At 39.0% G+C, this 72,089-nt stretch overlaps 2 protein-coding genes across 5 annotated transcripts; both read left to right on the forward strand.

Moving 5' to 3' along the window:
- The first annotated feature begins 5,475 nt into the window (after nucleotides 1–5,475).
- SIP2;1 (small and basic intrinsic protein 2;1) lies at nucleotides 5,476–57,298 on the forward strand. Of its 4 annotated transcripts, none has more exons than XR_015975181.2 (4): nucleotides 5,476–6,018; nucleotides 15,256–15,516; nucleotides 50,746–50,984; nucleotides 56,897–57,298. XR_015975181.2 is itself a non-coding variant. In XM_088715564.2 (4 exons), exons 1-3 carry the CDS (start codon nucleotides 5,734–5,736, stop codon nucleotides 53,452–53,454), a joined length of 609 nt encoding a protein of 202 aa, XP_088571690.1. In that variant the 5' UTR covers nucleotides 5,477–5,733; the 3' UTR covers nucleotides 53,455–53,459; nucleotides 56,897–57,035. The 4 variants fall into 4 exon arrangements, 3 of the variants coding, with proteins under 3 accessions (XP_088571690.1, XP_088571688.1, XP_088571689.1); XM_088715564.2 differs by lacking the exon at nucleotides 50,746–50,984 and adding an exon at nucleotides 53,392–53,459 and having other exon boundaries at nucleotides 5,477–6,018; nucleotides 56,897–57,035; XM_088715562.2 differs by lacking the exon at nucleotides 50,746–50,984 and having other exon boundaries at nucleotides 5,478–6,018; nucleotides 56,861–57,298.
- On the forward strand, nucleotides 22,367–41,388 carry LOC148714589 (uncharacterized). Its single transcript, XM_089929308.1, has 3 exons — nucleotides 22,367–38,710; nucleotides 39,011–39,216; nucleotides 39,640–41,388. Exons 1-3 carry the CDS (start codon nucleotides 38,149–38,151, stop codon nucleotides 40,762–40,764), a joined length of 1,893 nt encoding a protein of 630 aa, XP_089785434.1. The 5' UTR covers nucleotides 22,367–38,148; the 3' UTR covers nucleotides 40,765–41,388.
- Nucleotides 57,299–72,089: the final 14,791 nt, after the last annotated feature.

Below are 72,089 nucleotides of genomic sequence, written 5' to 3' on the forward strand. Positions count from 1 at the left end.
TTGGCAGCGTTCGGCCGATTTTGCCACAAATCGTCCGAGCGCGGCGACCCTTCCAGCGAGCTCCTGAACCTCCTTCACTTTGGTCGGAGGGGACATATCTTGGATGGCCTTGATTTTGTCCGGGTTGGCCTCGATCCCCCGCTGGTTGACAATGAAACCGAGGAACCTCCCGGCCGAAGCACCAAAGGCGCACTTCGCTGGGTTCAACTTCACGCGAAACTTCCGCAAGGTGGCGAAAGTCTCCTCCAGATCCGCAATGTGCTGGTCTGCATGGCGACTCTTCACCAGCATATCGTCCACGTACACCTCCATGTTCCGGCCAATCTGCTCCTTGAAGATTTTATTGACGAGGCGCTGGTAAGTGGCGCCAGCATTCTTCAGACCAAAGGGCATTACCTTGTAACAGTACAGCCCCCGGTCTGTTATAAAGGCAGTTTTCTCCTCGTCCTGTGGAGCCATCATTATTTGGTTGTAGCCGGAGAAGGCGTCCATGAAAGACAGCAGCTGATATCCGGAAGTCGCGTCGACCAGTTGGTCTATCCGTGGAAGCGGAAAGCTATCCTTGGGGCACGCCTTGTTCAGGTCGGTGTAGTCGACGCACATCCTCCACTTCCCGCTCGCCTTCCGGACAAGTACGACGTTTGCCAGCCACTCGGGGTAGCTCACCTCCCTTATGAAGCCTGCGTCCAAGAGTTTGTCTACCTCCTGGTCGACCACCCGCATCCGATCCGGGGCACAGTGTCTCTTCTTCTGCTTTACTGGTCGGTGGGTCGGGTCGACGTTGAGGGCGTGAGAAATGACCTCCGGGTCGATCCCAGGTACATCGGCCGCCGACCAGGCAAATACATCAGCATTGGCTCGGAGGAATTCCACTAACCTGAGCCGAGCTTCTGAGTCGAGGTTGGCACCGACCCGGACCGTACGGTCCGGGCGACCCTCTTCAAGGGGAACTTCGATCACACCCTCGGCCGGCTCCCCGTGCCGCAAAGCCACCTCGTCTCTGGCGTCAAGGGACTCGACGCTTAGGGCCTCCACGGGCTTCTTCCCTTTGAGAGTTGCTAGGAAACATTGCCGTGCGGTCGGTTGGTCACCTCGGACCTCTCCAATCCCGGCCGCCGTGGGGAACCGCATTAGCAAATGGTATGTAGAGACTACCGCGCGAAGGGCGTTCAGTCCGGGTCGTCCGAGGATAGCGTTGTAGGCCGAGGGAACACGGACGACCAAGAACCCGAGCCGCACCGTGGCTTCTGCGGGTGCAACGCCCGCAGTCACAGGCAGCTCAATGACACCTTCGGCCGAGATAGCGTCTCCAGTGAATCCTATGAGGGGGGTGGATGTTTTGTGCAACACTTGTCGGGACAAGCTCATCTTTTGGAAGGCCTCGTAAAACAAAATATCAGCTGAGCTTCCACTATCCACAAGAACACGCCTTACATCATAGTTCGCCATAGTGAGGGAGATCACCATGGCATCATCATGGGGGGTCTGAACCCCCTTTACATCCTCATCACAAAAAGTGATTACATTTCCGACCCGCTGCCTCTTCGCGACGGCCACCCCTGATGCTTCCACCGAGCCCCCTGCGTTCCTCACGTGCCGAGAGCAGCCCCCAGTGATGGTGTGGATTACGCCCGCGACGGGTCGATTCTGCTCCCGAGGCTCCTGAGGGGCCGGGTCGGCCGGACGCGGGTCTGCGGGGGGACGTCGGTCGTTTACATATCGACCGAGACGCCCTCGGCGGATGAGAGCCTCGATCTCGTCCCGAAGCTGGAAGCAGTCTTCGGTGTCGTGGCCGTGGTCTCGGTGGTACTCACAGTACGCCCGAGAGGGCCTCCTCCCAGGGATTTTCTTCATCTGCCTCGGGACCGGGAGGTTCTCCCGCCCCTTGACCTCCATAAGGATCTGGGCTCGGGGGGCCAGGAGTGGGGTGTACCGGTTGAAGCGTCGGTGCGGAGAACGAGGGCGTGGGGCGCCGTGGTTCCTCGCCGGTGACGGGCTTCTGCGCCGATGTTGAGGCGTCGGGCTCCTCCTCTGGGGTGCCTCTTTTCGCCTTTTCTTCCCGAGCTTTAGAGGGGCCTCGGCGGCCTCCTTGTTCCGGTGGGCGGCTGCCTCCTCGGCGTCTGCATACTGGTTCGCCCGAGACAACAGCTCCGGGAAGCTCCGCGGCAGGCGTTTGTCCAGGGAGAAGGTGAGTCTGCCCTTCCGGAAGCCACGCTTCAGGGCTGAGAGAGCCACCTCCTGGCTCAGGTTCCGGACCTCCAATGTAGCCTTGTTGAAGCGGGTAAGGTAATCCCGCAGGCTTTCTCCCTCGTTTTGCCAGACATCAAAGAGGGAGTCGGAAACCAATCGCCGCCGGCTACTGACGGCGAAATGGCTGATGAAGAGGCGAGTGAACTGGTCAAAGGACTGGATAGAGTCAGCCTCCAGGCCGGCGAACCACGCCCTGGCTGGGCCACGGAGGGTCGCCGGGAAGGCCTTGCAGAGAAGAGGATCTGATGCTCCATGGAGGAGCATAAGAGTCCTGAAACTCTCCATGTGATCCCGCGGGTCCGCCGCCCCGTCATAGGGCTCGATCGCCGGCATTTTGAATCCCGGCGGATTTGGGGTCCGCAGGATCCTCGAGGCAAGTGCCGGTTGGGAGGAGATCTCCAAGTCGGCGAAGAGATCTTTGGAGTGGCCCTTCAGGACCTGGAGTTGTCTGTGGAGATCGTCCACCCGCCGGTCCAGGGAGCGCGACCGGTGGGTGGGAGACAAGGAGCGGCGCGAGGGGGACCGACTGGAGTGCGGGCCCCTCGAGGACTGGGGGGTCGAAGAACGCGCCCGGGTCCGCCTCTCGTACCCCGCGCAGCTTCGATGAGAAGGTCCTGGCAGAATGGACCGTGCTCGAGAACCTTCCTCGCGCCGGCGCTCCTCCCCATGGGAGAGGAAGGAGCGCGGGTTGAGGAAGACAGGTGAGCGCTCGGGGGGCAGCGGCTCCTGGGCCCGCTGTGGCGCTCGAGACATCACACCCTGCAGGTTCTGCACTGCCTCCGCGAGGGTGCGAACCTGCTGGGCTAACTGGTCGAACTGAGCGGCTTCGACCATCTGAATGGGGGGTGGAATGGTGGAGTGTTGCTGAGAATGTGTTGGAGACGCAGCGGCCTCCCGTCCGGAGGCGCGAGAGGCCCCGCGACCGGAGGCATTGGAAGCTCCACGACCACCTCGCCGTGCCATTACGATCGCTCTGAGATCAGGCCCTCCTTCTAGCGCCAACTGTTGCTGGTGGTCCAAACCGAGAACGATTGACACAGCGGTGTGAACGGGGTTCCGTCTGAGTTGTCTTGGTTGGTGTTGGTTACGCTCCACCTTCCACCGAGAAACCTGCGAGCAAGCCTCGCACCACCACTGGGGTAGCGGGGGCCCTCCGACGATCAAGTCAGAGGAGATTGGAGGAGGAGGAGAGATGATAATAGCAAGCAAGAGAGTGCTCTGGAAGATATTGCTTACCCCCCCTTCTCCCCCCAGCCGCATATATACCTGGCTGGGGGGTCTCTCAGGGGGGTTTGTCATCGTGGGGCGCGATGGAGTGGCCACTGACATGGCCGTTACAGGGCGTCGTGGAGCAGCGCTGGGTACGGCCATGACAGGGCGTAGTGGAGTTCCGCTTTGTACGGCTGATACAGGAGATCGTGGAACAGCATCGGATACAGCCGTTGCAGGGAGTAGTGGAGCAGGAGGCCTCGGCGTGCCTCTGGGAAGCAGCCTGTCGTTATCAAGAGATCTCCGACTCGGGGTCGGAGTGCTGGATCAGGGGGCAGCCGACTCGGGGTCGGGCTGCGGTGCTGAGGATATCCGACTTGGGGTCGGATTGCTAGATTAAGGGGCAGCCGACTCGGGGTCGGGCTGCGAGCCGAAGATGTCCGACTCGGGGCCGGACTGCTGGATCGAAGGGCAGCCGACTCGAGGTCGGGCTGTGGAGCCGAAGATGTCCGACTCGGGGTCGGATTGCTGGATCAAAGGACAACCGTAGTCTTCATGGGCGCGCGTGCCGGTCACGTGGAGCATGGCGGCTTAGTTCCCCCGTAACAATAGTATTATAACATTGTATACTATAGGATATTTTAATATGATATTAAATTATTTAACATAACATATCAACGTATTATGATATAATGTAATATAATATTATATTTATAATATAATATAATAATAAATGCATAAAATATTATAATTATTAGTGTAAATTAATTTTTCGTCCTTCTGATGACTATTTATCTCTCTAACAAATTTTCTAGCTAGATAATAAAATTAGTTAAATAATTACTAATATTTATTTTTATTTATTTATTTATTTAGATCAGATTATTTGCCACTCACTCATTATTTTTTCTTTTTCTTTATTTATTTATTTTATTTAGTTATTTATTTATTATTTTATTTCATTGCAATATATTTATTTATTATCTTATTTATCTATTCGTTCATTTATATACATATTTAATTATGCATTTATTTATTTATTTATTTTTTCTTTTCTTTTCTTTTCTTTTCTTTTTCTTTTCTTTTTTTTTTCTTCTCTTCTTTTTCTTTCCTTTTCTTCATTTTTTTTCTTTTCTTTTTCTTTTCTTTTTTCTTCTCTTCTTCTCCTTCCTTCCTCTCTTCTCTTCTTCTCCTTTCTTTTCCTCCCATGAGGCCGGCGGAGCCGATAGGGGGCCGGACCGTGGCAGCCGTGAGAGGGGGCTCAGGAGGGGGCCGGGGCGTGGCCGGTGGCGGCCACGGCTGGCCAGTGGCAGTCTTGGCGGAAGGGAGTCGAGGTGGCTCACTCGCTACCACCGCGAGCGGACATCACCGCCCCACAGCTCCACCGCGGGCGTACGTCGCTGCAGGCGGACGCCGCAGCCCAAAAGAGCACCCCATGACCGACCGCCATAGGGGCTTCGTTGCGGCTTGCCTTCCTGGTCCCGCAGCTAGCGAAGGCTCGACCACCCCATGGTCGAGCCCGGCCACTCTATGGGCTGGCCGCGCGCCACGAGTGGCATTGCGACGACCTGCAGAGAGGTCACCGGCCACGGGTGGTGGCCGGCATGGGGGCTGCCACCGGGGGCAGCCACGGGCTACCTCCCAAAACAAAAAAAAAAAGAAACAGGGTCGGCAATGTTGAGTGGAAGAAGAAGATAGAGAAGGAGAGGGAGGGGGATGGGTGAGAGAGGAAGAGGCGGGATGGAGGGTTTTGGGAGGAAAAAGCGACTTTTAAATGGATGTATTTTGGCAAAAAAAATAGCTTTCCGACAAAGTTCGAAATAACTTTTTCGAAAAGCTTCAAAATGGAGCTTCTCCTAAAAAACTATTTTTAGATTTCCAAAAAAAACTAAAACAACTTTTTAATTTTTTTAATATTTTTTTTTTTAAAAATATTTTTGGAGGCTAGAAAAGTATTTTCTAGCCCCCGAAAAACTTTCCACACGGCCTTTTACTTTTCTAGCTCTCGAAAAACTTTCCACCCGGCCTTTAATCCTTCCTCGTTCTTAAAAACTAAAAAATCTCTTAGGTCGGAGTCTCCCGAGCGTTGGGCCCCAGATTCCTTTGGGAAAAGCTACACAACGAGCGACCAAGAACCCTTTTCCAGGAAAACGGGGAGATCGATTCCCTGGGCAGTGGGCAAAACAACATCCCACTTTCTTGGACCCGGACGAATCCCAGAAGAAAATCGGACTCCGGAAACCGGCGAGACGGCGGCAGAGGCCGGTCCTCCCGATGGCCAGGTTCGGGCTTGTCCTCTGGGATTCGGTCCTCTCGTTCATGTGGGTGTGGGCCAGCGCCCTCGTCAAGCTCTTCGTCTACGGCTATTTGGAACTTGGTCAACGTCCCGAGGCCGAAATCCTCAAGATTTCTCTCGGCGTCCTTTACATGTTCCTCTTCGCCTGGCTCGGCGAGGTAACCAGAGGCGGGTCGTACAATCCTCTAACCGTGCTTTCTTATGCCTTCTCCGGGAATCTCGATGGATTTCTTTTCACCGCTCTTGGAAGAATCCCTGCTCAGGTGAGTAGAATTTCCACACTTTCCGATGATTTTATAAAGGATTTGTTCCGTTCAACTTTGTTGAGTGAAATTTTCGTGTTCCTAGATTTCTTTATCTTAATAAATTTTGTAGACAATGACACGAGGCTTAATGATTTTTATTTGGCAAATGATTTTATTATTCTTTCAAGATGGTGCCTGAGACAACTTCTTTCTCACGGTGTACTATTTCTTGATTTATCGATTAATCTTAGATTAGATTGTCCTGGCAATGCATTCATTTAATTCGTTAATATTGTGATAGGTTAGTTGGCCCTCTTCTGCCTAGTTATTAATGTTAAAAAGCTCCTTTCCTGCAATGGACATTTAAACAGTTTTCAATTTTCAGATTGGGAATCATTTGCTAGGATTATGCATATTTATGTGCTTTTGCATGCTCACTTTGGTGGATGTATATCATGAGAATGGGTGTGTGGGTAAGGTTATGACACACTTTTGTTTGTGTTGGGGTTGCAGAGCTGTTGTATATATGGGATGTGTTAAAGGGCATCACATGTAAAAATGTAATTGCACAAACAGCTTGCAATATTTCATTTGCAGACATTTATAAAACAAGAAGAGTTTGTAGGCAGATGCAACAGTGATTTAACGATTTATATCATTGTGCACTGATATCTATTGCATCAATAGAAATTACATATACAGACTTGTTTCATCTAAGTAACCACAATCCAAACAATTGGGCCTTTCTTGGACTACCTGTGTTTGACTTGATGAATCCTTAATTGCCAATTGCTCCTATGAAGGGCAGCCACCAGTTTTACTAAAATTTTTCTAAATACTTTCTCACAGTTTTGATGCATGTTAGCTTAGGCCTACTTTTCTTCTTTTCAGACTCTTCAGTACATATTTTAGCACTTCCTTGAACCAGGACTTCTTCAAATCATGGTGCATATTCATGCCATCTCAACTCGTATACCATCAGTTTATTCTCAACTGCTATTGCTTCTACATTTTCTCCAATATCCATATTTCTTGTCTATTTTTCATTGTTTTGCTCTCCTGTCCATCTCAACATTCTCTTTTATTCCATACTAATCCTACTTGCTGGGCATCTTTCTATTGCTCAACGATACAATCTGAACAATATAATATAGCAGGATTAGTTCTCTTTTGTGAATTCGCTCCAGTTGCCAAGCATGTATTGTAGTGGCGGACACAATGGGGAGCCAGCTGGGGCGTGGCCCCCCATCAGAAAAAGAATTTACGAACTCCTCTACTTTATTAGTTACTCATGGTGTTATCCCCATCATCCAACCCCAGTATTAATTGAGGCATATGTTAGGCTTTGAATAATAGTGTACTAAAATGGAAAAGTCCATTGGGATTAGAGCTGAAAATGGGTCAGATAATATCTGACCATATCTGTTTTCATATCCGGTCTAAATCAGATTTGGATAGAGATTCTTGAAATTGATCAGATCCAGATACAGATTCAATTACATTCTTATGACTTTTTCTAGATACAAGTATGGATCTGGATTGTGTAGATTTTTTTGGATTCGGATCTGGATATTCGGTAAAAAATATAGTTAAATATAAATAGCCCACAACCACTCAACCACTAGGGCAACATTAAGAGTTTTTGTTTTATAATGATATGTTGTTATACATATTTAAAACTTATTCACATCATTAAATAAATATGTTGTGATATTTCATATTTTTAATAATTATTTTTTTAGTAAAAAGCAAACCTTTTCCCTATGATCGAAAATGAAAAGTAAATATTCTTCATTTTATTCTTTATGATATTTTTGAAATTCCATTTAAAAATATTAAAAAATATCAATAATTACAAATATTCCTATATTTATTTATAATTTTCCCGACAAATTCTCTAGAAATAAATAAGTCATAATTATTGTTCATCTATGCTGTAGCTAAAGAGTGATGGTAGTAATGAATGTAGAAGATTTATTTTATTAAAAATAATTTTATTTTTACTATATTTTTAAATAAATTTGGCCAAACAAATGATCCAAATTCTTGGTCAGATCAGTCTTCATACAGGTTCAATAACTATGCCTTAGACATCATGTACCTAGTTGCCCATCTGTCATGTGCGATCTCAATAATGGATTTCGATACTATCCTTTATGACTATATCATTTAAGTTACTTTTCATTATTGAGTTCCAGTCAAAATCCTGTATGTATCTGAATGATATCCAACTTATATCCATATTAGGATAAAAAATATGGATTTAAATAATATATGACTTTGTATCCTTATCCATTTAGAACAAATATGCATATGCTTAATGTCCAATTCTTATCTATAATCATTTAGAACAAATATGGATATTAATTTTTGTTTTTGTTTAATATCCGTATTCATATTCATATCTGCTGAAAAAATATGGTATGGATATGGATATACCAATAACTGATCCATATCCGATCCATATTGAGCCCTATTTGGGATGCATACTACCATGCAAGAAAAATTCTCTAGGCCCAATGCAATGAAAGTAATTTCCCTTGCTCTGTTATAGACCACACACCTCTTTGTATTTTTTTATATGTGTATGAAAGAAAACATATTTATTATTAAAAATTGTCACCACAATATTTTTTCTTGGGTTATCAAAACATTAAGAAAAATAATAAGCATCCATGGAAATTTTTGAATTAATAATGCAGATTTTGATTAGAAATGCTATTATAAATATGTATGGTATCTGTAGTTTCTTTACACTCTTAAAACTCTAGGGTCAAACTATGTATCACATTTTGTTGCCCCCACTCCACCCCAAGGAAAATCCTAGTTTCATCCTTGATGCATTGGTTACATGGCACTTTGAAGAATTTTCCAATTTATTTGTGCAATTCTATATTTGTTTTCTATGTCTTTTTCTACCTGTCAAGTATTCTGTATAATAGTTTTTAAGATTTGAAAACCCATCATGTTTGGTATTTTCTCGTTATCAGTTTCAATTGGAAGCTAAATCCCATTTGTATTTCCATTGAAATTGCACTCACATGCTTTCTTTTTGCCCTACTGAATTTTGAACTCTTATCATGGAAGCTTTACTCCACGATTCCATGTTAGTATTTAACCTAACTGACATGCTATCTCTTGTATATCTATTAAGTGCATTGGGAATAAAACGTACTCCTGCATCTGTAAGCACGCTCACACACTATACCCTATAAGCAAGCATGTCGAATGCTCACTAGTGCAGAAGAAAGGGAATTTGAAAATTACAATAAAGAAGATGGGGGGCAATATGGAAGGAGAAGAAGAGGAGTTACATCATAGTCTGGTGATAGCATTAAGAATAAAAACCATGTCTACGATTTTATTTTTTTGTATTACATAAAATTTTCAATATGGGTTCCAAATCCACCTTTCATGTTGCTTAGCAAAGATATTCATTAGCCCATGATGATGTCATGCTTCAGTGTCAGTTTTTAAGGACATGACAGAATGGTTTCAATTAGGGGTGGTAAAATATGACCCGACCCGCCAACCCGACCCGTGTTCGACCCGCCATAAACAGGTTTGGGTTTGGCCTAAACAGGTTCGGATCGTAAACAGATCGACCTGTTTAACCTGTTTATTAATTGGGTCGGATACGGGTTTAGATGTCTAACCCGTTTAAACCGTTTAATTGTTGGCAGGTTAAACAGGTCTAAACAGGTTAAACGGGTTAAACAGGTTAAACAGGTCTAAACAGGTTAAACGGGTCTAAACAGGTCTAAACAGGTCGGGTTGGGCAGGTTAAACAGGTTGGGCTGGGCAGGTTAAACAGGTCTAAACAGGTTAAACGGATCAGGTTGGGCAAACAGGTTAAACAGGTCGGGTCGGATTGGGTAAACAGGTTACCTGTTTATTAAACAGGTTAAACGGGTCGAGTCGGGTTACCTGTTTAATAAACAGGTCAGGTTCAGGTTGTAATTTCTGACCTGTTTAATAAACAGGTCGGGTTCAGGTTGTAATTTCTGACCTGTTTAATAAACAGGTCGGGTTCAGGTTTATGATTTTCTGATCCGACCTGCATGTGATCCGACCCGTTTATGATCCGACCCGACCCGATTGCCACCCCTAGTTTTAATGGGATAACTAGGTTGGTAGAATTTCATACTTATATACATACATATATGTTTATATATGTGTATGTATATATAAAGAAAGACAATTTGATGGAAAAAGAAATAATTGTCTGTAACATTTCTTTGGTGGAATCACACCATCCATCCTTTTTCACTTGAACTAGTCATTTATGTTGCATGTTGTTGGATCTCCCTGTTTATGACATTTGAATTGTTTAATGGGATCTCATTATCTTAATGTTCTATCAGAAAACTTAATCTTCTATTTGAGGGGAAAATTGTAGGTTAGACCTATACCTTCTCTCACTCATGATTACAATAAATGAACCAAATAAAATCAAGAACTATTATAATGTTTGCCTCATCAAGGAAGGTTGATGATTTAGGAAGATCATTGGACTCATTGTGGACTAGTTTGGTCACCTTGGATAGGTCTGGACAGGGTTTGGAGGCAAGATCCAGCACACTCAAGACCCTATTGCAAACTGTAATTTTCGGAGGCCATATTTTTCTTATACAATGTCAATTTTTGATGTTTTAGGAATCAAAGCAAAGCTCTTGTCGGGCATTATAAGATGTGACCACCTCAAAGGGGTTCATCACATCTTTTTTTCATGGTGGTTTAGTGACATTTGGGCCTCGAAACAGGCTAGTCAGAGTAAAACTTTCCATTTTAGGAAAGACTTTGACTAAGTATGTCTTCCACTCTGGGAGGAATTAGATGACGTGATAAAAAGTGAAGTTGATATAGAAGTCGAGATCTACCTCTAAGGCTATATTCATCATTTCATCTTAATGTATTTTTCTTACTATTTTTTTTTAAAAAATATCTTTTTTAATTAGAAAAGAAATTCGACATAGCTTTTGAAAGAATATGCCTCACTGGTACAAATATAGGCTCTTTGTATCACTTTATGATCAATTAATGAAATCCAAAAGGGCCTAAGATCCTACTTTCTAAATTTCCATGATTTTTTATTATTCTCTATGAAAGGTCCACGTTGAACAAATTGAAGTAATTGCTTCCTTCTCACTCTGATCAGATCAACTGATGAGTATTGAGGGACGAAGCATGGGATGGCGAAGAACTGAAATCAATATTACAAGAAGAAAAAATGGATCATGATATATTGTAAAACGATGGATTATTGTTTATTTTTCAATGAATTGGCTACCAAAAACAAGCTGTTTGAGAGAGTACCTTCTGCTGAGTAGATTGTACGGCTTGGGACTATCACAGAGTCTACCTTGTTGGAAAGAAAGGGGAATTGGACTAGCAATCGCTTCTTTGTTAACTCTGCCCCACCCATACTGAGGCATTTGGGGTTGACAATCTTAGCTTGATTCATCTTGACAGGGAGAAAGGGTGGAATCATGCAAGATGGTAGAGAAAGAGGAAAACAAAGACATAAAGGGGACCTTAGATTGTATGCTACAGATTTCTTTTTTCTTTTCTTTTTTTCATTTTCGGAGAGATGGAGGAAGGGGAGGAAATGGGCTGAAGCCCAAATTCGTTAAGAAAATAAAAATACAACCTCTCAAAAATGTGAGTGGATTAACTCCAATCAAAAACAAAAGTTACAACCTCCAAACATTAAAAATAAATGGCTTAACCTCTCACAAACTAGGATGTGGATTGGATTGAATCGGGAATGAGCACAACCCAAATCCCTTCCACATTTTTATCAGGTTAAAAAATTGAACCTGAACTTAGTCCAGTTCAAGGTATACTATACTGTACCAAACCGAGCGGCACAGAGCGTACTAGACCATACTGGTTCAGTACTGGTACGTGGTACGTGGGGCATACTAGGTGTCGGTATGTCGAACTGGCCTCCATAGCGGGCATACCGATACAGTAATAAGGTGGCACCAGTAAGGGGTTTGGTACTGAGACAGCCGTACCTTGGTCTAGTTCTTGTCAGGTTGGATTGGATCGGACGCTAATATTAATTTTATTAATTCGTTGGATTTTTCAGGTCAAATCGGTCCAAACATAGTCTAGAGACAAATCATAATAACCATATATAAATTGATTATCTAATCATATTTTAATCATTTATGGAATAAAATTTTAGTAAGAAACATGTAAAAATTGTCAAAAACATATTCTACATAAGATTTGATTGATAACCATGCTTGATTATAATTAAAAATATAACTTATTGTGAAATTCTATCATGAGAAGCAGACTGATTTCTTATATTCAGGGCTTTGAATATATAGTAGACTAGTTTGGAATTGGTTTGGTTTGTTCATGTTCAGGTTGGAATTTTTAGGATCCAAATCCAATCCATATCCGGAAGAGGTCATGTTCTCATATCTGAGCCTAATCCAAATAATAACTTGGGATTGGGTTGGATAAGATATTATGGATTGTTCCGAATCGGAAGTGGATCAATCCAATCCACTTGCAACCCTAGTCGAAACCCTACCATTCCAGTCTTTTACAAGAAGATCACAATCTTTTGGATCATTTCCACCCTCTGCACATGTCCTGTGAAAATCTCTGGGTACACTCCAACCATAGACACCAAGTGGATGTCATGGAGATTATATCCCAACTTCTTCTCAAATTCTTCCTAAGAAGAGATCAGCAATTAAAAATGTAGCCGGATAGTCTTCAAGGGATGAAATTCAAATTCACTGGTAAAGAACTGTGAAGGTTGTGTAGCAAAGTTGCATGCAACTAAAATATGGTCAGTGGTCTCATCATCAAGCATACTGGGCTCACAGTGGACTCTTCTTCACATATTAGACCCAGAAAGAATTTTGTGATTATTCCATAGCATAGTGGACTCTTCGTGGTGAATGAACCCATCCTGGTCCTCCAAAGAATCCTAATCATGCTATCATTTAAGGTAATACCTTGCAGCCCATTTTTGCGTTCTCGAACACAGATGATTGTTCGAGGGTGATTGGTCCCAACAGTCTGACATGCCAAGTGGATTCAGAATTTCTATTATTAATCAAGAATCTTCGTGTCTTTTTAAACTTAAGGTCAGAAATAGGTGCAAACTGGAATTCAAGTGTAGGATTCTCCATGCCAATGATCCCTCTGAAACAGGGTAGTCTGTCCATTTTGAATATCAAAATGGATCTGGCCAATATATATCAAGTGATCTTAGTGCACTCTTCCAGAAAGGTGAGGCAATCTGAAATAGACCTTTATATACTTCAATCCTTCGTCTGTTATAGAATGTCAGTTTAAATAATTTACACCAATGAAGATCTGGTTTCTTCAAGAACCTCCACTCCATTTTCGAAGGAGAGCTAAATTCATGTCTTCCAGATTGAGGATCCCTAATCTGCCATAATATTCCATAGCCATTTTACAAACTTACATCCAGAAAATAACCCATTGATTGTCCCACTCCTTTTCCACAAGAGCCTTTCCTGTGGCTGATCTATCTTCTTTCTAACTCACTCAAGTAGAAGAAGACCGACATCCAATATAGCGGGCCAGAGAACAAGACTGCTTACAAAACTAGCCGACCCCTTGCCGAGAGCAAATTCATCTTCCACCTATCCAACCTCCTTTCTATTTTCTTGATCAAAGTAAGTTGATCTACTTTTTTTTTTTTATAACCTGTAAGGACTCAGCAGAAGTCGTAACTAAGTGATTCAGAATTCACAAAAGTTGCAATCAAGAATTGAAGCATAGAGCTTCGCTCTGTAAGAGTTGTTGCTGAGATACCCCACTAGTGACTTGTCAAATTTGATATGAAATCCAGTCACTTCCTCAAAGCAGTACAAGCTTCCTGGAGATTTTACCTTGTTAGGCAGGAAAAGAGAAATGGTATGTGAAGAAAACATAAGCTTGTAGGATGGTGGGAGGGATAGGTGATTAAGGAAAATGGGTATAAAATTCAGTATGCTTGCATCCATACATATAGTATAGGAAAATGTAATGAGGCTTAATTATGAACATTGATTGTTTTCCCATAAAGGGCAAAAGAGACAGGCTAAAGGGCAAAAGTGACAGGATTGAGTATCTTTTCATATTCAGCACACCATTGAATTTAGCGAATACAATTTGGATAATGGAAGGTCCAATTTTCCAAACTTGCGTCTAGCAAAAATATAACACTGAAGAGAAGATTATATGTAATTTCAATCATTATTCCTTAGGAACCCAAAAATAATCCGTCATGCATTCTTTTTGGTGTGTTTCATTATTCTAGATTTCTTTTTACAAAATTCTACTTACAGGAATCGTGATGAATTAGAATTCTTAGTTCTCTATGACATGTCAGAAGTAGGATATATACATAGGAAGCTAAGAATTATTTTGTCTTACATGTATCTATCAATGAATTCTTGCTCTGATGGATCTGTAAAAGTAAACAACTGGTTCGGGTGCTGAGACAATTCAGTGCATTATTTTCTATTCTAAATTATAAATTTGTCCACTTTTTGTGTGAATCAGATTTCTTGCTCTCGAACCCCCCCTCCCCCCCCCCCCCCAAAAAAAAACTGTTGTGATGACCTCATCTATGTACAATTGTAAGATTATTTATCTAGTCAGGGGTTTGTTTACATAAATTAAATTTCTTGTGTTATGAAGCCAAGGTCCGCTGTACCGACTATACCGACGTACCGGTGGGCACCGGTACCGGTACGGTACCATACCGAACCGAACCGGTACTGTACCGGTTCGGCTGGTTCGGGCCAAAAGCCAAAAAAAATTTGAGGTTGGTACAAGTCGGTGGGTACAGGCCGGTACCGGCTCGGTACAGATCGCTACGGGCCGGTACCGATTCGGTATGGGCCGGTACCGATCGGTACGAGTTGCGAATAGTCGGAACCGAAAAATATAGCTGTACCGTATCGGTTCCGTCCGGTACCGGTACATACCGGCCCATACCGACCCGTACCGATTGGTACGGCAGACCATGTCTGAAGCATTTGGTCCTTTGTTATCTCTTTATCTGAAAAGAAGTTAGGTCTTACAAATAAATGTTTGTAGATTGAATGATATAATTATGTGGCGATGATTTTAGATAATTCTGAGCATAAAAGTATATGCTTGCTAGGAGTAAAGATGGAATAACAGATAAACATGTCTTGGTTCTGGATCCTTGTTGCAATTGAATCGTGACTAATATATGATTTATTTACTTAAACTTGATCTCTTCAGGTAATTGGATCTATTGTTGGGGTTAGACTAATCAAAGCAATCTTTCCTGAAATTGGTCAAGGACCTCGTTTGAGTGTTGATATTCATCAAGGGGCATTAGCAGAAGGACTATTGACATTCATGATCGTGATGGTTTCAATGGGGCTGAAGAAGAAAGACCCTAAAAGTTTCTTTATGAAAACATGGATCTCAAGCATTTCTAAAATGACACTTCATATCCTTGGTTCTGATTTAACTGGTGGAATCATGAACCCTGCTTCTGTAAGTGCCTTACAGTCCTCATTTGATATTCAAACTTTTATACTATTAGTTTTCAAATACTAAGTTTGCTTCTCTGTATCTGATATACTTGAAGTTCAAAATGATATGGTAACTAAAATTATGGTGCTCTTGAGCTCATGTTGAACTGAAAGAATGTTAGACGTTAGAGTAGATAGACAAAGTCTAGATAAGTGAAATTCTTATGCATGCTGAGTAGCAGTTTGATAACGTAGTCAAGTTTGCAGCACTATTTAAAATTCATTTTGCTAATGTTGAAAGAATAGTTGAGATGCTTGCTGGCACATGCTGGTCTGTACCATTCCATGCCATGCCAGTGCATGCCATCATCTGCCATATGTTGGCACCTGCACATGCCATGTACACATTGTGCTAATGGGTGACTGGCATGTGTACAGATGCCAACAGACTGCCTGCTTATTCCTTGCATTGGAATAGCTTGAAAACCTACTTAAAAAAAGACTCAAGTATATTTTCCCCAAATAGACAGTGTTAATAATATAGAGGATTGTGCGTTTGACAAGAATAGTGAAATAGATGCAAAGTTCAGTGTAGAAATTTCGGTAGAGAAATTACTATGGACAGGAACATTCTTCGTGACCAATTATGGGTTGACTAAAATTAACTGTTAAGTAGCTTTTTTTAATTTATATTTAGTTCTTTCCATTTTTTTTTAAAAACCTCCCTCACTCCAATTGTTGGTGAGACTTCCTCCATGCTAGTTTCGAAAAATAAGTTAATTTTTAGAGGTAAGGGTTCTCACAGTAAATGTGCACATGGAGCCCAATGCTTCATTTTCACAGAACTTGGTGTTGCATACATGAAAGAAAACAAAGATCAGTTAATGCAGAAATCTTAAGAATTTGCAGAGACATTGTGCCTTTTGTGGACACCTGTTAATGAGTTGATATTGTTAGTTGGTTACCTTTGAAAAGAGAATAAATTGTTTTGCCAAATAACCGACTGACTGATGTAGCTGTTAGACTGTAAGGTACTTCATTCTCATAAAATATTGGTGGTTAGTTGATAAAAAACAAAGACGATGTAATTTATAGATTTTCGTTTATATTATTTTCTCCTATCTGATTTGTCCCTGTATTATGCCTCTAGGCCTATGTTTATTGGTCAGTTCTCTGTGAAATCCTTTAGTCATCAATGCTCACAAATAGGGCATCATACTTATTTGGCCACCAAGTCTGGTCATCTTCATAAGGCTGATGAAAGGTCGAGCCTCACAACCTAGTAATCTAAACCTTGCATCATCCTTTTTTTCTCTTTCTCTGTCTCTCTCCTTTACTTTCCCTTCTTTTTTGGTCTCCCTACACACATCTACTATATTCTATTTTTGTTTATTTAATTACTGAGGACTTTACTATTCTTGTGGGACTACAAATGAGTATGTTGGTCCTTATGGCCTCTCGAGGTTCATCTAAAGTCCTAATGTATGACCTTGAGTAATCTTGTAGTATTAATACTGGAACAATATTGACATCTTGCATCATCTATTTCCTTCCCTATCCCTCCTATTGGAAATCATTATCTTCTAGTTCTTCTTCTTCAGTGTGACATGGATCATAGTTTCAATGACTTGTTATGTTGAGGATCTCTTCTGCATCTCAAGATGCCTAAGGAGGCCATGGATGGGAGAATTTTTTCATGCAGTCATGAATGTGGTTGGGATTATTGCTTGCGCTTGGAAGATTGTAAGCCACTATATTTGTGTTTTTTCTGCCTAAGGTAGTAAGGTGATTGATTGATTGTGTGCACTCCCACAATCAGAGTGCTTGTGCGCAGTCGCACAGATTGATTATTTTTAAAAAGATCCTTCTAGTGGTCAAGCCAAATGCAATTATTTTAGTGTTTGAAAATTCCAATTGGACTCTTGATCAAATAAACTTTAAGGAAACACTTCTCTCAAGAACTTTATGAGGGAAAGTTTAATGTATAACAACTGCCAAATTCATTATTTAGGAAGGGAAAAATGGTCATCAGTCTCCAAGAGATTTGCCTGAGAAATACAATAAAGTACTTGTGGCATTTGGACTTCAAAGCTATGGTTATTTATTCTTGTTTGTCAAATATATTTATTATAGCTAACAAATCTAGTTGTGTAAGTGGATATGGTGCCAAAATCAAAAAGGGAGCAGCTGGTATTGAGAAGTTGAAAGAGTTTATGGCCACCATTTTACACTAAGAACATAAGCAAAAATAGGTCTTTATTTGGTGCAAAGGCTGCGAGATCCAAGATATACTACAGTTTTATGTCTAAGAAGTGTCATACCTTCTATTGAAAACCTGAATGGCTAAAGTCAAACTTTTGATACACTAACAACCGCAATGTGAAACTTCTTGTTCAGCAAGGTGGAAGATGAATGAGATATATAATGCTGGTAGGCAATGGATTTAGTTGCAGTGATTCTGCCTTCAGTGTTATCAACAATCTTATGCATAGGATTTGAATGGCTAAAATAAAGCCTGTATATTGATGAACGATACTCAAATTTTAGGCTAAACAAAGTTCCTTTGGATGATCGAGGAGATCCAAAACAAATGGATTTAGTTAATCTCGCTCATATAAATGTTTCTTTTCATTTAACATCGTCAATCTATTTAGAGAAGGGTCATTACCCAATTATGTTCCTAATAGTCCGGGGTCCTAGGAAGGGCGATCTAAGAATGGTCGAATAGATATAGCCTTTGACAATATTTTACGCAAAGTAGCCTGCCCTAGGATTCAAAGCATGTCGTTGCACTTGCCAACCCAAGTCTTCACCATTGTACCAAGCAATGACACCCTTATCAAACTATATACATATACAATGAAAACTATTGTAATTGAAGGTTGTATAGATGTTTATTTGTCAAGATTGCAAACTAATAAATGAATTGACTATAGGCCATTGAACCTTTGTTAGAGAAAATCTGGTGAACTCTTTAAACTAGATAAAGTTTTCTTTCTATCATGGTTCCAAAAACTATTGGAATGGACAGTTAGTTTTGCATGGACATGCAAATGGGAATTGGATTTGAACATGTATCTAAGTGTCTAACCTAGGAAGAAGGAAAAAAAGGAGATACAGGGATATGCAGGCTAAATTATAATTTTAACTAACTTACATATATTTATACCTTAATCTACTTTTTTAAAACATCAAAAATAAATGTAAAAAAGATATTTCTTTGTTAAAGACTTTCAGTATAAATGTTTCTCATTTAGACTTTCCAAGTAACTTAAGAATATAAGAAAAATGACATTTTTTGAAGTTATTTCAATATCTACATCCTTAGCCAATCACAGAAAACGAAAAATATACACTTCTAACATGAAAATAGAGGGTCAAACTCATTATTTGAAGAGTTCAAATCTCCGCCAATCTTTAAGTGGCAATCATAAAACTTCATAAGTATCCAACAGTTTGATACATATCCAACTTCGATATGTACTCGACATGGATTTTTGGAGCTAGACGCAAGTGTCAAGGTAACATAGGGTGTCCAGGTAATACCATAATATAGGGATGGTACAACCAAGGTTCGCACTACTGGTATCGGCACTCATACCGGTTGGCCGGTAGTATGGTCCAACATGGTATCTTGCTGTGCCGTTTTGGCACATACCGACAAAGGAAAACTGGAGAGGGAGGAGAGGGAGAAGGAGAGAGGTAAAGAGAGAGAGGGAGAGAGGAAGGATGAGGGGCCCTCTAAACCGTAACTCTAAACCTAATCGAGAGAGAGAGAGAGAGGAAGCGAGAAATGGAGGGAGGGGGGCTTATCAGAGAGAGAGAAACAGGCTTCTCAAACGACAGAGGAGGGGAGGGGGTTGCGAGGACCGCGCAGTCGGGGGGCTCAAAACCATAGCATCAAGGGGGAGGAGGGGGGCATCGGCCTCTCGATCGGTGAAGAGGGAGGGGTGGTGGTGGTGGTGGCGGTCACAAACATCGCAGGGTGGAGGGGGCTTTGAACCATAGTATCGAGGGGGAGGGAGGTGTCGGCCTCTCATTCACTCGAATTGTCTCTTGAACATAAGCCGCTGAAGGCTTTCGAGCGGCATTTAAGTTGTCTCGTTTTAACTTGTTGAACCGTGCAGGTAACCGACTGGTCTGGTTCGATGCGCCCCGAATGGCTAATTTGATATAGTTCGGCAATCCTTGGGTTCAACTAATATGTACCATTCCTATATGAAGCCTGCACCAGTGCGGTGTCGAGATGCCAAAACAACTATAATGGTACATACTGGTCATATCAATCTTTACTGATCCGCACCAGTATGTATTGGCAGTATCGTACCGATTGTACTAGTTGATACCAATAGTTTTTCAGTTTTTTGGAAATAGTTTGTGTATGTATCATTGGTATTGGTATCGTATCATTTTGATGGAAATATAGAGGGTTCAATACAGATATTTAAAACCTTGGTTTGCGTATCTAATGCTTGGGAATAAAAATACAAATCAAAGTAAAGAAACCAGTCTTTGATAAAGGACTATATATGGAGGTGGATTTTCTTTACAATCTAAGGTCAAAAGTAATGTACCAAAAGTTTATCGTTGATCGATCATATTGTTGTTGACCTATTTGTTCATAGGCCTTTATCCATATTCTAATATGTGACCAGGCCTTGTACTTCTTAGCCTGTGTTTGTAACCATTTATTATTGTAGCATCCTCTTGACTAGGAACCAGTACAATAGTATTCTGGTCATGTAGACATCTAGTATAGTTAGGGATTGAAACGGGCCCATAATAGTGTGGATAACTAAAAAATGAGAGAATATTACTTGTTGATGAAATCTGTTTGTGGGAAACGAGTGTCAAACTAATATAAAGATCAGGAAAGTGTTGTCATTATGTTTATTACGATTCCTGTGTTCAAACCCTAATCAATTACGCTCTTGAACTAGTGAGCAACCTCCACTTAAGTTGGCCGAAAATCAATAACCCTGCAATAAAAAAAATCATTAACAAAAATAATGAAGTACATGTGAACATTTTATGTGGAAAAATATATTAATATCTGGGTTTTGTTCCCATTTGGATCATATGATAATATATGAAAGTGAGAGGGAGGGCTGCAAAAATAAAATTCTTTGTATGAAGTTCAGAGTGACTAGATTCTTAATTAGCACCTGTTAGTTCATCAATTAGGCTTTAATTAAATTTAGTTAGGATTCAAAGAAAAGTTTTGTTGCTACAGATATAATTCCAGCTTTAATGAAGAGACTTGCAGTGGCTTATGGATTATCGTCAACCGTTGGATCCATAGTTATTAAAAACTGAACTAAGACTGACCTGCTCAAGGGTTTGAGTCACTGGGTGGGTTAGTTGTCTGACTGTTGGGTCAATCATTTAGTTCAGCTTATATTTAAATTTAAAATTATTTAAAAAGTAGATATAATGTTAGAAGAACATGTATAATTAGTGATAATTTATCTTTTTTAAATATTAGTAAATGAGATGGGTCTATATCTCACAGTACTTTGTAGCATTAACTGAAAATAATCGTGAATCATCTATTTTATGAAAAATTAAAAAAAGGATATATAATATAGAAACCCTGTAATACATATTGATTTTTTAAAGTTATTTTAAATAGTAAAGTTTTGAAAATATCCAAAAGAATAATGTGAACTACACATTTTTTGGATTTTTTTATCGAAAAGACCTTATTCTCTGTGAAAAATTATTATTGAAATGTAATAATATGCTTGAAATAACTCGGGATACAAAAACACACACATGTATATATGATGCATGCATGCATGTATATATGTATGCATATATACATTAACAAACAAATTTAAACCATTGCTTAGCGGTTGCTTAATGGTTGAGTGGTTTGTAGATTTCTGAATAGACAATATTTTACCTGCAATTTTTTTCCTTGAAAACCAGCCGAGCCAACCTGGTTTCTATTGGGTCAGCTGCAGATCCGGTCCGTTAAGAAATTGGATTGGCTAATGCTCCAATTCACCAGTTTGTTTGGTCTAGCCATCCAATTTTTGTAACTATTGATGGATCATCATTAAGGCCCTATTTGGGGGAGCTGTTGGAAGTAGAGCTGTTTGCAGTAGAGCTTTTATAAAAAGCTCTTTGCTGTTTGGTAACTACATTTCTAAAGTGCTATGGTACTTTAATATGTGTTTGGTAAACAAACTGAGAAAATACTTTTGTGTGACAAAATGACCATAAAGGACATTACTAGTATTATACAACAGAGCATAATAAAATATAATATGTATTAATACATAAATATATGATATAGTATAATATTAATGTAATGTAATATAATATCATTATAATATAGTACTATAACATTGTGTACTATAGAATAATAATTTAATATAATATTAAATTATTTAACATAACATATCAATGTATTATGATATAATGCAATATAATATTATATTTATAGTATAATACAATAATAAATGTATAAAATATTATAATTATTAATGTAAATTCATTTTCACCCTTCTGATGACCATTTATCTCTCTAACAAATTTTCTAGCTAGATGATAAAATTAGTTAAATAATTACTAATATTTTATTTATTTATTATTTTATTTTATTGAAATATATTTATTTATTATCTTATTTATTTATGTATTTATTTATTCATTCATTTATATACATATTTATTTATACATTTATTTATTTATTTTTTTCTTTTCTTTTTCTTTCCTTTTCTTTTTTTTCTTCTCTTTATTTTCTTTCCTTTTCTTCTTTTTCTTTCCTTTTCTTCTTTTTTTTCTTTTCTTTTTCTTTTGTTTTTCTTTTCTTTTTTCTTCTCTTCTCCTTATTTATGCATTTATTTATTTATTTATTGTTTTCTTTTCTTTTCTTTTTCTTTCCTTTTCTTTTTTTCTCTTTTTTCTTTCCTTTTCTTCTTTTTCTTTCCTTTTCTTCTTTTTTTCTTTTCTTTTTCTTTTCTTTTTTCTTCTCTTTTTCTCCTTCCTTCCTCTCTTCCCTTCTTCTCCTTTCTTCTCCTCCCGCCGCGGAAGGGGGTCGGGCCGCGGCGGCCGCGGGAGGGGGTTGGGCCATGGCTAGCGGCGGCCGCGGCAGGCCAGTGACATTCTCGGCGGAAGGGAGCCGAGGCGGCTTGCTCGCCACTACCGCAGGCGGACATCGCCGACCCACAGCTCCATTGTGGGCGCACGTCGCCGCGTGCGGCTACCGCCGCCCAAAAAAGCACCCCACGGCTGGCTGCCATGGGGGCTTCGCTGCAGCTCGTCTCTCCAGTCCCGCGGCTGGGACGTCATGGTTCCATGGCTGGCGGAGGCCCGACCACCCCACGGCCGAGCCTGGCCGCTCCACGGGCCGGCCATGCGCCACGGGTGGCGTCGCGACGACCTGCGGAGGGGTCGCCGGCCACGGGTGGTGGCCGGCATGGTGGCTGCCACCGTGGGCAGCCATGGGTTCACCCAAAAAAAAAAAAAGGCGGCGGCATTGAGAAGAAGGAGATAGAGAGGAAGAGAGAGAGAGGGAAGGGTGAGAGAGAGGAAGAGGCGTGGGATGGAGGATTTTGGGAGGAAAAATGGACTGTTAAATAGGGGTATTTTGGTCAAAAAAAATAGCTTCCTGACAATGCTGAAAATAACGTTTTCGGAAAGCTCCAAAATGGAGCTTCTCTCAAAAGGAAAAACTAAAACAGCTTTTCAAAATTTTTACCAAACACTTTTTTTCATCCAATAATACTTTTGGAGGGCGAGAAAGTGCTTTTTGGCCCTCCAAAAGCTCCCCCAAACAGGGCCTAAGTTGGCTCTAAAGAAGCTTGTTAAGTGTACTTCGGATGAGCTCGAAACAGGTCGTTGGTCAGATAATTGTAAATGGTTTGAGAAGTTTATGAAATCAATAGATGTTTGATGAATCTGTTAAGGCTTCAAAAGCTGACCCAAAATTCAAAGGATGCTGATGAGAATCCATTGTTGAATCATGCTGATATCTGGAGGCAAAGAGGCTTGATAAACCTTCTTTCAGCAGATTCTGATTGATGGCATATTGATTTGATGAAGAGGTTGCTATGGTCCTGGAATCATCAGGCATCTGCAAGACTATTTGAAATTAAGATTGAGCAATCTGAACTCAAGGAGCTATCCTCTTGATTTGCCATTGAATCAGGCTGATATATGAGAATAGAGGAGCTTAATGAGCCTTATTGCAGGGTCTTGTAGATGACCAATCAGATCGATGGAGAGGATACTACAGTTCCTAGATCTATCAGGTCTCTGTAGATATGCCCAGAATTCAGACTTTACAGTCTGAATTGCAAAGGCAATAGCTCCTAGATCTTCCATTAGATCACGCTGGTATACGAAAGCAACAAATCTTGATGAGTCTTCTTTCGCAGCCTTTAAGTGGATGACCAATTAGACCTGCAAGAAAAAATCTTGACGAGTCTTCTTTCACAGGCTTTATATGCTTTGAAAGAAGTGCTGCTGTCAAATCTGCATGGGTCAACATGCTAGCAGTTAACTTGCTGAAGCTATGTGATCATGGCTTCTTGACTCAACATCATAGGATATTGGTGATGGTTCACCTGGCTTGGGGTAACAGCAACTATCATATGCATGCAATCTTCACCACTTGAATCACAATTGTTTAACCTGCCATATCCCTCAATTTTGGAATATGGGTGAGCCTTGATCAACATAATTGGTTGGTTCACATGGGACAGCATGCAGCAACTACCATTGGTTTCTAAGGAATAACAAGATGCAACCCAGCATGGCCATAGAGTTATAAACTGAAAGCTCAATCCAATTAACCACATGATAGTCATATATGCAAAGAGCTTATAATTTACGGATGAAACTTAACAAAAGCTCAGGGTGCCATTCTTCACATCTGATGTAACACTTAGAAGAAGTGTATAGTTTCTCTAATATTGAAATGATGCAGGGTGATGTTTAGATAAGAGAAGGTCCTCTGACTTCTCCCACCTCATTCTTTAGTTCGTGAAGTTGGCAAGCACAAGCACCAAAATTTTGAGGTTGTCTGTGCTGGTCTCTCTCTCTCTCTCTCTCTCTCTCTCTCTTTCTTTCTCTGTATATGGCAACAGCTGGTGTGTTTTCCATCTTCAGGTTTTGAAGGGATTCATTATTCATGGTTAGTTATTGTTATTGTTGTATGGGCACAAACATGAGAATCAAATTTGGACATGTTTCTAAGTGTTTGACTCAACATGAGGTGAAAAAAGAGATACAAGGATATATAGAAAAAATAATTTTAACTAAAGTATATGCATTTAAATATCATATAAAAGTAAATATTAAATGATATTATTCGTTAAGATCTATATGCATGTTTCGCATTCAAACTTCCAAATTTTGGAAACATGATAATTTGTAAAATTATTTTGATACATTCTTAACCAATATCTGAAAAGAACAAAACCTCAATTTATACATTACTTTTAGTGGATAAATTAATTGTTGGAGTCAACTCTCTACCAATTTCTACAAACTGAAATAATAAACTTCTATAAGTATCTAAGTGTCCGATGTGTATCTAACTCATATATGTATATGATATGGGAACTGGACATGAGTGTCTAGGTAAAACAGATTCTTCACTTATTGGATCCTTCCACGTTTTGGGTTCTTGTTGTGCACAGCGAAGTCATGCAAATTATGTCTCTCGAGGCCTGCCTACTCTCTATTTATAGATGAGGAAGTTGTTGATGTTGTGGAGAACTCTTGGTATGAAAATCTTGTGTCTAGGACTTCACAATAAAGTAATGGTTTCTCAAACTTGGCGTAAGATGCTTATGTGCAAGAGTCAGATCCTGATAAATTTCTATTTCTTTTCCTTACAAGGGCTGTAGAATGGATGCCAGTCTGCTTCCATGATGCTTTCAAACTGCCTTGGGACTTCATGCAATGTTAAACCAAAGAAGGGATATGTTAGCTGGAGTACCAACAATACCAGCCTATTTTAAGAAAGAGGATTTGGTCAATATGATTTTCAAGCCCAGTTTGAATACAAAGTCCCAAGAATCCCACAATGCCATACTTGATTTTAACTTCCTTTAAGTCTTGTTGCCCAAAGAAAATCTGTGGCCGAAGTGCAATGGATTGGCTTGTCTCTTTATGCTGAGGCTTTAGAACTATTCTTAGAAATTTAGAATGATAAGAAACCACCAGTGATTTAGTTTTTTGTCACATTGATCATCATCTGATTGGTTTCTCTCACCCTTTCTAGAGCCTCATCTCAAAGAAGGTTAGTTAAATAAAATTTTCCTTTGAACAAGAGTTAGAAGAGGAATGTTGGCCCTCTTGAGGCATGCGTGCACATCCACCAGTAGAAATTCAAGCTACCTTAGGTGTTGTTGGCTTTGATGCACTTCAAGTTATAATGAACCCAAGCACCCTATAATTTGACTCATGATCCTATGGTTGGTGCAGTTGCATTCTGATGGGTGAGTTTCCTTGCATCAAGGCAACCTAACAATGCACAATTGGTGCTCCAACTATTAGATATTTTCCTAGGCAGCCACCATTGGGAGTGACATTTTCAGAGAACGAATCTTGTTGGATTAGCCAGTGCTGCGACATTCACTACACTGGCTTCTATTTAGGTGATGACGGAATACTTATAGCATTGCATATAATGTTTTGGAATCCAATGTCTTGCACGGCTGTGTTTTACTTGACTGTCGAAATGGGACCTGCAATACTACTACACATTGGCAATAATAACCCAATCCAATTCTTAAGTGGTCTATGAGAACCGAATGAGCAAATGTTGGTGGAAAATATGTGGTTGAGAACTTGTGAGGCATCATGTTCTTCTTAAAGATAGACCAACTACTTTACGTGCATGGGTGCATGTGTCATTAAGATTTGGTGTAATGATAGCTTAAAAGAATCTGGTCAAAGGAATTATTGAACATAGAATTTTAAAAGATCAAAATCTAAAAGCCATGTTCATCATCTAGAACAGATAAAAAGTTTATTAGAGGTTTTCTGCTTTAGGTTTCTCACTAAATTTGTGGAAGACTTAATCACATAGAGAGCTGTGTCTTGACTTATCTCTTAAGATGAATTTGACATCCCTTAGATATTTTCAAGCCTTTTTATCACATACAAATCAAATGACTTGGAATCTTCGGGATTAAGGTTCAATTGAAATCGAAAAGCCCGAGGTTCTCATTTTGAAGTCCAACATGTCTTGATGTTGATCCAAAGACATTTTGATTTCATATCATCTAGGAAGCAATTGAAAGAAGTTGCTCCCTCCCAGAATTCAAGTCTCTCAAGAAAAGGTCATGTTGCTCACTTTCTCTTTATAACTAGAGAAACATTAGTTGCCATTGGAAAAACGAAGAAAACGCCCTCCCTATTGAAACATTGCTGATGCCCTTAAGGTGGAGACCTCTCTTTTCTATCTTAGCATCATCATCTTTTCTTCCTCTTGTGTCATAGCTATGGCCATTATTATTGTAATCCATGCTATCACCTTTCATGGCTGCATGCAATTTTTATTGTAATCCATGTGATTACTCTTTGTTGATTCCATGAGAATCGTACAACTTTTCCATGATCTGTGAGTAGAAATTCTGTTGAAGCTTTGATGAATGAATACCAAGGACATGTGGCCATTGATGTTCTAAGCAGAGAACCTCGATTAATGATTGGATCAAATCAACAAAGTAAAGAATATGTATAAATCTATGATAGATTTGTAGGAAGTATGACAAAGGCTTGTTTCAATGATAATAACTTTTGATCCATTCATCTGACCGCGTTGATATCATAAAGAGTTATAGAACATTGGAAAAACATATCATTCAAATTGCCGACCAATCTACTAGTCCAATTGGCCTTTGCAAGTTTTAGATTATAGGTCCATAAATTTGGATTCTAGACCAGTTTCTCAATGTCTGCAACTTTACAAGTTTATAGCAGATGCCTCTCAAACCTGATTAAAGATCTATTTAAAATAGCTAAAGAATGCAATTAAGCTCTCCACACTTCAATTTTTAGGTCGATTCAATGGTTTAATTCATTATGTCCCTTGGAATCCTGACTAGTAGATCTAATTGGCAAATGAACCTACAACTCTAATTTGATAAGTTCCAAAACTCACTTGAGTCATTCAATTAATGATGCATCTGGACATGGAGTTCAAGTAGTAAATTCCATTCATATTTACTTTTCATGCCGTTCCAACGGTTAATCATTTCCAAAGAGCCATTGTAAGACAGCTTGTTATAGCCCAATGCTACTGTGTAACAGAAAGAGATGTTCATTTGAGTTGAATATTCATCCATTTCCAACAAAGCAATGTATGACCATTATGATAAAGCAAACGATAACTTTGAGATTTTCATTAATCTAGAAATTTATTATGATCCAATAGATGATCAGGCTATAGAAGTGCCCAAATTGAATCCAATTGGTTCAAATTACTATTGGGTCTAGATGTGAACCTGTTGTTGGATTCATACATGAACAATTTAACTTGGAACCTATGTTCATCTTAGGTTGTCATTTTAGGCTATGAATCATAATGAACCAACTCTAACTAGGCACTCAGTAAACTTGAGTTAACTCAATGTTAGTGCAGTTGTTTGATTTGATAGCCCTTGGACCATGTGATGCATGTGCATGTGCATGTGCATTGGAGAGCTAGAGAGACCCGAAGATGCTAAGTTATTTATAATGTTGGGAGTTTTAGAAATGATTAATAGTTAGATCAACCTAAAAATTAAACATGAATGAGTTTACTAATTGAACTCCATGAGGTCCAGAAGGATCATTGTAATGACTCAAATGAGGTTTGGAACTCATCAAATTACCAGAGAGTTGTAGGTTCGTCTACCCATTAGATCTACTGTTTAAGATCCGAGGAATACCGTAATGAATTTGACTGTGAGTTGTAGGTTCGTCTATCTATTAGATCTACTGGTCAAGATCCAAGGAATACCATGATGAATTTGACTATCAGATTGGCATAAAAAATTAAGTGCGAGTTTAACTAGTCTTATTTAACTAGTTTAACTAGATCTTTTATCAAGTTTGTGAGGCAACCTCTATGAACTCATCAAGTCACAGATGTTGAGAAAATAATCCGGAATCTATATACAAGGACTTAGAATCTAAACATTATAAAAGTCAATCGGACTATTAGATTGATCTAAAATTTGGACGATAATATGTCCTTTTATGTTCTTTAACATTCTTTTGATAACAAGGTGATTAGATGAATGATTCAATGATTCAAAACTTATGGTCATTGAAATATGCTTTTGTCATTAGTACTTGCAAATCTTCTTCATAGATTCATATGCATTCTTTACTGATTTGATCCAATGATTAAACAAAGTTCCCTACTTAATACCTCAATGATCACATTTTCTTGGATATTTTTTGAAACTTCAACAGAGTTTCTTCTTAGGGATGATGGGTTAGTTGTGCAATTCTCACAAAATTACTATAGAATAATCGCATAGATTAGAATATAATGGCATTCAACCATGAAAGGTAATCACACTAATTACAATAGTAATGTCTAGCCATGAGACGAAAGGAGAAACAAAACAAGATGATGGCAAGATGGAAAATAGAGGTCTCTACCTTGAGTGCTCATTTCAACAAGCAGGGCTTTTTCTTCTTTTTTCCAATGGCAACTAAAGCTTCTCTATTTATATAGAGAAAGTGAGGGATATTAGCCTTTTAGTGGGCGACTCGAATTGTAGGGTGGAGCAATATCTTTCTATTGTTATTTGGATAATCTGGAATCAAAATTTTTTTTGGATCACTATCAAGATGATTTGGACTTCCATTTAAGAACTTAGGGCTTTTGGATTTCCATCGAACCTTAATCTTGGGGATTCCAAGTTGTTTGATTTGTATAAATAGAAAGCTCGAGCTTATCTAAGGGATCACAGTTTCACCTTAAGAGAAGTCAATGCTCATCTCTTTGCATGATAAAGTCGTAAATAAACTCAATGAAAGTCCAAAGCAGAAAATATATAGTATAGATCTTAACTATTCCTTACAATACTCCACTATATTGATTGGACACTTAGAGCGTGACTAGATGATGAACATGGGTTATAAATCTTGATCAATTAATATTCTTTTGACCGGATTTTAGCTTAACGAGAATGGGTAGGCGGGTCAGTTTTTATGATGAGCATGAGATGCCTCATGAGAAGGCTATAGACGGGTTTGTTTTACGATAAATAAGATGCTTGATGTGAGTTCTCAACCACATGCATAAACATTTTGTTCAATTGTTTTTTATAGATCACTCAAGAGTTGGATTAGTAAGTTGCTACTTGTTGAAATACTATAGGCCCCATTTCGACACTCAAGTAGAACTTAGCATGTAAGATGTTGGTTTCTGAACATCAGGCAATGCAGTGTTATACGTATTATTGTCATTTCCTAATTAGAAGCCGTTAAAAGTATGCCGTAGAAGCCAATTTGGCAGACGCATTGTAATTGTTCTGAAACATAAAATTTGTACTTGACCTTTTTATTGATTAATAAAAATTGGGCATTTTATTCATTCATGTTATGTATCCATGAATTGTCCTAGGAATTAATAAGATGATAAGACATATTCTTAAGAGTTGAGAATTTAAGACATGTGTCATTAGGTAGTTATTCCTGAATTGCTCCTGATCGATGGATTATCACGAAGGATGGTGATCAATCCGATGAGATTAGTGCACAGATCATTTTTTTTGATGGACGAGTCTTAAGTCCACAGTGTGGGGACACTGAGTGATTGTGCAAGTGCTTGTTAGAGAACAAGGGTACTGAGCGTGACCAAAGCAAGAAGTCACTTGGATATTTATCCACTCGTCAGTGACTTGATGCTGCAGTTGTATAACTAGTACTTATTAGACCTGTGATGCCTTAGCTAATCACGGTGAGGTTGCTGTAGTTTGACGAGCACATAAACATGGGCCTTAAGGGTCATTGTGGTGCAAATTGGCTACAGTAGGTTCACTGTCGGATTGGTATTGCATCTAGATGGGATCTATCGACCTTGATAGATTAGGAGTGATGCTATGTGATTTATGAGACTAAGTTCGAAAGACCTTCGTCAGGGCAGTTTTGGAAAAAGAGTTTTCCAATCTCGAACTTGAGTCAAATAAATTTGACATATGACAGACAATGGAATTTGACGAGTTATCCATAACCTCTGTCATATCGGAATCTACGATAGAGGTACTGTATCATACGCTAACTGCACCTAGAGGTTCATCCATTTCGTTCTGCTGGGTTGCCATTATATGCTGTTAGGTGTCACTAATGGATTGTGAGACTCGAAGGCATTCACTTGATGATCACTGAACCTTGAAGAGAAGAGTTGAAATTGTTTCAACCCATTGAAAGGAGTTTTCAATAATATTGTGATGGAGATCACAATATATCTCACTACCAGACAGAATAGAACCTATGAGGTCATACACATTAGAAGTTTTGATCGTTCCAACGGTTGGATTGCGATTTAGAATCGCAATAGATCTTGATTGTCAATTTGATTGACAATTGGTTTAACCCACTTAGAGTTAGTGAGTTAAAGAAGAAGGATTTGCAATTAGATTGCAATTTGATTGATTCAATTGGGCTTAATCAATTAGAACTCCTTATTAGATAAGGAACTTAATTCATGAAGACCAATTTGGATCCTAATTGGATTAGGATTCAATTAATCAAGAGAGACCAAATGTTTCCTAATTGGATTAGAAAATTTAAGCATGAAAGGAAGGGAGTATCCCTTCCTTCATGCAGGCCATAGCAAGGGAGAAAACAAGGAGGGGCGTTCGCCCCTCCTTGTCACACGCCCTTTGCCCCTCCTTGTCACACACCCAAAGGAAGGAGGGGGCGTCCCCCTCCTTTCCTTCTTTGGTTCCACACGCCACATGGAGGGCCCCCCTCTTTCTCCTCTTCTCCTGTGTTGCCCAAGGTGACAACCCAAGAGGGGGGGTGAATTGGATTTTCTAAAAATTATGTTCCCTAATTAACTTTGAATTGAATGCAGCGGAATGATAAGATGTTATCTTACTTAAGCTCTAGGCAATTACAAGTAAAGTAGTGGAAAATTAAGCTAGAGCAACTACACTATGGCTTTAAGGTGCAATTGATCTAAAATTAACTTATAGTTGTATGATCAATTTTTAACTATGTGAATGGTATGAATGGAGTGGAAGCTAAGCAAGCTTTAAACAATCACATATAAATCAATAGAAAACAAAGCTAGAGATATTACACAATCAAGTATGAATGTAAGGCATGAAGCACAAGAGATAAGGCATCACAATCATAAAGATGTATAATAGTTCGGTGCACCCCAGCATCTACATCCACTCCCCAAGATCTCTTGAAAATTTCACTATAATTCCTCAGATTACAGCCGGTTGTTTTACAAGCTCCCAACCTAACTTGTTTTCACGAGATCACAACGAACTCGGTCGGTTTTCACAGGCTCACCGACTAGAACCAATCCGACTGTTTTCACGGGCTCACAATCCAACCCAATTGTTTTCTCCAAATTACCAACTATAACCTACAACATTGGTTTTCACTGGCTCACCAACAACCCTTAACCCCTTGATTCAATCCCTTGATTGAATCAAGTTACAAGATGTCAGAATAGGAGTTTAAAATAAATACAAACTTCTCAAACAAGCAGATATAACAATATAAACAAATAGAGTAAAGAGAAGAAGCCCTCAAACAAGTTTTGCAGATGAAAGAACTCGGCTTCTTCTTTACTTGACCCTCTTCTGATTTCGCACGAGATAGAGGATCACTGAAATAGTACACAGTTGGAGAGGAGGCTTTGGGATTCACTCAGATGCTTTTTTTCTCTCTCTTTTGCTTTGAATGACCCTTTTGTGCTTTTGGAAGGTTTCTCTTAAAATCTCTTTGAAATCTCTTTCCTATGTGTTCTCTCCCACTTATTAACTTCTTTCCTTGCTCTCCCTTTGATTTTATAGCTTTGGATGGCGTGGAAACAAAGATCTAGCCGTTATGCATCCCAGTCGCAGTAGAGTCGGCTCTTGCAGGCTTGGAGTCGACTCGGCTGAAGTTGGAGTCGGCTCGTGAATAGTAGGAGTCGGCTCGAGCGCTGTTCATTGAAAATCAGCTCTCTATCTTTTTCTGCGGGAGTCGGCTCGTGAACAGTAGGAGTCGACTCGAACACTGTTCATTAAAAATCAGTTCTATCTTTTTCTGCGTGGAACAGTAGGAGTCGACTCGAGCACTGTTTCTTGAAACTCCAAAGTGCCAGAGTCGACTCTGAACTTTCAGGAGTCGACTCTAGGACTGTTCTTTTGAATTTTTCTTTGAATTTGCTCCTCCAACTTGAATTCTTTGAACTTGAACCTTGGCCCAAAGAAGTGTGGCTTTCTTCCAACTTTTCTTGAGAGCTTTTGAGGCCTTCTTGTATTTATCCAACTTGCTATGTTCTTTGCAAAACAAATTATTTTTCTTCTTGCAACACAAACATTAGTAATCATACTTCAAGCTTTTATGATCATCAAAATTAATCTTTGGGTCAACAATCTCCCCCTTTTTGATGATGACAAAATTTGGAGTATATGCAATATAAAATAGATTGTGTTCTAGAACTAATGCATAGCTAAGTTGCACGAAGTAGAAAACATGCATCTTTAAAATATATTTCATGATAATGCTTTAGATTTAAGCAGCTTAACATAATCAACACATTTCAATCTAAGCTGATTTATATTCAATTCAAAAACATAAGCATTATGAGCATATACTCAAATATTTTTTTCCCTTTTTGACAACATCAAAAAGGTTACAAGATAATGAAATATGAAGCAACATATACTCTAATTTCTCCCCCTTATTGTACTCTAATTTTCATTCAATGCATGTCAAATTATTGCAAGAATATGAATCATGTCATTTAAGGCAATAGTGTCAGGGTAAGATTAATGAGCATAGATCAGAGCTAATTAAGATAATTTCAAAGTAAATTATAAGGAGATCAAGGATGAAAAGTTTGGCTATAAGAATGAGACATTTGAGATACGAGCCAAAAAGAGATCTCTAAATGTAGATTCCAAAAATATTTTTCAAATTAAGTGTAGATGGAATCTTTGCCAAGTTATTTCAAGAAGTATCAAGAATGATATTCAAGTAAAGCACGAATGAACATCAAAACTCTTTTTCTCTTTTTTTTTTTTTGAAAGATCTTTAATAACAGAAAATTTTCATTTAAACTCTTTGTCCAAACATATTAATCATATAGCAACCTGAGAGCAATCTAATTAATTTTTCAGAATATAATATAAGATCAAAGCTTATATTCTCGAAAAACATAAGATTATGTTGAATTTATGATTCTTAATGAATTCAAAATTCTTTCATGATATATCTTTGAGCATACATAAAGTTCAAAATTTTGTTGATAATTCTCTTGCTTCTTTTAAAAGTCAAGGCATCAAAATCAAGCAAGATGAGTTGGCATAGGATTGAAAAACTAAAGTGCAAGCCAACAAGAGCTCATTAGTGGATTCCAAAATAAATTTTTGATACCGAGATAAATGGAATCCATTTCAATTTATTTTCAAAATAAATGATTTACTAATGAAGTACAGATAAAAATCCAGATTTTGAATCAAATCAATCCATAAGACATTCAAGGAATGCATCAAATGAAAGTGACTTTTGAATAAGATGCATATTGCAAAGAGATTGAATATCTAAAGCTCCTCCTCAAAAGATGCATTCTTCTTTAATCATTCTTTTCTTTTAGTTGAATTTCAGATTTTAATGATAAGTGTGAATAAAACTGAAATTCTATGATATCAAGAATGTAGAGTGATCTAGAATTTTTCAAAATTTATAGCAATCACTCTTTTTAATCTTTCAAGAACAAGTCATGCTTTCTCTTAATTTTTGAGAATATGCACTGAAATATTAATCAGAAAATAACTCTTTTGAAGCTTCAATTTCTTTCAAAAGCAATTACATTTTCTTTCCTTTAAGAATTATTTGAGTGAGTTGAAATGTTTCTAGCTTTGAGATCATTCACTTTTTTTTTAAAAAAAAGCTTTTTCTTTTAATGATAGAGGCCCTTAATTATGCAGGAGAGAAAACATATAGATGATCATTGAAGTGTATATTTATAGAACTCAATTTCTTAATCATAGTGTCACAGCAATGTATACATGAAACACAATAAATCTTTTTAATATCAAAATAAAATTATATATTTAGAAACATTTGTTCGCAATCAAGATCATTGAAAGACACATCATTTAGCCAATTTTAGTATACTTATAAGATACATAATGATATGTTTCGGATGCATATCAAGGCAATCAACCAAGGCATCAAAATTAAGTTTAAGCTTTTATACAAAATCAGATTCTGAACTTCATAAAGATTTTCAAGGAGGCTTTCAAAATTATAATTTGAGAAATGTATCTTCCACATTGTAGCTCATCTTAAATCATTACGATTGAAAATACATATTTTCAAACACATTAGAGCACATTCAGAATCTTTGTATTTAATATTGAGTTTTGGTACAAATTAGAACATTATGTACCAAAGTTAGGCAAGTTGAAAGATAAATCAAAATCAATTCATTTTGCCTAAATAGAGATATCCTTCTCTTCTCTTTTTTGCAAATTTATTCAACTTTCAGATTTCAAAGATGATCGTGAACGACAAATCTGAATTTTTTTTTAATAATATTTAGAAATTTTTTTTTATTTAGTATTTCAAACATTTGACTATTGAAACTGATTTAATAAGCAATTTTTGATATGAATCCAAAAAATATCATTGATGAGTATGAAATGCAAGTAAAAATAATTTTTTTTATTATGCTTTGGAACACAAGTTATTTTGAAAACAAAGGTGAAGCAAAGACTTGTGTGCAAAGTTAAAATACATTCCAAATTGTTGTTGATAAAATATGTTTTAATCAAATTATCCAAGTATGGAGCATTACAAAATATTGAGAACCCATAATTCAAAACATCATGCCACATGCAAAACATATTATGTATTAAGTCATAACAACATGTATTAAAATATTAAGAGCAAGCATATCAAGGATCAAAATCAATTCTTTTCAAATAACTTCCCTTATTTAAATATAATCTTGCACTGATTTTATCCTTAAAGTGTGTTTTCAAGTGATTGAAACTTCATTTGATTTTTCACAAGCTTCTTGTATACTTTTACAATCATATGCATTAAAACATAGTTTATCTAGATGTGAATATATAATTTCATTAAATTTATCTTCACTTAAGGAATCATCTTGGTACCAGTCGGATATATAATTTTAGTGTTAATTGATCCAATTATGATCTTTTTAGTTTGAGCGTGATGTATTATGAAATAATGTCTTATTTTTATGTAATTAAATATAGAGAGCAAAATTTGATTCTTCATTAAATTTTTTGATATTAGAATCATTACATCTTATGAGAATCTTGTTTGATGTCAAAGCTCTTAAGTATTTCATTAATTTATAATCTTAGATTTTATTTTCTTAACAGATTTTTTTTATATATTTTTTTTGAATCTTTTGATATCAATTAAATGTGATACTTGAATTAGTTTGATATCTTTGCATATAAGCACAAAATGAGCATATAATTTGTCCTACAAGTTGTATGATATAATGATAACAATAGAATTACCTTGCTCATCATTTTTAAACTCTATAAAATGGGGTCATAGACATACCTTTCTTCATGCCAAACTTCTATAAGAATATTCTTGTGAACTTACTTTGGCCAATAAAGATCCCCTTTCTTGTTTGTCTTAGTTTGGAGTTCGAGAGAAAATGTTAGTTCATCTATTTTACTCATTTCGAACTCACCCTGCATGAGCTTAATAGAAACTTCATATAAAGCTTCATTAGTAGCACCACAAATAATGTCATCAATATATGCCAGAGCAATTACGATATCAAAATTTTTGATACATAGTTTTATCAATATTTCTTTCTATCAAAAGGTTACTTAAACTTTCATATCATGCTCTTGGTGCTTATTCTAAATTAAATAGTGCTTTATCATGTTTGTAATGAACAGGGTCTGCTGAACCGGCCTGTACCAGTCGGTTCTGGGGTATAAAATAGTTCCGACCCAATATGGGTCGGAACCGTTCGGTTCGATGCTCGAACCGGTGCGAACCGAGCCGGTTCGCACTGGTATATGCTCGAACCGGTGAGAACCGTTCGGTTCGCACTGGTATGAGCTTGAATCGGTGCGAACCGAGCCGGTTCGCACCGGTATATGCTTGAAAGAAGTGCCACTCAAAGTGCCACAGCGCTGGCCAGAGGCACTTTGAAAGTGCCACAGTGAGCGGCACTTCGATCGAAAGTGCCGCTTTGTGCGGCACTTCGATCGGAAGTGCCGGTGCGGCACTTCGATCGGAAGTGCCGGTGCGGCACTTCGATCGAAAGTGCCAGTGCGGCACTTCGAAAGTGCCGCGCTGTGGCTCACAGTGGCACTTTTAAAAGTGCCACAGTGCCTCAACGGTTGGCTATAAAAGCCGACCGAATGCTGAAGCCAAATCCATCAGCTTAGGTGAAGGAAAGGTAGAGAGAAAGGAGGAGGAAAAGAAGAGAAAGGCAAAGATAAAGGCGTGAAAAAAATTTAGAAAGGTCGGAGAGCGTCGTTTTTCTTGAAGAAAAATCCAGCAAAAACTAAATAAGGTAAAATTTCTTTCCCCTACATTGTTTTTTTAATATTTCATTTAAATTGCTTAAAAAAATTAAGTCAAAAATTGCCAAAAAATAGGAAATGATTCAATGATTCCATTTCGTCTTGAATTTTTTATATGTTGTCGATATATGGACGATGTTAATGGTGACATTAACTTTTATTTTTACAGAATTTATATAATTTAAAATTTAATTAAAAAATTTAAACATTAATTTTTAATTACAAAAAAATAGAAATTGAAAAAAATTAATATGGTTGTAGGAATGGAGCCATCAAGGAGAGGGCAACCCCAAGAGCGTAATATTAGCTGGGAGCATGGGAAGATGCGCGGTGAACGGCATCAGTTTTAGTGCAATTATTGCTACAAGTGCTTCAAAGGAGGAGTAACCAGATTAAAGCAGCACTTAGCCGGTAATTCTCGTGAGATATCTGCATGCTCGGAGTGCCCACCGAGCATCCATCAGCTGATGAGGAAAAACCTCGCTGAGATCAAAGCAGCCAAGGAGAGGGCTGCCAAGCAGAAAGCGGAGGTGGAACACCAAGCTGCAGAAGCACCTTCCTATCACTTGATGGAGTCATAGGAGGTCGAGGGTCCAGATGAGGAGGCACAGATCCAGGCTGCCATGCGGGCGAGTCTGGATGATCGGTGGCAACAGGAGGAGGTGGCGAGGCATCGGGCTCGATTTGGGTCCTCGTTTTTCGAGTCGGGCGTCGGTTCTGGTGGAAGCAGATAAGATCCAGAGTTTCAAAGGACAATCTCAGTCAGGGAGGGCGAGGGCAGAGGACGTAGTCGGATTGCATCTATCCTGGGTGGTTTTGGTGGCCGAAAGAAGTCTTCCGGAGGGATTCCACCAGGTGCGTCAATCCATGATGTAGATCCGCATGCCTTCCCCAGGAGAGATTCGAAGCAGCAATGGGTAGACACAATGTGGAAGAAGGAGAAGAAGGATATGTGGCGAGCTATTGGATCCTGGTTCCACTTCAGCCACATTCCAGCGAATGCTGCAGACAATACATACTACAAGTCTGCCATTTCTGCCATACAGTCTGCCGGTTTCGGTGTCGATCCTCCAGGCCCGAGGGATATCTACGGTGAGCTTCTTGACAACAATAAGGAGGAGCTAGAGAATTGGATTGGCTCATATAAGAGCAAGTGGCCCATATATGGGCTCACTCTGATGTGTGATGGTTGGACTGGTCCGACAAAGCGGGCCATCATCAACTTTCTGACATACTGTGATACGAAGATCTTCTTTCACAAGTCAGTTGATGCTTCGGATAAGGTGCACAACGCCTCATACATCCTCAGACTTATGGATGAGGTGATTGATCAGATTGGAGAGGAGAATATCGTGCAGGTCGTCACTGATAACGGGCCGCAATATAAGTTGGCCGGGCAGGTCTTGATGGAGCGGCGACCACAAATTTTCTGGACCCCATGTGCTGCACATTGCATCGACCTCATCCTGATGGACATTGGAAAGATCCGTAGAGTGCAACATACGGTGGAGATAGCCTAACGCATCACCAGGTATATTTATAGCCATACTTGGGTTCTTTCATTAAGGAGAAAGTATGTAAGGGGAGAAATTCTTAGACCAGGAGTCACACGGTTTGCTACGAATTACATTGCACTTGATAGCCTTATCGAGAAGAAAGGAGCCCTACTTTAGATGTTTGTCAGTTCCGAGTGGTAGGAAAGTAGATATGCCCAGGCCCGCACTGAAGGAAGCAGAATGTAAAACTTGGTAAACATGCAGTCATTCTAGCAGCGGGCCAATGCGATAGTTAAGGCTATCAAACCATTATATCAAGTGCTGCGGGTCGTGGATAGCGAGAGGTACCCCCAGATGGGCTTTTTGTATCACATGATGGAGAAGGCAAAGGCTCAGATCATGGAGGCAGATGTAGCCCATGCCCAGGAGTACATCGACATCATTGAGCATCGGTGGGGAGCCCAAATGGGTAGGGAATTGCATCTAGCAGGTAAGCGATAATATTGATAATTATACTGATTGATATATTTGTATAATTATACTAAGATGGTGTCATCTATGTGCAGCATACTATCTGAATCTCCGGTTTCAGTACGAGAGTGGAATTGGTATGGATGATGAACTTCTTCATGCTCTGCGTAATGTTATTTATAAGATGGAGCCTGATCCAGAAGTCGCCGCGTCATGTATAGAAGAGGTAACTATGATTTAATAACATATGTAAATATATCGGATCTTATATTATTGACATACTACAACAAGCTTCTTTCCACAGACCAAATTATTTAGAGAGGGCAGCCATAGCTTTGGACAGCGACCAGCTGTCGTGAGCAAGACAACTATGAATCTATGTACAATACAAATCTGCAAGACACCTCTGCATCTGAATTATCTTCAAATATGAGGCCATCATATATGTAAAATGTAATTATCTTCAATATTTTTGCAGCTGAATGGTGGATTCATTTTGGCGGATCCGCAAAAAATCTTAAGCGGATAGCTATCCAGATCCTCTCCCAAACGGTCTCCTCGAGTGGCTGTGAGCGCAACTGGTCCACCTTCGGCCTTATCCACAGCAAACAGAGGGACCGTTTGACACAAAAGCGCCTCAACGACCTAGTTTATGTGCACTACAATCTGCGGTTGAGGCTAAAATGCATTCAGAAGGAAGTGGAGCTCAAGTATGCAGATCCCATCTATAGGACTTTTACCGATGATGATGATAATCCTATGCTCGATTGGCTTGCGGCCCAGCAGCACGAGCCCGAGCTTGATGAGTCAGGATCGCCTCGACGACCAGCCAGCATCATAGCCACCGAGGCTATAGTCGATCCACAGCAATGGGCTGAGCGCAACATTCCACGCACTCCTACAGCTGATATGACGTGGCTAGAGGGGAGCCAGTCACCGCATGACTGGTACGATGCTCCCGTTCAGAGAGATGATCCTCTCATGCGAGGACGAGGACGATCTAGTACCCAGTCGACTCGATCAGGAGGGCATCAATCCCAGCAAAGAAGAAAAGGAAAGGAAAGGGCCCCAATGGAGAGTGTCGAGGAGACTTGGACCAGCAGCGATGAAGGTTCTGGTGGTGATGGATCTACTAGCCATGGAGGAAGTGGAGGACAGTATGGTACTACTTATGAGACACAGTCGGAGGAAGGTTTTCGATACACCGGTGAGTCTCAGTTTACGCATGCTACACAAGATACGGACCACGGTAGGCCGTCTGATATAGGCCGGTCGGATACCATTGCATATCGAAGAAGAGCTCCTCAAGGTCGTTCAAGAGGCCAGGATGCAGCTGCAGATGACCTCCCATGTGGAGTCGGATCCATTGATGTATCAAGTTCCGTGTCTTCCTATCATCCGCGGCCTCAGCCAGCCTATGGATATGGTGCATCGGAGTCATCTTCCGGTGGCTACTACCCTGCGCAGCCCGAAGGGTCTTACGGGTCGGATTTTGGTGCCGGCATATTCGGATGGGCCCCTTATCAAGATCTCTCAGAGCCAGAGCTTCAGCGAGAGATCCGAGAGTTCTTATGATCCGACGCGCATTCCTCGAGGATTGAGCATACAAGATTACAATGCCGTTTGGTTAGAGAGATGGGTTGATCTGCCTCTATATTATGCTGATGATCCAGATATTGACGAGAAGCATCGCCACTCGATCCGATTTTAGATATCCGAGAGTGCTTTAAATGTATGTAATTGATTGTATCTTAATTTGAAAATATTTTATATTCTTCATCTCATTATTTGAATTATTTGGAAGTAATAAGTTGCATCATCTAGTTTTAACCTTAAACCTAAACATAAAAACATTAAAAAAAATATCCAAAAGTGAAAGAACTTCCAAAAAAAAAAACGACGATGGGGTCGAAACCAGGCCGAATGTGCCCTATCGGTACGGTATCGGTTCGGCTCGGTTCGGCACCGGTACCGTACCGTTACCGGAGCCGACCGGTACGTCGGTACCATCGGTACCGCGAACCTACTAATGAATGTTTTTCAAATATAGATGATTATTTTTACATAGAACTTCTTTAATGATATAATCACACAGAAATACATTCTACACATTCATTTGACAAAATACAAGGCTCATAAAGCAGTCAACTGAAAATGGTGATCTTTTTGGCTTCTAATCATGCAATGATTTCATCAAGATCTATTTTATATTTTCTTGATTGAATCTTTTAGTAATCACCAATTTTTCTTCATTAAGTACATTTCTGAAAAACTTAATTTTATTCCAATTATAGTCAAGTTTTTAGATTTTTCAACAAGATTTCAAAATTTTATCCCTTTCAAAAGATTGCTCACACAAGCCTCACAAATGTGTTGAGTATACTTTGCTGGTTTTGCTTTTACTTAAGATTTGAGTATTTATTTTTACTTAGCTTTTACTTTTTCTGAACAATGTTCATTCTCTTTTCTTTATCTCTCTCTTTTTGTTATTTTCAAGTGATTTACATGAAAGAGCAGAATAAAGAAATAATCTAATATGCTGCATATCATTTAAATGTATATCATGCAAGGAAACATCATTTTTATTATGCTCAAAGATCACAAGTTATTTTGAATCAAAGTTTGAAGCATAAACTTGTGTATTTTATGGTTATGCATCACATAGGCAAAGGTATTTTCCAATTTAGGCAAACCATGAAACAATCTCCAAAAGCATAAGTTAATCAATACATATGTAGACATGATATCAAGAAATTAGTAATCAAAAACTTTAATCGTGTCACAATAGGATTTAAGTTGTTGACTTTGCTCAGCTAATTTGCAAGAGGGGTATTTAAAATTACCAATTCATTCTGCATTCTTCAAGTCAAATACCTACTAGATTTCTTATGTGTAAACTTTTGTTTGAAGAAGGTCCTCTCTTTTGTTTGCATGTGAGTGTTTATTGTACCTTACATGGAGGTGACCTTCAAGTTGAAATCTCTCATTTCTTGCTCATAGATCCTGCATTATTAGAAAAATCTTTTTCTTTCTTGAAGAGAAGTCATTAGTTTCTTCAAGATACAAAACATTCATACAACATATTTCTTAACTAGATGACTCAAAATAAGACATGACAATAATTGAATATTGAGTCATTCTACTCAAGAGATTGCCTAAATATAAGCAAGTACAAGTCACTTGAACTAAAGAGAGTTTCATTAAGCAAGATGGTTCAAGGACAAGCATGTGAGGCAATAGAAAGATTCATCAAGGTCAAATCAATTTCTTGTTTTCAAAATCAATTTAGCTTAGATTCTATTTGCTCAAAATAATTATCAATAAGATATACAAGTTAGATTTTAATCAAATTATCTTAAACAGTTGTTTCTATCAAAATTCTGATTATGATTCAGCTTTCAACACAAATAATCATGTTTCAGGGAGATAAGCAATCTTCTTTTAGAGCAAATACAAATATTATTTTCGACTTATGAGATATAGTTAATATTCATGCTTTAAAAGATTTTTATGCTCAGATTAAACATGATGAATTAAAGTTAATCAACGGAATTTGGGATAACTTTAGAGAAAGATATTGATCATGGATACAATGATTATGTTCAATGAGATATTTTAAAGATCAAATTTATTGATTTTGTTTTTTTTTAGAATAGTCTTGAGAATTACTTGTAAAGGGAAAACAATCTGTTGTTATAAAATTTTTTAATAAAGTTTCTCATTATGATCTCGACACATTAATCATTTATGAATGAAATAATTATGATTTGATTATGATTTAGCATATGATACATACATATGACTTATAGAGCAAATCATAATATATTTTAAATAATCACATAAGGAATGAGTGATATAATGATAAATTATATTCATACCTTAACAAGAGATGAAATAAGATTTTTTTTTTAAATATTATGCTCAATAAGATTTTAACATGAAGGCATGAAATCAGCATGGAACATTTATACTAGAGTACTAGAGAGGGAATTTAGATTTTGAAAACTTGAAAGAGAAAGTTATATGTATATTCATTTATTGTTTTTTTATCATCATGCAAGCACTAAAAAATTTTTTTATGCTAAGATCACTGAAATAAACTTTAACATATATATAAGGTATTAAAGGCTTTAATGCAAAGAGTATCGCAATTCCAAACAAAGATAATCTCAATACACGATGTAGAATGTTAAACCTTATACTAGATTTAGTGAATAAATTAAGACTTATTTGTAATTACGTGTCAACGTACCCATTTGCATGAAGGTTTCATTTGTTCCATGGGTAGCTTGGCACACCTACATCTACATCCTCATATTTTTATTTTGGGTACCCAAGCTTGCTTGGGTCCTCGAGGGTTAGAGTATATGGTTCCTTTTGGAACCCAAATCTATTTAATAGTAATAGCTTTACCATTTGATTTATTGTACTAGAACTATAGGTAAAGTTGTTATGCCCATTCTTTTTATGTTTAAAATACATTATCCTTTTTGATGATTTGCTTGACGAATTTATAACCTTTTTCTTTAGGGGTTCATTGCTAAGCGAAGGAGTCAAGCCAAATTTTGATTTATCAAAAACAGCATATTGGCTTTCAAACATCATTTTTAATCTTTCTGAACTTACAGTGAATTTGTTAATAAAAGATTTCAATTGGTTAATTTCTTCACTTAAGTTTTGATTTTCTTTAATTAAATTCTGATTTTTCTAAATTATTCTAAATTTATCCTTAAGCATTCATTCTCAGAATTTAATTTGTCTTTCATTTCAACGGTAAAATTTGTTTTTTCTGACATTTCTAGATTTAGTTTTTTAAGATTTTTGTTTTTCATAACTAATTTTTTACATTCCCTATACAAATCATGAAAAATATTTAATAATTCATCAATAGAGAATTCTTCTTGTAATTCATTTGATGTAAAATTAGATTCAGATTTTACCTCGTCTTCTTGTGCCATAAAGCACAAGTTAGTTACCTCTTGTAGTTCTTTGGAGCTGATGTCATCATTGTTGCTCCTAGCTTTTATTTTCTTGCTTGACTCACTCTTGGTCGAGGCTTTCTTACTTTTTATCTCTTTTTTCCTTTCTCGCTTCCTCTTCTTCTTTGTCTTCAGAAAACTTTTGAATTTTTCGGTGTTTGAGGATGGATCCTTGTTTTCATCACCGAATTCTTCATTTGTTGTTCTTTCTTTCTGATTGGGAAATTTAAAATCTTTTCCTGCAGGCTCACTGTTAGTATGTAATTGAGGCACATGTGAGCTAATCTGGAATTTGTCATAAATATTTTCTAACGTATTCTAGATCTCCTTAGCAGATAAGTATGCAGAGATTGCATTAAATACAGTTTTATGGATAGCACAATATAGTATGTTCATAGCATTAGCATTCAATTGTGCTAAGTCTTTTTCATTAACAGTTTGAGAGAGTGTGTGAGGGCCATTTGTTATGATATTCTATAACTCATAATTTTGTGATTGAACAAAGATTTTCATTCTAGTTTTTCATTGAATATAGTTATTTTCATCAAACAGTGGGGGTCTGTTTGTGGAAAGTCCCTCGAAAAATAATACATTATACGGGGTTGCCATGATCTTTGGCTCTAGTCGGTTAGGACTATAAATGACAAGAGAGCACCTGCTCTGATACCACTTGTTGCCCAAGGTGACAACCCAAGAGGGGGGGTGAATTGGGTTTTCTAAAAATTATGTTCCCTAATTAACTTTGAATTGAATGCAGCGGAATGATAAGATGTTATCTTACTTAAGCTCTAGGCAATTACAAGTAAAGCAGTGGAAAATTAAGCTAGAGTAACTACACTATGGCTTTAAGGTGCAATTGATCTAAAATTAACTTATAGTTGTATGATCAATTTTTAACTATGTGAATGGTATGAATGGAGTGGAAGCTAAGCAAGCTCTAAACAATCACATATAAATCAATAGGAAACAAAGCTAGAGATATTACATAATCAAGTATGAATGTAAGGCATGAAGCACAAAAGATAAAGCATCACAAACATAAAGATGTATAGTAGTTCGGTGCACCCCAGCACCTACATCCACTCTCCAAGACCTCTTGAAAATTTCACTATAATCCTTCAGATTACAATCGGTTGTTTTACAAGCTCACAACCTAACTTGTTGTTTTCATGAGATCACAACGAACTCGGTCGATTTTCACAGTCTCACCGACTAGAACCAATCCGACTGTTTGCACGGGCTCACAATCCAACCCAGTTGGTTTTCCCCGGATTACCAACTACAACCTACAACATTGGTTTTCACTGGCTCACCAACAACTCTAACCCCTTGATTCAATTCCTTGATTGAATCAAGTTACAAGATGTCAGAATAGGAGTTTAAAACAAATACAAACTTCTCAAACAGGCAGATATAACAATATAAACAAATAAAGTAAAGAGAAGAATCTTTCAAACAAGTTTTGCAGATGAAAGAACTCGGCTTCTTCGTTACTTGACGCTCTTTTGATTTCGCACGAGGTAGAGGATCACTGAAACAGCATACAGTTGGAGAGGAAGCTTTGGGATTCACTCAGATGCTTTTCTTCTCTCTCTTTTGCTTTGAATGACCCTTTTGTGCTTTTGGGAGGTTTTTCTTAAAATCTCTTTGAAATCTCTTTCCTATGTGTTCGCTCCCATTTATTAACTTCTTCCTTTGCTCTTCCCTTAATTTTATAGCTTTGGATGGCGTGGGAACAAAAATCTACCCGTTAGAGACAAAAATAGAGCCGTTGGAGTTGAGAAAAACTAGCCGTTATGCATCCCAGTCGCAGTGGAGTCGGCTCTTGCAGGCTTGGAGTCGACTCGGCTGAAGCTGGAGTCGGCTCGTGAATAGTAGGAGTCGGCTCAAGCACTGTTCATTGAAAATCAGCTCTCTGTCTTTTTCTGCGGAAGTCGGCTCGTGAATAGTAGGAGTCGACTCGAGCACTGTTCATTAAAAATCAGTTCTCTGTCTTTTTTTGCGGAAGTCGGCTCGTGAACAGTATGAGTCGACTCGAGCACTGTTTCTTGAAACTCCAGAGTGCCAGAGTCAACTCTGAACTTCCAGGAGTCGACTCGAGGACTGTTCTTTTAAATTTTTCTTTGAATTTGCTCCTCCAACTTGAATTATTTGAACTTGAACCTTGGCCCAAAGAAGTGTGGCTTTCTTCCAACTTTTCTTGAGAGCTTTTGGGGCCTTCTTGTATTTTTCCCATTTGCTATGTTCTTTGCAAAACAAATTATCTTTCTTCTTGCAACACAAACATTAGTAATCATACTTCAAGGTTTTGTGATCATCAAAATTAATCTTTGGGTCAATACCTTGGATTGCCACACGGCTCAAGGAGAGCCCTTGATTCTCTCCAATCCCTTTTAAGTAAGGGGTGTGCAAGAATTAAGTAAGGAGTGTGGTAGAATTTGGAGGGATGAATCAAGGAGTGATTTCTCATTGAAATTATTCCTTGTTTAGATGAGCATGAGATGCTTATAAAAGGAGGGGTGGCGTGAGGGCTTAGAAGCATTAGAGGTGTATCAATTTCAGCCGCCCACCCTCTTCCCCCTCCTTCCAGGCATGAGCAAGAGAAGAAGCAGCGTCTTCGTCCTTCTTCTTCCTCCTTCTTCCTCTTAAAGTAATCAAGGAGTTAATAGAAAGAGAGAGAAAATCAGCTATCAAGAGAAGATCTTTGCAAGAGAGCTAGCACCCCGGTGAGATCAAGGTTCTTGGAGCGATCTACCTCGTGTGGATACCTGTAGAGGTCGGACGCTTGTGTGGCTTCAAGCAAACCAAATACAGCGATCATCAAATAGCGGTGAAGATCTACCCGCTCAAAGGTAAAGATAGGATCTTTACAATCCTTTACAATTCAGAATTGTGGTAGATCTGAAATTAATCTAGTGTTTAATTTTAATCTTCCCTTAGATTCATAATTTTTTGAGTTAGAGAACTCAGAATTTTTTTGAAATCTACATTCCCTAGGACGTTCATGAGATAAATGACTCCGCGCGTGTTTTTCCGCTGCGATCGTCGCAACGCGTGCGAGGGTAACCTGACAGAAGCTATCTGTAGTAAATATCACAACATAAGCTAATCCAACTAAGATTCATTGAGTGAAAATGTCCCATCTAATTTGAATTTGAAAGTCCCAATTAATTAGAAGAAGTGGAGAGAGAGGGATTCGAACCCTCGATATGAATAACTCGTACGAGTTAGCAATCCGCCGCTTTAGTCCACTCAGCCTTCTCTCCCCTTTGCCATTTAAAAATGGAAAATTTTTATGTGATGTGATGCATAAAGTAAAGATCTATAAAATCTTTTATTTTCCTTCCCTTTTTTATTTGTCTGTGTTTATTGTATTCTTATATTTTTATTCTATTAGTTTTATTTACAGTCTTTATCATATATTTTATAATAAATTTTTATGATAAATAATCAATTTTTATAATTTCATAGCTGGAAGCTGCAAAGGGAGATTCCAGATGGTTTGGTGATATTACTGACGAAAAGCACACCTGACTACATACATGATTTTGTGAGCTTGATCATAATATGGTTTAAAAAGATATGAATCAATGATGGTCCAACGATAAATCTTGTCGATCATATTAGATGTAGATTTACAGCCAACAACTAGCATTTAGCTATGTTGTGTCAGATCTAATTTTGTTTTAGGACCATTAAGGAAAAAGGGGCTTCTGATTTAAATTAGTCTAAAAGTTTGTGTTGAGGTAGAGAACTCTCAGACCAATTACATAAATTTCGATAGAAAGAATTATTTTTTTCAGCGTATTTATTCTTCCTTCGTAATTTATGGAAAAACATGGAAGGTCATTTAACTAATCAAAACAGGAGTATATATCACAATACTTCCCCATAGAAAAAATTCTCAAATTTAATGTACCCTCTGTCATTTCCCTCCTTGTGTACAATCGCTAAAATACTTGCTATTGTTGTTCTCCTCAAAGGTGTCCAACTGAGTTGCCCGCCATGCCACCATCATGCTGCCATGTTCACTCATGAGCGCATTCATCTCCTCTTCTTTTTCTCCACTTCAACCCTCTCTCACTTGTCCAAATGCCTTCCCTTTCTCAGAGGCCCTCTTCAGAGTCAGCCATCTATTTGCACTATGTTGCCATCTTACCCACTAGCTATTGCCACCTCCAATCATCACCCACTTGTCCTCTGTCTCTCAACTATTTGAGGGCTTTGGGTTACACAAACATTATATTCTGGATGAGCTACCAGAAAGTTTCTATTTGGACTGGTGCTAGGATCTGTGTACATCGTGACTGTATTAAACCTGGTTCATGCTAGCCCGACCCAAGTTAGGCCCCTTTTCTAGAACCAAGTTTGTGTTCCATAATCAATATTATGAAAAGTCAAGGTGTCTATTGCTCCATTATCAAGTAGAGTACTTAAACAACATTATAAACATGCAGTGGGGTTTATGCAGCGTCCACAGCCCTAAAATTAGAGACATAGTAAGCTTGAAAAGAATTTCTAAATCATGCCAAGAACCAGTGTCTTTGATTTTTATACAGATCCAGTTTTATTGACTGGTACAGTTCTGGTAATGACGTTGTGTCTGATGCAGAGATCTAAATCAAGTCAAGCGTTATATAAGAAAGTTATGCAGTATCTACTATCAAAATATAAGAGGTGCACTAATGAGCATGTTGACCCTCTAATGGATTTTGATGAATACAAAACACTAGAGCATAATTTCCTTTATCTTAACAAGTTATTTGAGGATTTTAGTTGGTTAATTAAGAATATTGTTAAGAAATGTCTAGGCAAGTTCCCATGATTTTTAAGAACTTATTGAAGACTTCTTGAGATGAAAGAAAAAGTTCAGGGACAGCCGAGACGTCTCCGGGTTGTCTCCGAGACGTCTCTGGCACAAACAGGAAGAACTGGCACGTCTGGAGACGTCCCCGTAAAGCGCGGAGACGTCCCCTGAAAAAGCGGAGTCGACTCTCTCAGAGAATTCCAGAAGACTTGTTTTTCGGAGATATAACGGCGGAGACGTCCCCGTAAAGCGCGGAGACGTCCCCGGAGCGCGGAGTCGTCCCCGAAGAAGCGGAGTCGTCCCCATGCAAAAAGCGCAAACAAGCGGAGACGTCCCCGTAAAGCGCGGAGACGTCCCCGGAGCGCCTGGGACGCGACTAACAACTTTTTCAGGTTTGATTTGAATTTCAAACGTCTCTTTTCTTGTGTCTAACGGCTATATTTGCTTTTTGGGCTATAAAAGGGACCTCTTAAGTGCTTCTCAACATCTTCTTACCAACCCAACACAAGATCATTCAAGAGAGAAGAAAGAAAAAGAGGTTCAAGGGAGTTAGAGCTTTCAAGAGGAGAAATCAAGTGCATTCAAGCTTTCCCATCTGATTTCGAGCTCATCTACTCACTCTCACTTGGCAATCAAAGCTCGCATTCAAGCCAACGTGATCCACATCAGAAGAACCACCATCATCCACGCTTCCAACGGCAAAAAGGGTTCTTCCGATTTTATTGTTTCTCATTGTTATATTTGCTTCTTAAGAGCTTTCAAATCTTTTGTAAAACGTTTGAATATTGAGCTTGTTTCAGTCAAGGGACTTGGAACAAGGGATAGGCGTCCCAAGCCTAAGTTAAAATTGGGGGATTGTAGGGTTCGTTGTTAGCCCGGGGTAAAACAACGAGTTGGGTAGTTCACTCGAAAAACTACCGGATTGTAGGGTTCGTTGTTAGCCCGGTGTAAAACAACGAGTTGGGTAGTGCACTCGCAAAACTACCGGACTGTAATCTGGAGGATTATAGTGAAATTCCCAAGAGGTCTTGGGGAGTGGATGTAGGTGCTGGGGTGCACCGAACCACTATATGTCCTTTGTGTTTGTAATGCCTCTAGTTATTGTCTAACTAACACACTTACTTACTTAGATAAATTGCTTGCTTAATTCTTATCCGCACATCCTTTAGTTGCAAGCATATTTAATCAAGTCGAAGTCTATACATCAAACCCTTGCTAAGTTTAACTTTCACTGTGCATCTATACAACTTAGCATAGTTAATCAAAAAGTTTTAGAAGTAGCATAAAAGTTTTGAAAGACCCAATTCACCCCCCCTCTTGGGTTGTATCTACTGGGCAACAAGTGGTATCAGAGCAGGTGCTCAAATATTATTTGTAGTCTTAACCGACTAGAGCCAAAGATCATGACAACTCAAATAGATAGTTTTCTAGGAGAAGGACAATCAATTGATACACCTCCACTGTTTAATGGTATAAACTACCCACATTGGAAAATACGCATGCGCATTTTCATTCAATCACAAAACTATTATCTATGGAAAATCATAATAAATGACCTTCACACACTCTCTCATATTAATGAGAAGGACTTAGCACAATTAAATGCTAATGCTATGAACATATTATATTGTGCTATTCAAGAAACAAAGTTTAATAAAATTTCTGCATGCTTATCTGCTAAGGAGATCTGGGATACTTTAGAAAATATTTATGATAAATCTCAGATTAGCTCTCATATGCTTCAATTATATACTAACAATGAGACTGCAGAAAAGGGTGATGAATCTCCCTCAGTCGAGTCGACTCCAAGTAGCTCAGAGTCGACTCCCAAGTTAGTCGAGTCGACTCCAATAAGGTCCGAGTCGACTCCGAGGCAAATCAGCTTCCTAAAGACAAAGAAGAAGAGGAAGCAAGAAGAAAGGAAGAAAGAGGTGAAGCGCAAGAAAGCCTTGACCAAGAGAAAGTCAGACAAGGAATTGAAAGTTAGGAGCAACAATGAACTACAAGAGGTAACTAACTTATGTCTTATGGTACAAGAAGATAAAGTAGAATCTAAATCTAATCTTACACCAAATGACTTTCATGAAGAATATTCTTATGATGAACTTTTAAATGCTTTTCATGATTTGTATAGTGAATGTAGAAAATTAGCTAGAAAAAATAAAAATCTTAAAAAGCTAAATTTGGAAATTTCAAAAGAAAGAAATTCTATTACTGAAATACAAGACAAACTAAATTCTGAAAATAAAAGTTTAAGGTCATTTTCAGAAGAATTGATTCAGAAAAATCATAGCTTAATTAAAGAAAATCAAAACTTAAGTAAAGAAATTAATCAATTAAAATCTTTTATTAACAAATTCACCGTAAGTTCAGAACGATTAAAAATGATGTTTGAAAGCCAATATGTTGCTTGGGATAAATCAAAACTTGGCTTGATTCCTTTACTTAACAATAAATCTCTAGAGAAAAAGGTTATCAATTCATCAAGCAAACCATTAAATAAGATAACTTATTTCAAAAATGAAAAGGATGGGAATAACAACTTTATCTATCGTTCTAGTATAATTAAATCAAATGGTAAAGTTATTACTATTAAACAGATATGGGTTCCAAAAGGAACCATATGTCCTAACTCTCAAGGACTCAAGCAAGCTTGGGTACCCAAAATGAGAAAATGAGGATGTACACATAGGTGTACCAAGGTACCCATGGAACATAAAGAAACTTAAAAAGTTATTAACAAAAAAAATAATGAAATCAGTAATTCTTGCATCTCATCATTATTTGTCCTTTAGTATCTGATATGATTTGCTATTAGTGACCAATTTTGTGATATAGAAAATACTTTTGGAAATATAATCAAATCATTTCATTCTACTCACTATTGGATAAGGTGCTAAATGATTAATCAACTTATTAAGAATAACTCTATGAATTCTCTATATGCTTGATTGAAAGTTTTTATCTATGGCATTATTGTTTATTGATCATAGATATGATAATGTGTACTTGGTATGCTTTTGAATATATGCACTATGAATACCAAGATTAAAGAAACCATATTTGGCATATGAAATCAGCTCATGCTAGTATGTACTTAATCTCAAAAAACCTTGCCATAGGCTCACTTAGATTATCCTCTTAAAGGTCAAAGTTTTACTATGCATGCTAACTAAGGAAACAAACAAAAATAATTTCTAAATCTAGAGATGTTTCCAACACTAATTTTTCAAAAGTCTACATTAGCCTTGTTCTTGGCACTCAAATTGAAATATTTTTTGTATTGGCACAAACTCACAAAAAGCGATCAAATGATAAAGGTTTGCAAACTATGAATCACGGCATAGTTTTGAAAACCAATTTTTGTGTTAAGTTGTGCACAGAAAATAATATTGAATACAATTGTTTCTGCACCAAGAACACTATAAGTAAAATAGGATTAATAGAATCTTTGAAGAATTGAAAAAGGCAATGTTGTATGATAGCCATCTACTTAAATGCCTTTTAAAAGCTATCATCAATACTTGTCATACATATGACTTCTATTAGATCTATTTTTGATGAAAACTTCTTTTGATCTTCTGAAAAATAAAAAAAAAGTGAACTATTGCGTATCTCTCATATTTTTCAGTCGTACATGTTATGCTTGATATATTCTCTTGAAAAGTAATGCCAAATCTAATAAAGATATTTCTATCCTTGGATACCATTCATCAAGCAATGCATATAGAACATTCATGAAAAATTCTAGTTGTAGAAGTATCATTTCATCTTATTCTTTATGAGACTAATGATTTATTATGAAGATACTAAAATTAAATTATATATGTATACCGTTAATCTTTTACATATAACAATCTGAAAACTTGTTAATAATTAGAATCAAAATTGGATTTTTCAGATATGCACTTAATGAAGAAAAATTGATGACTACTAAAAGACTAAATCAAGAAAAGAGGAAATAGATCTTGATAAAGATTCTTGCATGATTAGAAGTAAAGATCATCATTATCATGTGCTTGCTTCATGAGCTTTATATTTTGTCAAATGAATGTGTAGAATTCACTCCTATGTGGTTACTTCATTAAAAAGGAGATCTATGAAAAATAACCACCATATTTGAAAACACTCATTACAAATATGTTAAAGCAATATATAATGTGGAACAAGCATCAACAGCATGATACAAAAGCTTAAGCAACCTTTTTGATAGAAAGTAATAGTGATAAATCTTTGCATCAAAAAGAAGAATTTGTGATATCTTACTTGCTCATAGTTTACATTGATGACATCATTTTTGGTTCTACTAATAAAGAGTTATATGAAGACTTTACTTAGCTCATGCAAGGAGAGTTTGAAATACGTATGATGAATGAATTAACATCTTCTCTCAAACTCCAAAATTAAGACAAACAGAAAAGGGGATCTTCATTGACCAACGTTAGTCCACAAGAAAACTCCTATAGAAGATTGGCGTGAAGAAGGTATATCTATGACCCCATCTTGTAGAAATTATAAAGGATGAGCAAAGTAGATCTATTGTTTAAAGCTGTATTGAAGTATGATAGAATAATTATTTTATCATACAGCTAGTAGACCAGATTGTATGCTCATTATGTGACCTTGTGCAAGACTTCAATCTAACTTTAATTAATCATATTTTATTGATAACAAATACGTCATAATCTGAATTTTGATAGAAACAAACGTTTAAGATAAGTTGATTAAAACTTAGTTAACACATCTTATTGATAATTATCTTAAGCAAATAGAATCTAAACTAAATTGATTTGACCTTGATAAATCTGTCTATTGCCTCACATGCTTGTCCTTGAACTATCTTGGTTAATGAATTTATCTCTTTAGTTCAAGTGATATGTGCTTGCTTATATTTAGGCAATCTCTTGTGTAAAGTGACTCAACATGCAACTATTGTCATATCTCATATTGAGTCATCTAATTAAAAAAAAATATATATATATATGTTGGATGAATGCTTTGTATCTTAAAGAAACTAATGACCTTCCTTCAAGAAAGAAAAATGAAAAATTTCAACTTGAAGGATATCTTCATGTAAGATACACTAAACATTCACATGCAAACAAGAGAGAGGATCTTCTTCAGCCAAAAGTTCACACATAAGAAATCTAGTTTGGCTTGAAGAACATATAATGAATAGGTAATTTTAGCTACCTTTCTCACAAATTAATTGAGCAAAGTCAATAACTTAAATCCTATTATGGCATGATTAAATTCTTTAATTATTAATTTTTGATATCATGTCTATATGTGTATTGACTGACTTATACTTTTAGAAATTGTTTCATGGTTTGCTCAATCTAAAATATTTCTATGGCTGTATCATAACCATGAAATACACAAGTATATGATTAAAACTCTGATTTAGAATGACTTGTGAGAAGCTACGAATTCTTGGGCATAATGAAAATAGTGTTTGCATGATATACCTCTATACGATACATTTCATTATTTCTTTATTCTGCTCTTTCATGTAGATTACTTGAGAATAACAAAAAGAGAGAGAGATAAAGAAAAGAAAATGGACATTGTTCAAGAGATGAAAAATCTGAGCAAAGGCAAGTACTTCAATCTTAAGGAAAAGCAAAACAAGCATAATATATTCGGCACATTTGGAAGGGATAAAATCTATAATTAATTACACTCAAACAGGGAGAGTTTGAAGTAAACATTTTAACCTTTCTATATTGCTCATCATAGGGATGGTGCCAATGGGGAGGCTAGTGGTAGTACCCGGCACTATTTGACCCAACTATTCGGTGTAGGGCATATTAGGGACGGCACAAGAGGGAGGCTAGTGGTAGTACCTCGTGTCCCTTCCCAACTCCACCGGATAGGGAGCAAATAGAGTATAGAGCATAAGAAAGTTAAAAATGAAAGACAAAGTAAATGAAAGTATATAAGAAGAATCAAGTCAAATTTTTAATCACTTGAAAACACACTTTAAGGATGAAATCAGTGCAAAATTATATAGGAGGAGTTTATTTGAAAAGAATTGATTTTGATCCTTGACATTCTTTTTCTTAATATTTTAATGCATGACTTAACACATAATATATTATGCATGTGGCATGATGTTTTGAATTATGGGTTCTCAATATTTTGTAATGCTTCATGGTTGGATAATTTGATTGAATGTTTGAAATACTGCATAAATTTTTTTTTTTTGGTATTATTGAAAAGAAATTTCAGATTTGTCGGTCACAATCATCTTTAAAATCTGAAAGTTGAATAAATCTGTAAAAAGAAGAAGAGAAAGATATCTCTATTTAGGCAACAGAGCATAATAGCTTGTGCAGTAGCTGGTTCACACTTCTCTTAGTAGGATCCTTTCAAAAGTTTCTTAAATCAGATGACAGCTTTAGCAAAGTAGTTTGAATCTTTTGGTTGCTTTTATGCAATTCTCAGAATAGATTATTTGTCATTGTAATCTTAAATGCCCTTGGCATCGTTATTTGCCTAGACTCTTTTGAAGTCTAGAGTATATCTGAGAATTGTTCCTTGGCTGTATTGTCTTAGTATTTGGATACAAAGGTAGGTTGGCCTATGGATTAACTACATTGTTGGTTCATGGCATCTCCCTCTCTTGCATAAAGTTTCCTTGGCTAGGAATTCAACAATTTTCTGGCCCAAGTGATTGATGTTAGGATGGCAGGTTGTCATAAGAATTCACTTTATTCTTCCATGACTCATGCTCTGCAACAAACCCTGTTTAGATGGGAAAAAGTCTTTCTTTTTTTTTCCCTCTCCATTGATTACTTGTCTTTTAAATGAAAACCTGATGTATCTCTTTTACCTCACCTTGTGCATCCAGCGTAAAACAATGTATTTTATGCATGGATGCTAGGACAATTCATAGTTTTTGTTTTTTATATGCAAGAAATGCTTTACCAGTGTCAATGATGAAATGACTGATGTCAGTTCATGTTTATTTAGAAAGCAATTGGGCAGGGTGAGCAAACTTGGTTTTGCGTTAAAGTCATGAGGAAGTTGATTAGCATCATGTCTGGCAATTAATTAGAGATTTAACGATACCTTCATATTGTTCCTATCAAGGTTTAAACACTGAACTGTATCAGCCCATACTGGTATACTGTACCATATTGGTGGGGAACTGCTACAGAACAGGGGCTTGATATGATACTATTACACATGTTATGGGTGCTATGCTGATGTAGCCCACAATGTTCGGTGCGACGGTGTATTATACCATAATGGTAAGTTAGCACCATGGGACCTGGTACTGAAATGTAAAACCTTGGTTCCAATTGTTGAGAAGTTGAAATTATTCAATTGTTTGTCTTGTGGAGTCAGATTGAGAAACTGATATTGATATAAATATTTTCTTTAGAGATAAAGTTTTAATACTCAAAGCAGGATATGCAGACACCACTGCAGCCTAGCCTTAGGTGCTCTAGGCTTGGGATGGATGAGTACGCTGGCTGAATAAGTCTCACAGCATGGTCTACATTTTCCTTCTTGGCTTTTTGATGATATAAAGTTGCCCAAGCTTTTGCATGATATAGGCTTGAATCTCTATCTCTCTCTCTCTGTCATACGCATACACTGCACGTGTTCAAGCGATCGTGTTCACAAGTGAAAGTTTATTCTTTAATAGGGTCCTAATGCTTTAAAATACAGTGTCAACATCTTCCAGAGGTGATAGATTTACTGCTTGTATTTATATTTCCGAGCGTGAATGTTTCATTAGCTGTGATTGATTTGGAACATAGAATTAATACCTATATGTGCTTGCTTACTGGATCTTGTGACTGAAAATATAAGTTGCATCATACTGTGATGTCACTAGCGGTGGCATCTAACCTGCTACACTTTCTTTAGATAGGCCCTGAATGGTTCTTTGGCTCCTGATATTTCCCAGGCTATTGGTTGGGCATATGCTAGAGGGGATCATGTAACATTGGAGCATTTGTTTGTATACTGGCTTGCACCCATTCAGGCTACGTTGCTGGGAGTCTGGGCATTCAGGTTGTTTGCTGAACCAAAGAAGAGCAAAGTACAACAAGGTGAAGAACACAAGGTCAAATCTGAATGACGGGTTCTGTCGCTGGAACTTTGCAACTTCTGTCCCTTCTTGTATTTAATCTTTCTCTACTCTTCCATTCTGTGTAATGTGGCTGTATCTGATAGAAAATCCTTGTTTATTTACCAAATCCTATTTCCATTTAAGCAAACTCTGATCTGACTTCCTCTTGAATAATAATTTGTATCTTTTGTGCATGTTTTTGCTCATCAAAATGCAAGTGCCTGATTTTATTCACAATCAGCAATGTCTTTGAATTGCAATTAAGAACTCAGATTATCTGATTTATGCATGTTATGGCATTTTATCTTCTCTCTAAATTGTCTTAAATGCCGTAAGGGGCATCTGCACCACCACATGGACAATGAAGGTTTTCTAAGAATAGTGTTACAACTATGAGCAAGCCCCAGAAACACGGTTAAAGATTAAGTAATCATTGTCAAATTTCCTGCGCCTGTGCCTAGGTGGCAGTTTTCACATTAAAGGAAGAAAATTGCAATGGGCTAGCCCCGTTTTGTGTTAACATTAATAAAGCTTTCTGTATACCCGGGGGTAATATGACCAGGTTTTTCATAAATCACCAGGTGTAAAATGGAGGCCCTTTTTAAACCTCCTACTCGCCGCATATAGGCCACCAAACTTGGTTTGCACTCATCAGGATTCGCACGGGGTACACCTAGCAGTAATCTAAAGATTTAATTAAGATTGCATTTTCAATTTGGTCTGATTTAATCCAAACCAACATGTTCATTGGGCCAACCTGTGTCTGACCTGAGTGGGAAAAATGTTATAAATAATACTAATTTGTTTCTATCTGGGTGCAACCTGACATCCCTTACCCTGCACAAACCCAATCTAGTTTTCCATAGAAGGGTTTCAGACAGAGCCATCCTTTGTTTAACCCATGTTACCAAAGCTTCCAACTCATCCAACCCAAGTCTCTCAATATTTGGTAAGAAAATGGACACATCCAAACTCAACTTAAATTCTAGTTGAATCCAACCAATCTGAAACTGCGTTTGCATTTTTTATTTTTCGGAGTCTACTTGGAGTCATGTTTGGTTCAATTTGTTTGTGGATCGGATCGGAACAGGTCAGGTCAGGCTTGGTTATTTTTTGGGCTAGTTTCTCGGATCGACCTACATAACCTAAATCATTTATCTTGTTGCACCTCTAACTCACATGGCTACTTATTGCTCAAAGCGGGGAAGAAGAGACCCTGCAGTCTTCAATTCCACTTGGAGTTGTCTCCTTAGAACAACCCTTGTGCGACCAAAAATTAATTGGCCTACATCTACCAAATTTTTTGCAGAGGGTCAACATTGGATTATATTATAGCAGGCATTAGATGAGCTTTATGGGCTTGAAAGTATGCATCGAAATCATACACTCACCAATATGATATTTCTAAAATATTGGCCCCTACAATTTTGACTCCTACAAAATGTTTTGATCACATACAAAAAAATATTACAAAGAATTTCATGTTTCATGAATTACCCTGAAAGAGGCCAAAGTGAAATTCCCAACATCAGGGGGTTGAACCACATGTCTATCCACTTCTAAAATGCGCTCAAGGTCGAGTATTCAATCACAATGGAAAGAACACAATAATCACCGTTCAAATGCTTATGGTGCAAGTGAAAGGAAATTGTTCCTTCACGTTTCTCTCTCAAAAAGTTGAAATCTCTCCCTTGGAGAAGTCTGGACATGAATGGTGCGCAGATAAGAGGGAGAAACTATCCGGTAGTTTCTTCTTTTCTTCCAACTATTCCCTCTCTCAATTTAAATGTTAGATGATCTTGGTGAGACTAGCCCATCATGGACGGCCCAACTAAGCCCAAAATCCAACATCTGCACATGATGGGCTTGCCAAGACCCCAAACATCTCTAAAAGAATAACTCTCAACTTTCATCCAAATTCAATGCTATTCATACTCAGCAAATGAACCATGCGACCCACGAGTACACCTGGACTTGGGAGCTCAATGCTTTCACCTGTTCGGAAAGAAAATATAGCAGCTGCTACCCCAAAAAAATATGACAAGTAGTATAAATGTGTCTCATTGTGCCCCAAACATAATTTGTTACATTAGTTAAAGCATACCTAATCTCTCTAAGACTATACTTAACTTTCTTTTTCTCACCATATATCTACAATTATGTTCAAGCCATATTAGATGTAATCAACAATGGTCTTTTTTTTGAACTTATGCATCTTAGTTTCAGACCAACCGCTTTTCTAGACATGTCCCATAGGGCTAAATTATTTCATCACCATTGAGGTTAATTCTGAACGTTATGCCTTAAGAAAAAGGAACTCACACAATGAGGATGCAGGGATTACTATATTTAAGCACTCACTTTCTGTTGCCCAGATAGACAACCCAAGAGGGGGGGTGAATTGGGTTTTAAGAATAATTTTGCAATTGAAACGTTTGTGAATGACTGATTAATACTTTTGCAAGATGAATAATTAGTTGCTATGTGCTGTGAGTGAAATGAGAGTGAGAGAAAGAGACACAAGCAATCACAAACACAATGTTTATAGTGGTTCGGAGCTTTCCCTAGCTCCTACGTCCACTCCCCAAGTCTCACTTGGGAATTCACTATAACCCCTCGGATTACAGCCGGTTGTTTTACAAGCTCACAACCCAACTTGTTGTTTTACGAGCTCACAACGAACTCGGTCGGTTTTCCCAGGCTCACCGACTAGAACCACCCCGATTGTTTTCCCGGGATCACAATCGAACCCTTACATGTTGGTTTTACCCTCGGCTCACCAACCAACCTCTACGCACTCTTGATTCAACCCCCTGATTGAATCAAGCAAAGATAAGATGGAAAGAACAGACACAAACCGAAAAACAGAGCTTCTAAAAAGCAGATATACAGCGATATAAACTAGAGAGAAGTTAAGAGCCCTCAAACACGTTTGAGTTGGAGTAGAGTAGGGCTTTTTGAACTGTGAGTCTCCTCTTGAATGTCTGGTCGACTTGAAGGCAGGAGGAGACTTCTTTAAATGCTGGGAAGAGGTAGCTGGATGGAGTTAATGGCGCACTTCCTTCTTTTCTGTTGAAAACCAGTTGGCAGAGATAGGATGCTTGATTTCTTTGAGTGGAATAGTGCTTCTCTCCCTTGCTACAGTCCTCTGTGGCTATTTAAGCCATCCCCCACGGAAACTAGCCGTTAGACACCTTTTTCTGCCTGTTCTGCACACTCTGCACATCCTGACAATATGTCCGTTGGGGTCGGAGTCGACTCGGGCGATCTGGAGTCGACTCGGCTGTAGAGAGAGTCGACTCATGCTTTTCTGGAGTCGGCTCGGCAACTGTTCCGGATTTGAATTAAAGTGACCTCCGCGACTGGGAGTCGACTCGACTTAACCCGGAGTCGACTCGCCAACTTCTGGAGCTGACTTGCCATTTTCGGAGTCAGCTCATCCCATGAAGTCCATGGAGCTAATTTTTCAACTTGGCCCACTCGAGTCGACTTGACAATCCTAGGAGTCGACTCGGCGCTCAGAGCCCGAACTTCCGATCTTCTGTCTTTTGGCTCGTCCAGTCTTGGAGTCGACTCGGACTGTTCCGGAGTCGACTCGGCTCTCAGTTTCTGAAACACAGCCTTCTGCCTTTTTTGATGTAGCGCTGCCTTGGAGTCGACTCGAGCTGTCTGGGAGTCGACTCGGCTCTCAGAGACAATAATTCGGTCTTCTGTCTTTTTGGGGTCGCGCTGTCTCGGAGTCGACTCGCGCATTGCGGGAGTCGACTCGGATCTCAGAGTCCGAAAACTGCTCTCTGACTTTTGCCTTGTGTACCACTGAGAGTCGACTCTCGCTTTCTTTGGAGTCGACCTTCCAACCATCGGAGTCGACTCGCGTTCTACAGGAGTCGACTCGAATCTCAGGGTCGAAAATCGCTCTCTGACTTTTCTGTCTGTAACTCCTTGGAGTCGACTCATACTACTCCAGAGTCGACTCTGTAAGCATCGGAGTCGACTCGCGCACTTCAGGAGTCGACTCACTGACAGGTTTTGAGTTGAGTCTTTCTGTTCGTCTGTCTGTTCTCAGTCGGAGTCGACTCGTAATGATCCGGAGTCGACTCGAGCCCGTGCCAGGGATTCTGATACGCTTGGAGTCGACTCGTACTATTCTGGAGTCGACTCGAGTCTCAGACTTTGGCTCAAACTGACTTCTTAACTTATCAAAATATCTTGAACCAAATCTAGAAACACTTAGACAAGATTTTCACTGAAACACTCAATTGAATTCATTAGTAAACAAAAGATATACTCAAATGCTTTGAGCTCATCAAAATCAAATAGGGTTTGAATCAATCACTCCACAATCTCCCCCTTTTTGATGATGACAAAACATTGAGTATATGTAAAGTGAATTGCTCAATAAACAAGGAAATACGATCTATAAATGAATTCAAGTGTGTCCAACTTGGCGATCAGTACATTCGCCAAGCGCTCTGCCCCCTGGGTAGTGGTGCCCATATCCTGTTGGACGTTATCGCGCATCTTCCGAGTAGTACTCGTGACTTCGCTCATGCTGTGGAACTGGGCTTGGATCAGGAACCTTACATTGTCGATCTCTTCCCGCACATGGGCCGTCATCTCAGCCACGGCGGACAGGGAAGGGACCAACGCTGAAGAAGGTGCAGGAGAAGGAGCAGGCACTGAACCCCGGAGCTCCCTAAGTAGGTCGTCCCGGAGATCTCTAACTATCTCCTGCCGCAACTCCCGGAGCTGCTCAGGAGCGATCCGGACCTCCATGGGCTGAGTAGGTGGAGCTGAGGAGGAGGGTCCGGCTGAGGTGGTGGGAGCAGAAGTGGAGGAAAAAGTAGGATAGTCTGAGTCTGGGTCAGGACTGGGAGAATGTCTGGTGGTATGTGTGGAGGTGGATGACTTCCTAACCCAGGTTCCCTCGACCTTCCGAAACCCCATCCTGTGTAGGGTTCCCGGACGCATGCGATCTGTCCATCGCAATGTGTGAGAGGGTTCCCCCTCAGGAATGAGAATCTCGGCCTCCCTAAACAGAAGGGTGAACATCATGCCATAGGGGAGGGTGAGCCTAGGTCTATCTAGTGGCTCACATAGATATCTATACATCATCTTGGGAAAGTTGATTGGGGTGTCCTGGAGGATGTAGAACATAAGAGCTAGGTCTCTCTCAGATACAAAATCGAAGCGGCCAGTCTTCGGGAAGAGGGACCTAGAGATGATACTCAAGAGGAGTCGCATCTCAACTGAAAGTGAGCTAGCGGACACCTCATCTAAGGGGGACTGAGGTGGATGTCCTAGAATGGCCGTAAGGGCCTCAGTCCTATCCTCGGGGTGTGTGGGAGCCACCCCTACTTGTGGAAGATGGAGGACCTGAGCAATGATATCCTCCGAAATGAACAATGGGACACCGGCTACCATGCCCTCGATACCCCCATCGCCCCTATGTACAGTACCGTAGAACTCCCTAACTAGGCCAGGGTATGTGGGGAGATCTAGGGAACAAAAATACTCTAAGCTCTGGGCCCGCAGTCTCTCTCCTATAGTAAAGCCCTCCCGGGAGAGATAGTCGAAATCGACGTATCTCCCGGTGGAGACCGCCTTTCCGGCGCACGGCCTCGAGGGAACCTCCCTCGGCGGGGAACGAGCCGGAGGTTGTGGCCTCGCGGGATCGTTCCGAGCCTTGGAACGCCGCTCGGCACCGGTCGCGGGTTGGGGTCTCTTCCGGACAACGGCTTTACGAGGCATTTTGACCTAGGGAAGAGGAAGGAACCTAAAGAAGCGAGGAAGATGGACGGGAAAAACCTTAAGGTCGGCCGGAGACGCTCTAGGAGTCGGCTCTAGGGCTTGTGAACAGTGGCGGCGGTGAATAGAAGTGTTGAGTAAACGATGAAGTTAGGGTTAAAAAATCGGATCCCGACTGCGAGTCGACTCCACTGAGTTGCGAGTCGACTCGACCTCGAGTCGACTCCAAAATATGCGCGAGTCGACTCTCCTTATGCGCCTATTGACCTCGAGTCGACTCCCGACTGTATGCGAGTCGACTCCCCCTCTGCTGCCATCGATCTCGAGTCGACTTCCGTAAATGTGCGAGTCGACTCCCCCTTACGAGCCGACTCTGAAACTTACTCGAGTCGTCTCGAACTCTGGCACGCACCTAAAATGATGCTATGTTCGTGCCGAATGAGGGAAAATCACTAAGTTATGATCTGATTTGATGATTATTGAAAAGAAGCTCTATATTAACCACAATCTTATCATCAAAATCAATGAACTAGTGGAAAAGTACCACTAGGATGGATCAATCACTCCTAATCCCCTCCTAAGCACACTAAATCTCTCTTCACTTAGGAGTTTTGTAAAAATATCAGCTAATTGATCATCAGTGCAAACAAATTGAAGTGTCACATCACCATTCAGTACATGATCTCTTATGAAGTGATGTCTTATCTCAATATGTTTAGTTCTTGAATGCTGAATTGGATTTTTAGTTAGATTAATGGCACTTGTATTATCACAATTAATGGGAATTTTATCTTGTTTAATGCCATAATCTTCCAATTGTTGTTTAATCCACATGATTTGAGCACAACAACTCCCGGCTGCAACATATTCAGCTTCAGCAGTAGATAATGCAACCGAGTTTTGTTTCTTGCTAAACCATGAAATTAAGTTTTCTCCTAGAAATTGACATGACCCGCTGGTGCTTTTTCTATCAAGTTTACATCCAGCAAAGTCTGAATCTGTGTATCCTATTAAGTTCAGGCTAGATTCTTTAGAATACCATAATCCTATATTCTTTGTTCCTATTAGGTATTTAAAGATTCTCTTGACTGCAATTAGATGAGATTCCTTAGGATTAGACTGATATCTAGCACACATGCAAACACTAAACATGATATCAGGTCTACTTGCAGTAAGATACAATAAAGATCCTATCATCCTCTATATAGTTTCTGATTTACAGATTTACCTGATTCATCTTGGTCTAGTTTGCATGATGAGCTCATGGGGGTGCTGATTGACTTGTTCCCCTCCATATCAAACTTCTTAAGCATTTCCTTGATGTATTTAGCTTGATTGATGAAGATGCCTTCTTCAGATTGTTTGATTTGAAGCCCGAGGAAATAGTTCAGCTCTCCCATCATGCTCATTTCAAACTCACTCTGCATTAAGTCAGCAAATTCTTCGCAGAGACGATTGTTAGTAGCACCAAAAATAATATCATCAACGTAAATCTGCACTAATAACATATCTTTGTTTTCCTTTTTCAAAAATAGTGTTGTATCTACATTTCTCCTAGAGAATTCATGATCTAGTAGAAATTTGCTAAGTCTTTCATACCATGCTCTAGGTGCTTGTTTCAAACCATAAAGTGCTTTGCTCAATTTATATACATGATTAGGGTATTGATGATTTTCAAAATCAGGAGGTTGTTCAACATATACCTCCTCATTAATATACCCATTTAAAAATGCACTTTTTACATCCATTTGAAATAATTTGAAGTCCTTAGAGCATGCAAATGCTAGTAAAAGTCTAATTGCTTCAAGTCTAGCTACAGGAGCAAAGGTTTCATCAAAATCTATACCTTCTTCTTGATTATAACCCTTTGCTACTAGTCTAGCCTTATTCCTTATTACAATTCCATTTTCATCAAGTTTATTTTTATAAATTCATTTGGTACCGATAATTGAATATTCAGAAGGTCTTTCAACTAGATTCCATACCTTGTTTCTAGTAAATTGGTTTAATTCTTCTTGCATTGCATTTATCCAATTTACATCTTTTTCGGCTTCTTCTATGTGTTTGGGCTCAAAATGTGAGACAAAGGCTAGATGATTATTTAAGTTCCTAAGGGATGCTCTAGTCCTAACTGCTTGAGATGGATCATCTAGAATTAATTTCTTAGGATGCCCGTGAGCAAACCTCCAAGCCTTAGTCAGCCCATGATCCATAATAGCCTCTTGGCTTGATGATGCATTTCCAATTAATTTTTGATTATCATCTTGTAATGTCATCTCATCTATCTTTTCTTCAAGAATTTCAGCATCATCATCAAAATTAACTCTCTTGCTAGAAGAGATATCACTAGAATCATCAAAAACAACATGTATGGATTCTTCTATAACTAGGGTTCTTTTATTAAAGATTCTATAGGCTTTACTAGTTGTGGAGTACCCCAAGAATATACCCTCATCAGATTTAGAGTCAAATTTTTCTAGATTATCTTTCCCATTATTATGAACAAAACACCTACATCCAAAGACATGAAAATAATTTACCTTTGGTTTTCTGTTTTTCCAAAGTTCATAAGGTGTTTTCTTTATAATAGGTCTCAATAAAACTCTATTTAATATATGACAAGAAGTATTGACGGCTTCTCCCCAAAAATACTTAGGGAGGTTACTTTCACACAACATAGTTCTAGCCATTTCCTCTAGAGTTCTATTTTTCCTCTCCACAACTCCATTTTGTTGTGGTGTCCTAGGTGCAGAAAAATTGTGTGTTATCCCCTTTTTACTACAAAACTCATCAAATAAATGATTTTCAAATTCGGTACCATGGTCACTTCTAATAGCTATTACTGAAGTATCTCTAGCATTTGTTACTTCTTTATGAAATTTTTTGAAAATTGAAAATGCTTGATCCTTATGGCCTAAGAACATGACCCAAGTATATCTAGAATAATCATCTACGATAACTAGACCATATTTATTTCCACCTAGACTTGTGGTTCTAGTTGGTCCGAATAGGTCCATGTGTAGCAGTTCTAGAGGTCTAGAGGTAGAGACACAATTTATTGTTGGGAACCCGCCCATGCCGCTGATATTTCAAAAATTTTTCAGATGGCAGCGGAATCGGCATGCACGGGTTCGACGTTCATCGCATGAACGTTGTTTCGAGACCTTTCGTAATTAGGTAAGAATTAAAACTTTTAAAACTATTAGGAAGATCAAATCTTCACCTTGCGCGGGTAGATGATCACCGCAAATCTGAATTCGTGGTTTTGGAAGAGGGTTCGCTTGAAGCCGTTCAAACGTCCGGCCTCTACGGATATCCACACGAAGCAGGATCCGATCCAAGCTTTCTATCTCACCGGGGTGCTAGCTCCCTTGTAGAGATAGCTTTGATGGCTGATGTCCTCCCTCTCAATCAACTCTTGATTGTGCTTAGAAGGAGGAAGAAGAAGGATGAAGAAGAGGAAGAAGATGATCCCCTACGCAGCCTTCTCTTGTTCCTTGTGTTGGATGAAGGAAGGGAAGGGAAGGAGGCCGCCAACACTTGGAGAGCTTTTTGTTGGGAACCTGCCCATGCCGCTGATATTTCAAAAATTTTTCAGATGGCAGCGGAATCGGCATGCACGGGTTCGACGTTCATCGCATGAACGTTGTTTCGAGACCTTTCGTAATTAGGTAAGAATTAAAACTTTTAAAACTAATAGGAAGATCAAATCTTCACCTTGCGCGGGTAGATGATCACCGCGAATCTGAATTCGTGATTTTAGGAAAAGGGTTCGCTTGAAGCCGTTCAAACGTCCGGCCTCTACGGGTATCCACACGAAGCAGGATCCGATCCAAGCTCTCTATCTCACCGGGGTGCTAGCTCCCTTGCAGAGATAGCTTTGATGGCTGATGTCCTCTCTTTCAATCAACTCTTGATTGCACTTGAGAGGAGGAAGAAGAAGGATGAAGAAGAGGAAGAAGATCAAATCCCTTCGCAGCTTTCTTCTCTTCACACGCGCTGAAGCCAAGGAAGAAGACCAAGAGGAGGGAGACGCCTCCTCTTCTTTTCCCCTTGCTGATGGCGGCTGAACCAAGGAGAGATGGAGAGGGGGTGGCCACGTGATGAAGAGGAGAAAGGGTCATCTAGGGCGCCGGCCCTAGTCCTCCTTTAATAAGGATGAAGGGCTCCTACAAGTTAGGAGCCTTGACAACTTTCCAAGAGGGGGCGCCGGCCCCCTCTCTCTTCATGTCGCACCTAATCAAGTGGAGAGGGGCTGATGCCCCTCTTACTTGGTTAGCCTAATCCTCTTCCAAAGAGGATTAGGTCCCTCTTTCATGGTTTAATCCTAATCTAATTAGGATTGGCCAAATTGGGTTTAATCTATGCTAGTCCTAATCCAATTAGGACTTGAATGGACCATGACTTAATTGAACTCTTTAATCCTAATCCAATTAGGAGTCATGTTGATTCATTAGATTAATAATTAATTTAGACTTAAGGAATCCTAATCCAATTAGGATGTATTTAATTTTAGTCCTAATCCAATTAGGACTCTATTTGAATCCTAAGTCCTAATCCAATTAGGATTTCTAGGAATCCTACTCCAAGTAGGAATCCAATTTTAATTCAAAATTCCTAATCTCATTAGGATTGTAGGAATCCTATTCCAAGTAGGAATTCCAGTCCTACTCCAACTAGGATTTCCAGCCCCAATCCAATTAGGACTCTAGGAATCCTACCCGAAGTAGGATTTGTGTTTAAGTCTAATTAATTAATTCCCTTTGTTCCTTCTTCAACTTTTATCAATCAAATTGATTTCTTGTGATTCCTAATCACGATTTCAACCATCGGATCGGTCAATACTTCTAGTGTGTGTGACCCCATAGGTTCTACTCTGACTGGTAGTGAGATATATTGTGATCTCTATCACTATATCATTGAAAACTCCTTTCAATGGATTGGAACGATTCCAACTCAACTCATTAGGGTTTATCGATCATCAAGATAATCCCTATGAGTCCCACCATCCACCAGTGACACCTAGCAGCATGTAGTGGCTACCCAGCAGAATGGAATGATGAACCTCTAGGTGCAGTTAACATGTGATACAGTCCTACTATCGTGGATCCCTACAGGACGGAGGTCATGGACAACTCGTCAAACCCCATCGTCTGTCATATGTCAAGATTTATTCGACTCGAGTTCGATAGTGGAAAACTCTTTCTCCACTTTATATTACTGCCCTGGCCAAGGTCTTAGAACTCAGTCTAACAAATCACATAGGATCACTCCTCTTCTATCAAGGTCGATAGATTCCTTATAGGTGCATACCCTACTCCTACAATGAACTTACTGCAGCCAATCTACACTGCATGGACCCATATGGCTAGAGACCATGTATGTGTGCAGTCAAACTACAATAACCTCACTGTGAGTAGCCGAAGCACCGCAGGTCAAAGGACCAGTCACACTACTGCAACATCAAGCAAGTCACTGACGAGTGGATAGACATCCAAGTGACTTCTTGTCTTGGTCACGCTCAGTACTCTTGTTCTCTAACAAGCACCTGCACTATCACTTCAGTGTCCCTACACTGTGGACTCAAGTCTCGTCCATCCAGAAGGAAAGTGATCTGTGCACTGATCGGATCGATCACCGTCCTCGTGATGATCCATTGATCAGGAGCATTTAGAAATTAATCACCAATGATACATGGCTCAAATTCTCAACTCTTGAGAATATGTATCATCATCTTATTAATTCCTTGGACGATTCATAGACACATAAACAATATGAATGAAAAGATGCCTTTTATTTATTCAATAATAAATAGTCAAGTACAAAATTATGTCCCTAGAATTAATAATGTGTCAGCCAGATTGGCTTCTAGGGCATACATCTAACAATCTCCCACTTGCACTAAAGCCAATTGGTCATATATCTTAGGCCCATCTTCTCAAGGTGGGCTTCAGTCTTTTGCTGACTCAGCTGCTTAGTGAAAGGGTCTGCCACGTTATCCGCGGAGTCTACTCTCTGCACCTCTACATATTTCTTCTCCACATAGTCGCGTATGAGGTGAAAGCGCCGCTCTATATGCTTAGACTTCTGATGAGACCTTGGCTCCTTAGCAAGGGCTATGGCGCCATTGTTATCGCAGTAGAGTGTTATGGCATCTGATGTCATCACATCCAGCTCTGCAATGAATTTCTTGAACCAGAAGCCTTCCTTAGCAGCTTCAGAGGCGGCGATGTATTCGGCTTCCATAGTAGAATCAGCAATGATCGGTTGTTTAGAACTCTTCCAATTCACCGTACCACCATTGCACAAGAACACGTATCCAGATGTTGACTTCCTGTCATCGACATCAGTCATGAAGTCTGAATCTGTGTATCCTTCTACCTTTAACTCTGATGTTCCTCCAAAAACCAAGAATAAATCTTTAGTTCTTCTCAAGTACTTAAGAATATTCTTCACAGCTGTCCAGTGTTCTTCACCTGGATTTGACTGATATCTGCTTGTGACACTCACAGCAAGAGCTATATCAGGTTGTGTACACAGCGTGGCATACATGAGGCTTCCCATTGCATAGGGAATCTTGCTCATGTGTTGAATCTCTTCAGCACCTCCTCTATGTACATCTTCTGTGAAAGGCCAAGCATTCTTTTAGATCTATCTCTATAGACCTTTATTTCCAAAATATGGGATGCTTCCCCAAGGTCTTTCATGGAGAATTCTTTTGACAACCAGACCTTGACCGAGGTTAGCATGGGAATATCATTCCCAATCAGGAGAATGTCATCTACGTACAGTACGAGAAAAAACGACAGCACTCCCACTAACCTTTTTGTAAACACACGGTTCCTCTTCGTTTTTGATGAAATCAAATGTTTTGATTGCATCATCGAAACGAGTGTTCCAACTCCGAGAGGCTTGCTTTAGTCCATAGATGGACCTTTGCAGCTTGCAGACCTTGTGATCTCCATCACTATAAGTGAAACCCAAAGGCTGTTCCCTATAGATATCTTCATCAAGATATCCATTCAGGAAAGCAGTTTTCACATCCATCTGCCAGATTTCATAATCATGAAATGCTGCAATGGCAAGCAATGTTCGGATGGATTTTAGCATGGCTACAGGTGAAAAGGTCTCCTGATAGTCAATGCCTTCGCGCTGACTATACCCTTTCGCCACAAGCCTTGCCTTATAGGTCTCTACCTCTCCATCCGAACCTATCTTCCTTTTGTAGATCCATTTGCATCCAATAGGTACAATACCTTCTGGTGGATCTACTAAGGTCCAGACTTGGTTGGAACGCATGGAGTCTAACTCTGACTTCATAGCTTCCAGCCATTTCTCGGAATCGATATCAGATATCGCCTCGTTGTAGGTTTTGGGATCCTGTATGTGATCCCTATCTCCCACTAGGAACATTTCCTCGGTATCCTCTTCTAGTATACCTAAGTATCTATCGGGAGGATGGGAGACCCTACTAGATCTACGAGGTGGTTGAGGGACATCGTGTACTGGCTCCTTATGAATAGGTTCTATAGGATCCATGACTCGTTGCTTTTCAGAGACTTTCTCTTCAAGCTCAATTTTCCTCCCACTGCCTCTATCAAGGATAAACTGATTTTCCAAGAAGATGGCATGACGGCTCACAAACACATTGTGATCCTCTGAGACGTAAAAATTGTATCCTAATGACTCTTTAGGATATCCTATAAAACGAGCACTTATGGTCCTAGCCTCTAACTTGTCCGCCTGTAGTCGCTTGACGTGGGCCGGACATCCCGAAATCTTGAGATGACCCAGACTTGGTTTCTTACCATGCCATATCTCATACGGTGTGGTAGGAACGGATTTAGAGGGAACTCTATTCAATAAATAAATCGCTGTGAGTAAGGCATCTCCCCAAAGGAACATAGGTAAATCAGTGAAGCTCATCATGGACCTGACCATGTCCAACAGGGTCCGATTTCTCCTCTCTGACACCCCGTTGAGTTTAGGTGTACCCGGAGGTGTCCATTGTGAGACTATGCCGTTTTCTTTGAGATAGTCCCGGAATTCCCACTAAGGTATTCTCCTCCTCGATCTGATCGAAGAGCCTTAAGAGGTTTTCCAGTTTGTTTTTCTACTTCATTCTTGAACTCTTTGAACTTTTCAAAGGATTCAGACTTGTGTCTCATAAGATACACATACCCATACCGTGAATAATCATCGGTAAAGGTAATGAAGTAAGAATAACGTCCCCTGGCTAGCACATCGAATGGGCCACATACATCTGTATGTACTAGGGTAAGTATTTCGGTGGTCCTCTCCCCATGTCCTACAAAGGGCAGTCTAGCCATTTTTTCTTGAAGACAGGACTCGCAAACCGGATATGACTCGGAAGTCAATGAGCCTAAGAGCCCATCTTTATCCATTTTGTTCATCCTATCTTCTCCAATATGGCCAAGTCTGAGGTGCCACAAATATCTTTGGTTTATCTCATCTCTGGATCTTTTGGATCCTTTGGCACTCACATCTTGCTCGGTAACATTCACAGATACATCCATATGTAAATGATAGAGACTGTCAATCATGAAACCACGTGCGACTATTTTATTTCTTAAATAAATAGAACAGCAGTCTTTGTCAAATGTAAAAACATGACCTTCCTGTGCTAGACATGAAACAGAAATCAAATTTCTGCTAGCAACAGGTACATAATAACAGTCTCTAAGTATTAAACTAAATCCAGACGGTAGTCGCAGATGGTAGGTGCCCACAGCCACAGCAGCAACTTTTGCCCCGTTGCCAACCCGAAGGGTTACCGCACCTTCCGCCAGCCTTCTACTTTCCTTTAGACCCTGCATGGTAGTGCACAAATGAGCACTAGAACCAGAATCTATAACCCAACTAGAAGTAGAAGAAACCGTTAGATTAGTTTCAATAATGAGCAAGTCTATACCTTCTGAAGGTGTGTCACCTTTCTTGTTCTTCAGGCTCTCGAGGTATGAAGGACAGTTTTTCTTCCAGTGGCCTTCGACATTGCAGTGGAAACATTTTCCTTTGTCGTTAGCCTTTTTCTTTTGAACTTCCTTCTTTGGCTTCTTGTCTTTCTTCTGCTTCTTTGCAGGCTTCTTTTTCTTCCAAGTAGACTTTCTCTTGGAACCAGAAGTCAACTCAGCAGCAAGGACATTGCCCCTTGAACCTTTCAAGGCTCCCTCAGCAGTTACCAACATGTTGATTAGTTCAGTCTTAGTGCATTCAATCTTATTCATGTGGTAGTTTACTATAAACTGACCAAATGAATCAG

Source organism: Phoenix dactylifera, chromosome 2, assembly GCF_051530095.1.
Source record: "Phoenix dactylifera cultivar Ajwa chromosome 2, Ajwa_hap1_PhDact_Kaust_v1.1, whole genome shotgun sequence".
Classification (NCBI taxonomy): domain Eukaryota; kingdom Viridiplantae; phylum Streptophyta; class Magnoliopsida; order Arecales; family Arecaceae; genus Phoenix; species Phoenix dactylifera.

Bases quoted from the DNA above. Each gene is read 5' to 3' on its own strand.
- LOC148714589 (XM_089929308.1), top strand. From the start codon at position 38,149: ATGTGGAAGAAGGAGAAGAAGGATATGTGGCGAGCTATTGGATCCTGG. The intron at 38,711-39,010 runs GTAGAGTGCAAC...CCAATGCGATAG, and splicing joins GATGGACATTGGAAAGATCC to TTAAGGCTATCAAACCATTA. The intron at 39,217-39,639 runs TAATATTGATAA...TCATATATGTAA, and splicing joins TGCATCTAGCAGGTAAGCGA to AATGTAATTATCTTCAATAT.